The sequence below is a fragment of the Lacerta agilis genome, chromosome 14, assembly GCF_009819535.1.
Source record: "Lacerta agilis isolate rLacAgi1 chromosome 14, rLacAgi1.pri, whole genome shotgun sequence".
Classification (NCBI taxonomy): Eukaryota; Metazoa; Chordata; class Lepidosauria; order Squamata; family Lacertidae; genus Lacerta; species Lacerta agilis.
Window position 1 is genome coordinate 27,881,109 of NC_046325.1, and position 71,756 is coordinate 27,952,864.

At 43.5% G+C, this 71,756-nt stretch overlaps 2 protein-coding genes and 1 long non-coding RNA gene across 5 annotated transcripts; 1 reads left to right on the forward strand and 2 right to left on the reverse strand.

The window, feature by feature from the left end:
• Positions 1-8,305: 8,305 nt before the first annotated feature.
• On the reverse strand, positions 8,306-34,628 carry SMARCE1 (SWI/SNF related, matrix associated, actin dependent regulator of chromatin, subfamily e, member 1). The gene is given in 15 exon segments (XM_033169033.1): positions 8,306-8,421; positions 8,424-8,549; positions 10,824-11,034; positions 13,101-13,202; positions 16,045-16,139; positions 16,142-16,216; positions 18,781-18,795; positions 18,798-18,851; positions 18,854-18,952; positions 19,629-19,758; positions 20,813-20,893; positions 26,291-26,395; positions 32,121-32,164; positions 33,290-33,332; positions 34,502-34,628. Coding segments are annotated over 14 exon segments (1,227 nt in total). The 5' UTR covers positions 33,297-33,332; positions 34,502-34,628; the 3' UTR covers positions 8,306-8,338.
• Positions 34,629-35,123: 495 nt separating this feature from the next.
• On the forward strand, positions 35,124-36,502 carry LOC117058449. The gene is made up of 2 exons (XR_004427862.1): positions 35,124-35,250; positions 36,358-36,502. It is a non-coding gene; the product is annotated as an uncharacterized LOC117058449 (long non-coding RNA).
• Positions 36,503-44,602: 8,100 nt separating this feature from the next.
• On the reverse strand, positions 44,603-60,478 carry KRT222 (keratin 222). 3 transcript variants are annotated; one of them, XM_033169782.1, is made up of 6 exons: positions 60,294-60,478; positions 53,076-53,204; positions 50,444-50,664; positions 49,000-49,031; positions 47,466-47,574; positions 44,603-45,389 (listed from the first exon to the last, which is right to left on the reverse strand). In XM_033169782.1, exons 1-6 carry the CDS (start codon positions 60,387-60,389, stop codon positions 45,176-45,178), a joined length of 801 nt encoding a protein of 266 aa, XP_033025673.1. In that variant the 5' UTR covers positions 60,390-60,478; the 3' UTR covers positions 44,603-45,175. The 3 variants fall into 3 exon arrangements, with proteins under 3 accessions (XP_033025673.1, XP_033025672.1, XP_033025674.1); XM_033169781.1 differs by having other exon boundaries at positions 48,952-49,031; XM_033169783.1 differs by having other exon boundaries at positions 48,952-49,031; positions 60,211-60,403.
• Between the last annotated feature and the right edge of the window lie 11,278 nt (positions 60,479-71,756).

Sequence of the window (71,756 nt, forward strand, 5' to 3'; positions counted from 1 at the left end):
TTTACCTTTTTGTAAAGCGCTTTGAGGGTGTGTTCCCCCCCATCAAGTAAATAATAGATAATAATTTATAATAATATTTATTATTTACACCCCACCCATCTGGCTGGGTTTCCCAGCTACTTCTGCGGTGCATTAATTTTATTAAATGAAAAATAAATAAACACCTTTCTTCCCCCCCAACCTTAAATTCAGTTCCTACAATTCACATCGGTGTGCAATTCTTCCTTAAGCCCTCACGAAAATTCACCAGAACTTTAGAGCGAATTCCTCATAATATACACATTTGGTGTGTGTGCCATTTGCCTAATGTACTCATTTCTTGCAAAGCAATGACCCCAGATAGAATGCATTTCGTTCTGCTTATTTTCACTAATATTTGCATTTTTTGTGCACGCTTTCCTGTATGCATTTTTGGACCCATTACTTGGCCGGGGAATTGTGTTGCGGCTTTCGGAGATACGTGGATTTCGAAGGACAGTTGTGCTTTAGGTTTGCAAATTGTTTCAGAAAGTGCAAATGCGGGGAGAACTGTTATTTCGCCTTTGCATGTGCAATTAATCTATTTCTCCTGCATCCTGGGTGGTGGTGGCAGGCAACAGGATCCTCTTTTCCTGTGGCAACAAAATGGTTTTGGATTGCCTTGGTATTGTGTTCTTGAAGCTCCGGAGATTTTAGCAGGCATTGCCCACACGCCTTTAAGCCTACCTGATCTAAGGCGTGCCCTGCAAAATTCCAGGCTACTTATGTGGGACAGGCACTTAAGGGGCAGGCCAGCCTCGGAGAGCCAGCTTGCGTGTGCGTACAATGATATTTAACCGCCGTTACAACAGCGCCAGACCATCATCCGCACAAACGCAGCCATGACTCATCTGACAAGTTGATCTCGTGTTACTGAGAGTGCGGCGACTTAACGGCTTAGCTGTTCACTTGGTGGTTTCGTCCAAGCAGATCCTCAGGTTCGGGCTGCTCCGTTTCACCACTTCTATTGTGGGGAAAAAAATTAACAAGACGTGTTACTTCTCCCCTTTTTGCACAACACGCCCTTTCGCAGCAAGACATTCTGTCTTTGCCGCTAATTACTGTTAATTAAAACCTGCCATGAGAATTTGGGCACCTGTTGAAAACCCAAAATGGCTTTGAATGACTTCATATTAAACTATGTCAAAGGTCTATTCCAGTCCTACTAGTGTTTTTAAACTTCCACGGTTCAATCTTAAGTATTCCACAAATTTACTCCAATCTCTTCAAAACCTCGAGTCATCCTGGTTTCTGACTGTGTGTTGAGAATGGACTAGAAAACCTGCTGACGTGAGGGAGGGGAGTCGTAGCTCGGCAGAGCAATGGTGAATGTATTTTATGTTAGATGCTGAATTGGTTGTAATTTGATGTATTTGGAAAAATAATAAAAATTTATTTCAAAATGGCTTTGAATGGGAGGTGGGCGGTGGGCAATTAAAACCTCGGCACAATCAAGGTGGTTACACTGCAGAGCAGGGCCGGATTTAGGTTTGGTGAGGCCCTAAGGTACTGAAGGAAATGGGGCCCTTTATATGTCCAGCTGTCCTTTGTCAACAACCATTGTCGCTGTTTTTGTGTGTTGAATATATGCTATATGGCAATTTATGGACCTAACAGGTATCTAAAGCCATTTGCGCACGTTGCCATGCAACCAGTCCATGCAGAATGTAGGCACCCTATATATAGAAAGGAGCAAACCAGTGATATTTTAGGGAGCAGGCTAGAAGGCAGGGGCCATTACTTACATCATAGGAGCCTACACAACACCAAACACTGTTGCTGCATGTAGGTTTTGTTTTATTTGTTTTTTATCTTATATTTTGGAAATGTACATCCAGGTTTTTTTCCCTTTGAATTTGTTTGGGGCCCCCAAGAGAGTGGGGCCCTAAGCTATAGCTTTTTTAGCTTATACGTAAAACCAGCACTGCTGCAGAGACATGCAAATCCTTGATTTCTTGGGAGGAAGGGCTATAGAGGTCAGTGGCAGAGCATCCGCTTTGCAATTAGAATCAGAAACATAGAACCATAGCATCATAGAGTTCGAAGGGGTCCCTGGGGCCATCTAGTCCAACCCCCTGCATCCTGCCCACAGCCATCCCAGTGGGGCCGGGGGGGGGGACTTGAACCTTCTGGTTAACAGCATGATGCACTGACCTAGTGTTGCCAGTTCAATCCCCAGAATCTCCAGGTAAACCTGGGACCTCTTCAGGGCTGAAACCCTGGAGAGCTTCTGCCAATCAGTGCAGACAATATTGAGCTTGATGGACCAATGGCCTGACTCAGTACAAAGCAGCGTCCTGTCTTTGTAGAAGACAAGCTGTTGTTTTCGGTCTAGGACTGTAAAATGCACACAAGTTATTCGTTTCAGTATAAGAGCGTCAAACTGAAAGCACATGAGAAAATTGGGCAGCAAGGGGGGTGGGTGGGGTGGGTAGGAGAGAAGCATGTTACATTTTTTTTCGGTAATAAGATCACCAATCAAATTGCACTCTTTCCCCTAATATTGTCTCTGTACAATAAAGTTTGGCTGTCTTTTACTGGAAGCGTGAGTCTTGCTCGTTGGAGGCTTTGGAAATTAATTTCTCTGGCCAGAGAAACGAAGCACAAAAATACCTTTGTGAGAATCGTTTCCTTCCGGCAGGCTGAATTTAAGGCAAAGGTGGGACTGAGCATGAGAACATGGCACCGAGACCATAGCTTGGCTTGTGAATAAAATTATATGAGCATGTGCAAAATGCCTTGCAGTGAAAGGGCAACAACCCTCCTCTATGATGTACAACTGAATCTAGGATTTTAAAAAACCCTACACGCGATCACCTCCAGGCAGATTTAGGAATCGGCAATACTCAGTTTATAATTAAGCTGTTTTCCCCTTGGGGACCCAGAGCTGTATCCATTCAGGCACTGACTTATCAATATATTGGGATCAGGGCTGGCTTACCCATAGGTGCTAGGGGTGCGTGGCACCCAGCGCCGGACTCTCAGGGGATCCAGGCCGAGAGTCCGGGGGGGGGGGCGAGATTGGGAGTCTGGGGATTGAAGAGCCAGGCCAGCTGACAGCCACTGTTGAGTGGAGCGGAGTCTGTCGGAGCGCTGCAGGCTTTTGTGCTGTGGGTGCTGGCCAGTTTTTTTGCACCCCGGTGCCGCATATGCTAAAGACAGCCCTGATTGGGATCTTCTGCATTTTGCCAGCTGCAGTCGATTCCCTGTGGGCCAATCCCTTGGGGGTTCCTGGGTTGGTGCCTCCCACCTCCCTCTTCGACCAGCCAGCCCAACATTGGAGGAGAAGGAGAATGCTGGCAGCTTCTTGTTTGAGAGGAACACATAGGCAAAGATCTAGCGGAGGACACAACTGTTTCTCCACCCTCTGTATGTATCACAATATTGGAACACAGGAAACTGCCTTATACAGAGACCAGTGGTCCACCCAGCTTAATATTGTCTACACTGATTGGCAGCAGCTTTCCAGAGTTTCAGGCAAGGGACTTTCCCAGCCCTACCTGGAGATGCCAGGGATTGAACCAGGAACCTTCTGCATGCAAAACAAAAATGATTTAGTGCTGAGCTACAAACCTTCACCAAATTAAGCTACGCAACCCTCTGCAGAGCGTTTCCCACGTGAATCTGCACTTTGATCTCGGCCGATTTCACATAACTGGTTTCAGCCCCAATGGCAAAGCTAACTAACTGGATGCCAACGGAGAGAGATGCACGTTGCAACCATCGTAAGAGGCCTTCGGTTCTTTGTAATTGTTCTTAATGCCTTTCCACCCAAGTGGACGCTTTGAGGTTCCTCCAGATTCATCTGAATGAAGGAAGGTCCTAAACTAAGTTCAGTACATGCATGGCAAATGATGTTCCGATTTATGCACCGAAGACACAAGATAACGACGAAAAGCATGTTGCAACAGGGCAACCTGTGCATCGGGTGGAGAGCATGCTCATGGGATTTTGATGGTGTGGATTTTAACTGTCTCCGGGAGCCAAGTCCTCCTGGGGATTTCACATCGGAACACACAAGCTCTGAAAGTTACCGCGGGCAATGTTACAGAAAATCATTTGCTCCCCACCCAACCGCTAAGCGAGCAGGTGTGCAAAATGGTAGAGCTTGGGCTTAGAGGCTCTTAAAAGAAAAAACAAAAAAACATGAAGGAGCATTTTAAAGCGACCCGAGACACCAGGGCCAGCTGCCAACAGCAGCAGCAACAGAGAGGCAGCGTTGTGCAATGGTTAGAGCAGGCTTCACCAGTCCGGTGCCTCCAGATGTCTTGGACTACAACTCTCATCTGCTCTGGCTAACATGTGCTGGTATGAGTTGTAGAGCAAAAAGTGTCAAGGACACCAGATTGGCAAAGGCTGGGTTAGAGTACCAGGCAATGAATGAAGAGGGCCAGCTTCAAATCCTTGCTTAGCCATGAAGCTCAGGGTGATCTTAGTCCAGTTCTCCTTTTTCTCTGCCTGACCTACCTCACAGGGTGGTTGTGAGGATTAAGTGAGGGGGACCAGGTTTGTTGCCTTGAGCTCCTCGCAAGGGAAAGCAGGGCATAAAAGTAAGTTTTCAATATGCTCATCTCTCCGGACATGGACCAAGGGAGGGGGAGAAGTGGTATGTCCTTAACTAGTTTCGCAGGTTCTCTAGATGGTTGTTCATGTTGGTACAGAGGCCATGAACTTGCTGGTTCCCTGGGGCTCATGCTCCATGCCCCCCCCCCCCCGACGCCACCTTACAGTCTCAGACCCACACCTCTCATTCCCAAGATTCCCTGCCAAAGCTCTGATGTATTTGCAACCAACCAAGAAAGAACTAAATCGTCCCAGCACAGCGAAGACTGGTCAGCAGCCGTCTCTACAGGTGCAGGGGTACATCATTAGGGCAGTCCTGAATATTCTTTCATTTAGATTTTTTTTGGGGGGGGAGGGGGATGAAAACCACCTTTTCATGGGAATTGAAATATTGAAATCCCTTCAATTGAGAGATTAAATTATTTTTTGATCTTGCTCGCTGCCACGGTTTTCCCGGTCTGTTGTTGTCTTTGGGACCATTTCCCTTCAAAGTTACTGCTTCCTGGATTATTCCTGTGTATGCAATCTTGCTCGTCGTGGATGACTCTGTTATAAGAGGGCGAGGTGAGCACATTGCAGATTTGGTTAACTGGTGAGATCAGTGAAGGCAAGCTGAGGAGGCAGGAAATAAAAAAGGTGGGAGACATAAATCTGTGCTGGTAAATGGACAGTCAAGCATTTGCCAAAAAGGAGGAAGACTCTGCCCTCCCCAAATCCCCAAAGTAGCTTTGGCTCAGCCAGCTTCCTGCTGAGCTAGCTATCTAGGTTTCTTACTTATTTTTACATTCATATCTTCCCTTTCAAGGTGGCATGTTTTCCCCTCTCCCTATTATATCTTCACAACCCCTTGTGAGGTAGGCTGAGAGATGACTGGCCAAAGGTCATGGGGCTAAATGGGGATCTGAAGCCAAGTCTCCCAGGCTGCGTACATACCATACCTTTAAAGCACCCTCCTCGTGAAGACCCCTGGGAACTATAGCTCTGTGAAGGGGTAAACTATAACTCCCATGCTTCTTTGGGGAGGATGCGCTTTCAATGTGTTCAGTGGCGGAGTAAGGCTCCGCGGTACCCGGGGCGGCAAAGGAAACGCCCCAGGGGCGGGCGTCGTGACATCACATTGTGACGTCATGACGCTCCGCCCCCAGGGCGTTTCCGGGAGTGCCGCCGCCGCTTCTGCAGCCCTCTTTTAAGCCGAAGAGCTCGCTTTTAAGCTCTCCGGCTGAAAAGGAGGCTGTGGAAGCGGCGATCCGATGACAGAGTGCACCTGCGCGTGCAGGCGCACTCCGTCGTCGGGCCGTGCGCTGCCGCTCCCAGGGTGACGGAGGGAGCGGCAGCACGTGGGAATGGTGGGAGGGGCTGCCTCTTGTCACCCCCACGTGCCGCCGTTCGCTCCGTTGTCCCAGGAGCAGCACCGCACACAACGTGCGCTGCTGTTCCCGGGGGACGGAGCGAGTGGCGGCGCGTGGGGCTGACAAGCGCCGGCCCCTCCTGCCACTCCCCACGCTGCCGGTCACCTCGGGAGCAGCAGTGCTGCACGGACGTGGGTGCTCGCTAGGCCGTGCGCTGTTGCTCCTTGGGTGACGGAGGTGAGCGCAGTGCTTGGAATGGGGGAGGGGCTGCTGCTGCTTGTCACCCCCACGCGCCGCCGCTCGATCCGTCGCCCCGGAGCAACAGCGCACGGCGAGGGAGCACCACGTCCGTGCGCGCTGCTGCTCCCAGGGTGACCGGCGTTGCGTGGAGAGTGCGGGAGGGGCGCCGCTTGTCGCCCCCACGCCGCTTGTCGCCCCCACCCGCCGCTTGTCGCCCCTGTCCCCCGGGGGCGTACCGCCCCCACCGCACCCCCCCTAGCGACGCCCCTGAATGTGTTGTACAGTCAGACCTTGGTTCTCAAACGTTTTGGCTCCCGAATGCCGCAAACCCGGAAGCGAGTGTTTCGGTTTGCGAACGTTTTTGGAAGCCGAACGTCTGACGCGGTTTCCATCTGGTGCAGGAAGCTCCTGCAGCCAATCGGAAGCCGCGTCTTGGTTTTCTAACGTTTTCGGAAGTCGAACAGAGTTCTGGAATGGATTCCGTTTGAGAACCAAGGTATGACCGTACAGGCATGCTGGAAGGAGTTCAAACTTTTTTTTTTTTTTTAATGGTTCTCTTCAGAGGTCCTATTTCCCCTCCTTGGGGGAGTGGGGAACCAGTGCTTTATAACAAATGTGTTGAGACAAGTACAGACCGCTACCACTTTTCCATTTTCTTAAAACATGTTTTAGTTTATTACGTGAAAAACCATTTAAAACAGAACAAAGGGAGTTTTTTTTTAAAAAAAAAACAAAACAAAACCCACCATAAATCCTTAAACCAACAACGGATTAGGATGACACTCACAAAAAGACTGGCGTTGCCTTCCCTTAAAGTTACTAATTTATTTTTTAATCCTCTGAGAAGACGTGTGGAGGGCAACCCTGAAGCAGAATTCTCAGACAGCCTACGTCTAACAAGGAAAACAAGTAACTTGGTGGTGCTGTAAGGGATCCAAAGAGCTCGCTGAAACTCCAAAGAGCTGTTTGACGTGAGCTGCTTTCATGGTGCTGTGGTAGCACAGCGCAGCGTGGGAGGGGAAACGCTCTGACAAGCTTCAAAAAACTGCCTTGGATCGTGTTCCACCACTGCCTTTGCATCAAATCGTTCTCAGGAAAGGGATCAAGGAGCATCAAAATGGCGGTGCTGGGAAGCCCTCACGGATCCCACACGGCTCCATAGAGCCCCAAGACTTAATGAAGCTGTATAATGCAGCTGCATTTTCAGTGGGAACGGTCTTAATCACCATGTGCCTGGGGAGAAACTGCATTCTGGTTAAAGGCCTTTCTCACATTTCAGACTTCTGAAATATTACATTTCATCTCCGTTTCAGATTTTCTTTTACAGACAATGAAAAAGGGGAACGTTAAGAGCAAAGAAAGTGTCCTGCGATTGTAGCTCTTATCCTGATCTTTCCATGTTTTCATGCAAAGTTGTGTAAGATTTCCCCTAACAAGTTCTTTTTTTAAAAAAAAAAAGTTTAAAACTATGAGGTGTGTGGTTTTGGTTTTTTAAGTGTTTTGGGTAAAGAGGAAATAAAACAAGGGGTTTAAAAAATAAGCTCAAAATGCAGTTTTGTGGAACAGAAACTTCCTTTCTTCACAAAAACGAATGGCAATTTAATTCTGCAGGAAGGAAGTTCGTGCTTTTTACTGATAACCAATTTTTAATGATACATGAAAGGAATGGAAGCCTGGAGTATCAGTTCCACACACAATTTTAAATAATGTGGAAGAGGGAGAGTGAATTTGGCAGAATTTATAACTTAACAATCTGATTCGAAGTTACCAAGTCTCCAACTGAGAACAAAGGGTTATTCAGATATGTGGATGCTTCTCTAAAACACTCTATATAACATTTCCCTGGAAAGAGGGCATAAGGAAATATTAAAAAGCAAATCATAGAGCAAAATTGCTTCCTTGAGAGAGAGTGACAATGCAGTTGTGGATTATGATGCAGCTGCGTGCAAGCTGTGATCTGCTTCTGTGCCAACTGATCGCTCTAAATCCATTCATCACCCATGGATATCAGATGTTACAAAAAGTTAAAATGCCCAGTAACCATTTGGTGGTGACCAACGTAAAGCATGAAATGAGACCAAGAGGAACCTACATACCACCTCTTTTCTATCCCATGCTGTTAATTTTTGCTTTTTAAAAAGGGAGATGCATGAAAAGTAGCTACGTATTTATTCTTTCTTTTCACTGTCTTCCGGAACCACCGGGTCAGCTGGGGGTTCCTCGACCATGGCGCTGTTGCTTTCGGAGCCGTGTTGCTGTCGCTCGTTCCTTCCTCCGCCATGCTTTCGACTCCTTCCTGGCCGCTCTCCTTGTCTTCCGGAGTGGATGTCCCTTCACCGTTTTGCTGGCTCTCAATGGTTTCTTCCGCAGGAGGCTCCTCTGCCATAGAAACAAGTTTGCCAGTGAGATTTCCCCTCCTTTGAATTTAGAAAGCTTTTCAGGAGAACAACTGTAGGCGTCCAAACAACGCATGGCGCGCCCAGAAAGAAAAGAAAACAAAGCAATCCTGCTTGAGAGTCGCTATGCGTAAGATGGGTATTGTTTGTAGATTCTTGGGGCAATTGTTGGCTTGTAGAGCCTAGGTTGTGTAACAACCAAGTATATACAAAGGGGAATTAATATTTGGTAATTTGGCAGACTGGTTACTTATCACAAGGATATGGCTCAGTAATCATATAAAACAAGGTACGGAAATTCAGAAACTGTTTTAATCACCGTTTCCCCAAATCCTCCACCTTATCCAAGGTAAATTCCACCAGCATTGTTTGAAACCTCCCTAGCTGGCCTGCTGCATGAACTCTTTATTTCCCTTTACTGAAAATGTGCAGCCACCCTCCAACCATTGGCCGGACTGCTATGATGTCATGGAATGAGCATTCTGAAGGCTAAGGAGTTGATCTGCCAGTACAGGGGCTTAGGGGCAGGAAAGGGTTGTGAATTGTTGTGGGGAAAAGGTGAGGAGGCATCACTACAGCCATGGTAATCAACTGCTGGGCTGAGTGAATGAAAGGGGAGTGTGCATTACAATGGGAAACCGATTCAAGGAAGTCCAATTCTGCACAGATGTTTCCCTTACTGACCTATTTCTTTGGGAGGTGTTGGCACAACCCAGTTCTTGCCTTCCTTCTGCCCCAAATTAAGCTGTGAGCAGAATCAGGATGGCGGAGAGGCAGAAGTGCTTTCGTAGTCTGCACAAAAAGAGGCAATCCCTATCAACACCACCCTCCTAGCTCCAAGAAGTGCAAATACTACCACTAATACTACTAATTTTATTATTTATACCCTGCCCATCTGGCTGGGTTTCCTCAACAATTCTGGCTGCAGCCCCTGCTGCCTGGCTGCATAACCCTTCCAACTGTATCAGAGTTATGATCATATTCTTATTTAAATAACTTTTTTATTGGGCTTTATAAATAAGGAACAGGAGTAATAAATGATACAAATAAAGAGACCAAGTCTCATGTCATTTGTGTATCACAAAAGGAGCATAATAAATCTGCAGTGATATCTACAGCATATGGTTCATTATTAGTGGTCAATGTTTAAGTTCCTAGTTTGTGAATTGGTTTACGGTAAGCAAAAACAATAACAAGGGGAAACAGGACAGAACAGAATTTGCATACAACGTTTAACACATACCCAAAAGCCTAATCAGGAGCCCTGGTGGTTGTGCTGAGATTAAGAATGAGCAATAGTCATTTTTAATTATGTTACCAATGAAACAATATAACTGTATCTGAGTTATGAGCAATGACGAAAGGAGCAGGTCTACTATTTCCCCATAGACTTCTCATAGAGTTCATTCTTTCAGTCTTGGTAGCTCAGTCAGTAGAGCAAGACTCTTAAATCTCAGGGCTGTGGGTTCAAGCCCCACGTTGGGCAAAAGATTCCTGCATTACAGGGGGTTGGACTTGATGACTCTTGGGGCCCCTTCCAACTCTACAATTCTATGATGCTAGGATTTGGGGGGCTCTTCACTCTCTCCCAACAAGGAAAGCATGTAAGGAAATGTGGTTTCTCTATTCTATCCTTCACTGAGAGCTTTGTTTCCCCTTGGCTGTGGGGTGGAGTCGGAACTAGTTGTTACAAAGCCTCAACGCTGACTAAGGGACCCCTCGTAGGCAGACTTGTTTTCCATTGAACTATCAGCTGCTGACTATTGCTTTGGAGCAGCTCCACAGACCCCGAGGCATAAATCGAGGAAGAAGCCCTGCTCTAGGCACCTCCTCTTCAAGGCCTGACTACACCCAGCCTGACTGCACAAAGTTCAGGAAAGTTCTTCCTCTTTTTCTTACTGAATAGGAGACTTTGTTCTGAATGAAAGTCTGGCTGTATCATAAATGGCAACTAAAGACAAGCCCTGGTTATTAAGTCACTGCAGAGTTCAGTCTTCCTGCATCTGTGTCACCAGACGTGGCTGTAACCTGGTCCCTCAGTGATGTGCGAGACATGAAAAAAGGGGAAGCCACTGGTTGATGGGGAAGCCTATTAAAACTCAACTGTGCTACGCGATACAGACTTCAGATCCTTTAAGAAAAGGCTCAGCTTAAAACACCAGCCCTTCTCCCAACCTTGGCTACATGCCCCCCTCATCCACCACTGCTGCTTCAAGGGAAGCCCCCCCCCAAACACCTGGGCTTGCCACATGATTACCTGCTTCCATCGGGGTGCTCCCCTCTTCTTTCTTCTCCTCTGCCTTGCTGGCTGCTTGCTCCTCCTCGGCGCTTGTACTGTTCTGATTGCGCTCGGCTTGCTCCGCGGCCTCCTTCTCCCTCTCCTCCTGCCGCTTGCGGGCCTGCTCCTCGGCCTGAGCGATTTCGGCCGCTATCTTCTCCATGTCCACCTCCACCTTCAGGCTGCACAGCTGGATGTGGGGAAGAGGAAAAATCACGTGTCACTTTTAAAACCCAGGCTCTCTTATCATCTTGGGGCTGCAGCCCAAGTCCTGTCTCCCCTCCATGGAGTCACTAGGCAGCCTTAGGCAGGGAATTTTCTGCCAACTTCAGTCTCCCCCTCCCTCCAATATACAATGAGGGAATAATACATACAGCAGAAATAAGGTGCACAATATGTATGAATAAATCACACGGTAGGTGTGATTCATATACACTATCTTAGATAGATATCTTAGCACAGAATCAAAGCCAAAACCCAACATTTGAGGCAACTGCAAGCCACCTGTGCTTGCAAAGCTCGGAAACTATTATTCCAAAGAACCGACAAGCTTTGTGTGTTTCAGCTGTAGCTTAGCTTACAAAAAAAAAAAACACCTTTAAAATTAATTTGAACTAGTCCGATCTATCACTGCTTGGTTCTGGTGGTGGGAATAGTCCAGGTTCACATCTTTACTTAAACAGGATTGGTATGATTCCTGCATCATTGAGGGGCAGTATTTCAAGATCAGTAGGAAAATGAGAGTACCCCTAAACTGCTGTACGTATGTGGCAAACTGCTTTCTGTGGAAAAGTGACATTGTTTTTTTGGATGTTATTTCAATGAGAATCTGAATTTCACACCTTCAGTTTTCTACAACAGCCAGACAGCAACTCCCTAAACCTTCCCTGTAGTGTTTCAGCTGGTCAGGACGGGTCGCAGTACCGAAACAGAATCACTTCCCTTTGTGAAACAACCATTTCATTAATAAAAGGAATCTGGCCAGCATCAATGAGTGTGCAGTTTAGTTTGGGATGTTATGTGGGGCTGGAGCAAAAGTAAATGGTTCGCCAATCAGGTCAGTGGTTCGAATCCTCGCGACAGGGTGAGCTCCCGTTGCTCGCGGCTCCTGCCCACCTAGCAGATTGAAAGCACATCAAAGTGCAAGCATATAAATAGGTACTGCTCTGGTGGGAAGGTAAACGGCATTTCGGTGCAATGCTCTGGTTCGCCAGAAGCGGCTTAGTCATGCTGGCCACATGACGCAGAAGCTGTATGCCGGCTCCCTCGGCCAATAAAGCGAGATGAGCGCGCAACCCCAGAGTCATCCGCGACTGGACATAACAGTCAGGCGTCCCTTTACCTTTCCCATCATGAGCTAAGAGTCACCAGGAAGCACAGGAACTGGGTATGTTGGAGGTGAGCCATCATGTTCATCCACGTTGAATATTGTGAGCCACACTGAATCTTAAAAGCTGAGATGGGCCTCGTTTTCAGAGAGGTGATTAATATGCCTGGGCCTCAGACTAAGGTGTGTTGGGCTCACGAGAGAATGCTCCCCTACTGACAATATTCCTACACATAGTAAGCTAGAAGGTTAGTGAGAAAGGCCACCTGAAACCCAGCATGTTAGGGAGAAGTCTAATCTTCTATTTGAAGGTATATCCAGCAATGTGAGTCTTCTTCTCCGCAAACTGCCTTGGCTAGCTCTTATGAGGAAAGTCTGTGGACTCTTTGGCCTGTATTTATTTTGTCTTGGAACTAGACTACCGGTGCAAGATGCTATTTCCCCTTTGCTCCTTCCAAACCTCTGTACAGTAATACCTCTGGTTACGAACCGTCATCCTTATGCACGCTTCAGGTTACGAGCTCCGCTAACCCGGAAGTAGATGCTCCTGGTTGTCACCTTTGGAGGCCCCATTGGCGAAAGCGCGCCTCAGGATAAGAACGGTTTTGAGTTGAGAATGGGCCTCTGGAGGTACCACTGTACTGGGAGGCACCATATTTAGAAAAAGTGAAGCCTTGCTTCAAAGGAAACTAAACCTACCCTAGGGCTGATATGCAGCAAAGGACAAAGTCTCAGGCTCATTCCCTAGTCTTTCCAGACAAAAGAGCTCATGGGACCAGATGGACTTAGTAGTACAAAGCATTAGAAAACTGCAATGGCAGAGGATTTCAGCTCTCCCTCCTCTTTGTTTTGGGGAGTCATACATCAGCCCTTGACTGAGAAAGCCTACTAGTCCACGGAACAAGTAGAAAAGCTCTGCAGAACCCTACCCTCTTCAGCTCATTGTTAAAGGATTCTGTACTCTCCAGGAACTTCCTTTTCTTGTCCTGGTGACGTTCTTCTATCTGCAGGAGCTCAGCTTCTAGTTTCCGCTGTGAGTGGAAAATCAGATTACAAAGTGAGCACATAGCTCTAACAAAACCATGTTATTCAAATGTTCATGCAAAATACTGCTATATTTGAGAGCGGGGAATTTGAAGAAAAATATGCAGATCCTCTGCTTTGAAATAAAAGCAGATGATTTCAGAAACAAAACGAGGCCAAGTAACGTGAACCATTTTATTCCATTGGCAAACACCTCCCAAGAAATCCTTGCCACTCTTTTGCCTGCGGGCCATTTCAAACATCCCTCTGCCTGAGACTTGTAAGAATGGTTAGAGCTGAGGCCTCTTCATGGGATCATAATTCTAAAGAGCCATATTTGGGATATGTGTATGTGGGAAGGTTTAAGACTGTAGTATAATCATGTCCTTAATTTGTGCTAATAAGGAAGTAAAGTTTATTTTTGGCAGCACACCAGTGTGCCTCAAACGCTTTACAAACAGATTATTACACTCCAGCCCCAAGCTTAAAGACATTGCAAATGGCTGTAAAAATCCTAATTTATCTGTGCTTTAAAATAAGACTCTCTCTCTCTCCATATACATACACACATGCCTGACTGCTTGAATGCTAAGATCCATATTTTACAAGTCCTTCTAATATCAACCGAGTGTGTCCTGGTGACATTTCCATTTGTGTGCCGAGATGGTCCACATACCTGTGAACTCTTTCCCAAGAGATTTGTCAGCCTGAATGCATTTGGAAGGTGTTAGTTGGGCTGGCTTTTTAGCCACACAGTTCAGAAGGTACAGTGCTATTTTGAATTTAGTTTTAATATGTACATATGGTGTTTCTTGAAGTATACAAAGGAATTCTCAAGGTGTCCTCATAGCTAAGTGTAAGCTCTACCCAAGGACTTATTGGTGGTGGGTCCAACACTGTGGAACCAACAGTTCAGGATCAGGCATTATACAGTTGCGCTAAAAAGAGGTGGCTCATTTTACATCCTTAAGATATCAATGACTTCTCTTCTTCTCTTTCCATAGTTCATTTTACATATCATAAATCCCTGCATATTTTACAAAAATTATACCATTCAGTATTCCATTATTGCATCCATCAAAACTTATTTACACTGTTGAATTTATCTTAATGCTGCCAATGTTTTCAGCATTAATGCTGCCAATGTTTTCAGCATCAATAAATGTTTTCCAATCTTCTCTAAACGTACGTTGTTCTTGTTCTCTTATTCTATATGTTAAGTCTGCAAATTGTGCATATTCTGTCAACTAAAGTTGCCATTCTTCTTTGGTTGGGACCTCACTTGTTTTCCATTTTTGGGCTAACAAAACACGGGCCGCAGTAATAGCATACTTAAATAACATTTTTCAATACCTGGGAATTTCAGTCTGAATCATCCCCAACAGAACAGACTCTGTTTATTTTTTTGGGGGGGGAATTATTTTTAAACATTTTTTTCAGTTCATTATGGATCATTTCCCAATACTCTTTTACCCTTTTACAAATCCACCATATAGGAAAGAATGTTCCCGTCCACCTCTTTGCATCTCCAGCACTTATCTGATTCAGTCTTATACATCTTAGCAAGCATACTTGGAGTTAAATACAATCTGTGAATCATTTTCAGGTAGTTCACCTTCAAATAATAATATGCTGTAAACGGCAAGTCATTTTCCCAGTTTTAAATCTATTTTGTGTCCTACATCTATTGCCCAGTGTGTCATTGAGGCTTTAACAAGCTCATCTTTTGTTTCCCAGTCTAATAACATATTAACATTTTAGACAAAAGTTTCTCTTTGTTTTTTAGAAGTTCTTTTTCGAATTATGAGCTTTGGTCTGAAAAACCATTTCCCCCCCTATCTAATTTAAACATTTCATGTAACTGATGGTATTGTAACCAATCTGTAACTTGGCTCCTTACATTTTCCATTGATTTCAGTTTAGGTTCCCGCCGCCCTGTACATACCATTGTTTTTCTATCCTAAATCTTGGAGAAAGAACACTTAGTTCACATATTTAGCAACTTGGGAAACAAACCCTAGCATGCAGAGAAATTGCCTTTGGCAGTTTGCATGATAATGAAAAGTTGCAACAGCGTCTTTAGAAAGAGCGGCTCCTAGTTTCACCTGGTTCAACAGTTGCATCTCTGTGACAAATTACAGCATGTACGGGGATATTTAAAGAGGTAGTCCAGACCTTTTGTTACATGTGATCTCTCTACAGAAATCGTCTAAAGCACTGAATGTCGGGCCTTGTCCCCAATCCCCAAAAGTCAGAAAGAGGTAAATTGTCTGTGTGTGTGTGTGAATCATATGCCCAGGATATGTGCTCAGCTACTTCAAGAGACTTATAGGTTCTCCCCAAGCTGCTTTTTGAAACACATGCATGTTTATAGCAAAATCCCACCCGCCTCAAAGACACACTTGCAAGAAGAAGCGGCAAAGAGATACAAATAATGATACACGAGTTGTCTGGGATGAGGTGGAAGAAAATAAAAGATAAACAAATCATTCAATTCAAACATGTCTCTAAACAGGAGCAGCTGCTGTGCTCAAACAATTTCAGGCACAGGAAGTCCAATATTATGGATGATTTCAGAGCCCAAGGACAGAACAAAGTTCAGCATTTATAATGAAAAAAATACTGAAGGTATTTCAGATTTTTCTTCCCCACCAGCAGAGAAAAGGTCCCCTCCCTAGCAGAGCTAGTGACAGGTCTCAACAACGGGGAGATTTTACTTGAATAACAGGTAGAATTCAAAACACGGGGTGGGCGGGCGACAGCTGCTGTTATAGGCACAGGTATCACCCGGGCGCATCTCACATGAAAAGCTATTACGTTTATTAAGCGTTCTCATATAGCCAACTTTACCTGGTGAACCATTAAGGACTGGACTTGGCGTTTGAGAACCTGCATCCTTGCCGTAGTGACCACGGATCTGACATCGGGGACGACGCTTTCACTAGAATCTCACTAATTAAGCGGTGATTTCTCTGGAAACGGGCTGTGGCAGTGTGCTTCATAGAAAACCCGTCGTCATAATCTGAAACAAAATGTATGCAGTAGTTACGTTATAGAAGATACCAGTGCAGTTTGCAGTTTTACCACTGCTTAGCTTCACAGGTAACACTGGCTAAGTAACTTTGGGTTGTATCTAATGTCAAGTCCTCCTCACTAGCAGACTCACTATATTAATGGGCATGACTAACTTATGCTTATTTCAATGGCTGTACCCAGAGTAGGACCAAGACTGGATACAACCTCTTGAAGTGTACAGCTCTGTTCAATCCATTCCTTTCTGTCACTTTGCTATCACTCCCAAGAATCTCCAAGTTTCCTGAAATCCTGAAGCTTGGCTTTGTGGAATGCTCTGCCTTTGTTAACATATTTTAAGGCACCAGGCAAAAACATTCCTCTTCTCCTAGGCCTTTGGCTAATTCAACAATCCATGGCCTTTTAAACTGTGTGCGACTCGTATGCTGTCCAATGAGTTCAGGACTGAACTGATATTTGAACAGTGGACAATCCAGCTCGTGCCTTTAGCCACCATGACCCACAAGCTCTCAAACTCAATGTTTCCTGTTCAAGTGCCACGAGATGCAGGTTCTTTCTCTCATACAGAAGCCGCAGAGGGATTCACAATTATTAGGAAGCCAACTACATTGCACTCTGAAGCACATTGGGTCAGAAGAAAACCTCGCTGTGCTCCGCAAGGCTTTCTGCCATGTTAGTATGCGAAGTACTGCAACATTGGAATAGCGAAGAAGGCAACCTGTAGGAAGATCTAGCCTAGGGTCGGACAGCCTGTGGTCCTCTAGCCAGCGTGGCCAATGGTCAGGATGATAGGATCCTATTCTATCTCTACATTAAAGAGTCTCTTCCTTATCATTCTGTTTATGCAAGTGATCATGAACATCATCATCCTTGGCTGCTACAGAGAGTGAGAAAGGAACCAAGCTGTGCTTCACAGACAGGTGGAGCACTGGCCTTTTGTTGTTGTTGTTGAGAGGAATGTATATGCGCCATCAATGAAGGAAACGGGAAGGTAGGTTTTTGTGTTTGCTTTTCGGCAGAAGCACAGCAAGCCCTCGCCCTGTCATCTTTCCCAGCACAAGTCATTACTTAAACTGAATGGCAAACTTGCCGCCACCCACCCATCCTCCCCTAGCCAGAACCACCTACAAACAAACAAAAGAATGGCCAGAGACAGTCAAGCACCAAAGGGCTTTTTAAATTTTTGCTTTGAAGAGGGGGAGGCTAAATACCGGCTATGGGTTTGGCCTCGTATCTAAACAAAACTTTATTTTGGATAGGTTTCACCGAGGAGCCACCCTGAATTTCTAGCCCATCCCTCCAGCCAATGAGTTCAGATTGATAAAACGTTGGATGTCTGACAGCAGCAAGGCTAGCACTTAGTCTGGCCCGAGAAATAAAATGATTGCGCACTCAATATGATGCCTCACCCCATGCTTAATTTCTGCCATGAGAAGCAGCAGAGAGAAGTTTATTTGTAAGTCTTATTATGCCTCCTTAAACCTCCTCCCTGAAAATCCTAAGTGGTGTGAGGGCTTATTGTGGTCTCATGAAAGGCATTCTGCACAGGGTTTGCGTGTTCTCTGTTACCCTCACCCCAAGTTGGAAGGCTGAAATCCTGGCAAAAGTATAACAGTGAGATGTTTATTTATTTATTTCTCTTTCTCTTTCTCTTTCACTTACACACACACACACACACACACACACACAGCAAGACAAGGTGTTGCAATGTGAGAGCTGGAAAAATCCATGTTTCCCTGCAACTGAAGAGTTAAGAGAGCTAGGGTGATTGGATCCTATTCAGCCACTTCAACAGAGCTGTGAAATTGCTGCAGTAAAGCTCACGATTTGGAAAATGTATCAAGAAATGGGGATCTGGCCCTTTTCAAGCCTTCTGAAGTTAAAAGACCAGACACGTACGAGAATGTGATGGGGATTGTTCCTGCGGGCAGAGAAGGATGCTCCCTCCAATTCCCTGATCTAGGCTCTTTGCTCAGCATCCCCGCAAAAGAATGCATTTTGATTCTGCCAAGATTAAGCAGCTTAAATGTTCAGCCTGGACAATGAGGTCCTCCTCTGAGGGTCTTCTGCTGGTTCTCTCACTGTGAGAAGTGAGGTTACAGGGAACCAGGCAGAGGGCCTTCTCGGTAGTGGCGCCCTCCCTGTGGAATGCCCTCCCATCAGAAGTCAAGGAAATAAACAGCTATCTGACTTTTAGAAGACATCTGAAGGCAGCCCTGGTTAGGGAAGTTTTTAATGTTTGATGTTTTATTGTGTTTTAATATTCTGTTGGGAGCCACCCAGAGTGGCTGGGGAAACCCAGCCAGATGGGCGGGTATCAATAATAAAATATTTATTATTATTATTATTATTATTATTATTATTATTATTATTAATCAAGCTGCTGGGGGTGAGGGACAAGAGACTGATTTGGGACGAGTAACTGCCCCAAGAGTTCCCGGTAAACAATTCTATTGCTAAGCAGCCTTTTTGAGTAAGAAGTTTCAGCTTCCCCACCAACCCCCTTGACGTTCCTTATGGGCAGAAAGCACCACACCTGCTACTCCTGCTTACCATCTGGGTCTTCGGCGGCTGGATGCTCATGTAAGGTTCGCCCTTCTCCATCCGGGACTGCCTTTGCCGGCTTCCTCCTCCAGGGCGGCTTCGGCGCGGCTTTTCGCGTTGATGTAGGCAAGGTAAGCGGGTGAGTTATGGTAGGCCTTCATTGACTCGTTGTACTCTATCTATAGTTTTGACAGATACATTTTAAAAATCTCAACCGAAACAGTTTCCCTTGCCCTTGGGGGAATCCTTCTGACTAAAGGCTCCTTGCAGGAGAACAAGGACAAATTTCACACGAATCAAGGGGTGGACAACATCTCAGGGCAGCTTTACTGAGGTTCAACTGCTCTCCTCTGCAAAGGTCTCACAGCCAGAGGCAGGGCAGGGTGTCATCTAAACATTTCGGTGCGCGTCCATATATAATGAACAGCAAAGGGAATACAGGAGGAGTGTGATGCTGGGAGGAACTGGAAGAGGGAAATCTCATTAAACTGTGCTTTATTCCAGGTGCCTTTAGAGTTGGGGGGGCAGAGAGGGACGGCACACAACCTCGACTCAGGTTTAATCGAAGGATTTGGTGTTGTGTTTTCCCCTGGGTGGGCTCTTTTCAAGCAATCCAAGTATCGTGTTTCTACCACACTTTCCTTAAAACTCCTGGGAGAGCTGGGCTCGCACAGCAAAGAGTTGATTCAGTTTCCTTCCTCAATAACTCTCTCGTATGTGTCTGCTTTATCACCTCCTCCTCCAGAGCTAGTCTCTCTTTCTTTTTAAAAAAGATTTTAGCCTCGTGCGTGCACGTGTGTGAGAGAGAGACGTCCAGTGTCATTTGGGGAGAGAGAGAGGGATTTCTTCCGTGTACCTTTCTGCTTCATATTCATTTAAGTACTCTTGCTTCTCTTCATCAGTGAGGTCTCGCCACATCCCTCCAATGATCTTCCCAATTTCCCATAACTTCAAGTCAGGATTGGACGCCTTCACTTGGTCCCAGACCTTAATAAAAACATCTGTAGTAAAGCTCCAGCTAACTGAATACTTATAAAATTAAACACATCTATTCTTTTTTTTTTTGCTGTTAATATCACTACCAAGACTAGTGTCTTTTCTGAGAACTATCATCACAATGCAAGGCTACATTAAGACAGTTTTTTTTTTTTTGGCTATGCTATGTCCACTGTTTGATTATTTCTCTGGGGCAGGAAGTCAAGAGTTACGACGTTTATCCACTGCCTGGTTTAATTCTCAGCCGCACAGCATCTTTTCCGCCAGTCTTGCCCTTAAATCCTGCATTACGTTTCTTCTCTTTTTGTCTTAAGAGAGGCCGCTGGATGAAACGGGTGTTGCTGTTTTTTTTTTTTTAAAAAAAAACCAGAGATGGGAAGGCAAGTAACACAGTCGTCCTCCTGGCTCAGTGACTCCTCGACAACGGATTGCATCAGGCGCTGTCCTAGGTGCTCATTTTAATCAGGAAAAAGCTCACATTTTTTAAAAAAGGGGGAGAGAAAGAGAAACAGAGGAATGGCGCTGCACCCTCTTTTTTTTTTTTTTTTTAAAAAGAAAGTGGTTTTAAAAAAAACAAGAAAAAGAAAACACACGGACACAACTTTTCAAAAAAGCAAAGTAGGTCCTATTGCCACTACTGCAAAGTCCAGCTATCGAGCTGCACCAATCCTGGATACTTTTAAAACAGAAAAGTATGTCAACAAGTCACCAGATGCATCCTTGTTAGTAGAGGGGGGTGGTAGCAGTTTTAAGCATTGTCTAAATATTCAATTAAATGAAGGTCTTCATTTGTCCCCCAAAGGTACGGTGGCCAAGTTTCGTCCTGTAGAGAAACTAACTCCCCACCCGCTCCATTTGCATGGTTCGCTATTGCCTTCACTGTGAAAAGAGAAGACAAACTGCATTCTTAAGTTTTCCCTTAAGGAAAGAAAAACAAACACATTCAAGCACACTTTTAAGAACCACCATGAAATATGTTAAGCACGAGGTTAACGTGGTTTTGAGGACTGCTTACTGAAATTAAGACCAAGTGTTCTGTACCCACCTTCCTGCTGTATCTCATGTAGGGCATGAGTGGCTTATCTGGAGGCTTAGGGGGTTTGGGGATTGTGATACCCGATGATGCCTAGAGAAGAACCAAATAAAATCCACTGGTTATCTTATCTCAAACATTTGCGAACCACCAAGACAGGCATTTGCCAAGAGACGTACACAGGTAAGTGAGACACAGGTGCAGGTAACATTATTAGCTCTCATCAGAAGGGTTATATTCTCCAGCACCCTAGGTCGGGAGTACTTTCTGACAGCACCTCAGATGAATTTGTCAGTACAGAGATTTCTAAATGAAAGAGAAGCAGATTTTTCTCTACTTGACGAGTGGCTTGAAAAGTCCGTTTTCACTTTCTAATGAGAGCAGCTGTTACTCTAACCAGCACTAAATACCTGAGGCTGCATCCACACCTGCCTCACCCCAGCATTGGAGCTAAGCACACCCCTTTCGTAGCCTCCACACCCACAGCTCTACGGGGATTTGACTACTCCTAACTTCCAACGGTTTGTTGGGATCGTTTCATGTTGTGAAATATGCGGCTCTCCCATAATCCACCTGCAGCGCATAGCAGAGTATGGGTGATGCTGTGTTTGACAGGGCCTTTCTAGACAGCTATGATCGTTTAGGGCAGGCATGGCCAAACTCGGCCCTCCAGCTGTTTTGGGACTACAATTCCCATCATCCCTGACCGCTGGTCCTGTTAGGTAGGGATGATGGGAGTTGTAGTCCCAAAACAGCTGGAGGGCCAAGTTTGGCCATACCTGGTTTAGGGGAATGGTAGTCACTGCTCCGAATCCTGGGCATGCCCAATTTTGACTTCTTTTAGTCTGGCTTCTTGGGGATAGTTGGATTTTACAGCGGTAGCTTCCTTAGATCCCTCCACGGAACCACAACCCAGGAGAGCATTAGGGATACTTGCTGCCATAGGCACAGTGGCAAACAGGGGTCAGGTTCAGGGGTGAATGCAACCTCAATACTAAAGAAAAGAGACAGGTAGCTTTAGGAAGAGGCGAGAGAACAGAACGGAAGTGGTATGGATAATTCCTTTCACTCAAGGCCTTCTCAGGTTATACTTATTCCATTAAGGCAGGCAAGGGTGGGGAGAACCCAGAAAACGTATCATCACAACAAGAACTCTGCAAGGTTGGCTCCCTCAACCTGTACACCACATGAATCCGAATTTCACTGTTGGAGTCCAAATTAAGACTGCGAGTTCCTGGAGGGACCTTTGTCTTCCTTAAAGGTACAAACCGCCAAGCACCTTGCCTGCACTCAATAAGAAAGAAAAAGAAAGACACTAAAACAAATAGGTGTTATTGGCTGGCAGCTACACAGTGCCTTCCTTTCTATGATTTATTTTCTCGTTTCTGAAATACATTATTTGCACAAATATAACCTCTCATCCATCCAAGGCAAGCTGACACTTCGTTTGCATTATCTATAGTTTGCCAGAAGGATCTAACTCCTCAGTCTTAACACGTTTTTCATTAAAAGCCTTGGCTTCCATACTTCTGCTGAAATGAGTGCAGCATATTTGTTGTTTTTTTTTAAACCAATCCAAATTTATATATTGTTTGGTTGTAGCAAAATCTCTAAGTGGTCCAGTGTTCTGTGTTCATGTGGGGATTGAGTGCCAACTATATTAAATGGACCACAAGGGAAGTTGCAAGACTCAAATTCCCCAAACTATTTCTGATAGTGTGTAACTCTGGACAATGGAATTCTACCATACTAAACTATTATGTTCCCACATCTGGCAATTGCTTACAGTGCCAGAAGCTCTGACTTGTACCACCATCTCCATGGGCTTCTTGTTCATTTCAATGGAAGAAACAGATCAGCGCACACCGTTTCTCAGCTCACGTGGATCTCCTTTCCATAGCAATTAATGGGGCAGCCTGCATGAACAAGATTCCACCTGCACCTTGCAGCACATACAGCTGTCCTGGAACTGCAGCGTTTAAGATGGAAGGCATAAAAATACAGACAAGTCTCTGCATGGATTTCAGTTTTAGAACAGTAAGGTCAATCTCACAGAATGTGGCAGGACCACTAAGCCTGAGGTAAAGCATGTGTGGCAAGCTTACAAGATCAGATTTCTAGCATTCCAGAAGCACTTCGATTTTTTTGTTTTGTTTTGTTTTGATGGGAGGAAAAAAAACCCAGCTTTGCTCCTGCTCATATTTATGAAATGCTTTGAACCAATCAATTCATACACCGCTTCCAGTGAAATATCTATATATCTTTATCTATCTATATATAAGTTTTGAGGTGTATGCATTAGCAACTGTATACAGGTACATGCACACACATAACAATGGGCCTGAAAACATTCAGTGAATTAATGCTTATAAATCAATAGGGGTTTTTTTCCTTAAAGACCACATATATTGAAATATACACGGCAGAGAAAGGTGTAAATGCTCATGACATATATACAATGGATATCTGTGAAACATAAAAACCTGTTTTAATCTGAACCTAAATTCAGATTTTAAAAGTCTTTGGGGATAAGATTTTTAAATGATGAATGGACAAAAACTGTATTTGGGAAAAACACACAGAGACACCTTAGGATGATCTTAGTAACGTAAGAAATCCTTCCTATGAAATGTGACTTGAAAGCATGAAGGGCCATCAATTCCCCGCCATCGTATTGTGTGCCTTCTGTATCGCCTTGCCACATCAATCTACTTCTGATCTGAGCAGCGAGGGCCAAAAGAGGGCTCTCTTCAACTTACCAAATGAGTGTTGTGTTGAGCTGCATACGAACTCCACAAGGGACATGAGAGTCCCTTGAGAGTTGCACACTTCGGTTTTGGGGCTGCTAGGGGCAGGCCAGGACAGCAGCTACTATGCAATCCAGCCTTGCCCAGCTCAGTATCATCCATTCTTTGGATTACACCACCCCTGGCCATGGTGTCCATAGCCGATGGGAGTTGCAGTCCAAAACCCCTGGAGAGAACCACACTGGGGATAGCTGATTTGCTTCCTTGTTTGACTGTCCAGCGTGGGTGAACACTGTTCTAACACAGTTATCGGTTACTAGCAAATTCCAGAAGAGCAACTGCATTTTATTAATTTGTTAGCTAACTTATAAAATGCTTTTTCAAGGTATGTTACACATGCTCCTGGAGGGGCATGAGAGCCACTTCCTTATAGTGTTATCCCCGCCCCGCCCCCCGGTTCCTGTGTAGAAGCAGGCAGGGAATGCATGAAATGAGCCAGGAGTGGGATTCTTTCCCAGACCTATGTTGCTCAGCTTGGGAGTACAATAACCAAGGGGAAAGGAAGCATGTAATTAAGTCTGGCCTTTATTGACCCGTTACTGCCACATTATCAGGGGGGAAAGCATGGGAAAGAAGATCTCACAATGATGCGGTCACTACAGCAGCCAGATGACATGAGTTAAGACTAGCCTAGGTGGTAACAGGTTATTATGGAGCATTCTCCACCAGCAATGCTTACAGGCTGTTTCTTTCTGAGCCCAATTCAAGGTGCTCATGGGGCTGTTTGAAGCCCTAAATGACTCAGGCCCCAAATACCTGAAACTGCCTCCTTCTCTACAGACCCCCTTGGGTGTTAAGATTGGCAGGGGAACCCTATTGGTTGTCCCCCCGCCCCAAAGCTCAGGGGTGGCAGCCCGGGAGGGGGCCTTTTCTATGGCAACTGCTAAAAAGTGCATCTGGCATCTTCATTATACTGTACAGCTATTGGCGAATGAAGATGCACTTCTTTACCCCGGCTTTTGACACCAAAGCTGTGTATTTTTAGGGCCAGCTTATGTCTATATTGTTTCTAAACATTGTTTTTCATTTTGATAACCTGCCCTAGGACCTTAGGCTGAAGGGCAAGTAATATATATTGATAAGAATAGTAAAAATAATGAACCCCCCTTTTCAGCTGATAGGAAGCAAGTAGGAAGGTCAACCTAAGGCCTGGGGACCGGATGCGGCCCAATCACCTTCTCAATCTGGCCCACGGACGGTCCAGGAATCAGTGTGTTTTTACATGAGTAGAATGTGTCCTTTTCTTTAAAATGCATCTCTGGGTTATTTGTGGGGCCTGCCTAGTGTTTTTACATGAGTAGAATGTGTGCTTTTATTTAAAATGCATCTCTGGGTTATTTCTGGGGCATAGGAATTCGTTCATTTTTTCCCCTTCAAAATATAGTGCGGCCCACCACATGGTCTGAGGGACAGTGGACCGGCCCACAGCTGAAAAAGGTTGCTGACCCCTGGTCAAGATGGAAGTTCTTACTGCTTCTTTCCCCAATTTTAAGCATCTTTTAGGAGGACATCAAAACTTCACATAATGAGTCTAAAAGTAGTAATGGGAAAACCCAAAATAATGTTTAATTCTGAAGGTGAGCAGGTGCTTCCCCCCTCCCCAATTCTAGAACACAGCTTATTTTACACATGGAGGCAGAAGATGCCAACTTAAATAAGCCCAATAAGATTTTGGACATTCCTATACAGTGGAATCTTAGTTCTTGAATAGCTTAGTTGACAAACAAATTGGCTTCCAAACACCGAAAACCTGGAAGTAAGTGTTCTGGTTTTCAAACATTTTTTTGAAACTGAATGTCCAATGCGGCTTCCGATTGAGTGTAGGAAACTCCTGCAGCCGATCGGAAGCCGCGCCTTGGTTTTCAAACGTTTTGGAAGTCAAACGGACTTCTGGAATGGATTCCATTCATGAACCAAGGTACCACTATACAGTGGTAACTCAAAAGTCAAATGGAATCCATTCCGGAAGTCCGTTCAACTTCTGCAATGTTTGGAAGCCGCATAAGCTGCGTTGGATGTTCGGGTTCCAAAGTACATTCACAAACCAGAACACTCACTTCTGGGTTTGCGGTGTTCGGGAGCCAAAACGTTAGACTCGCAAGGCGTTCAGGACCCAAGGTGCGACTGTAGCTCTAAAACAATTTTCTGCAAATTTGGAAAAGGTCCACCCATCTGATGAAGTAGGCTGTAGCTTCAAAAACATTCCTGCCAAGTTAAGTCTTGAAGTGAACTGTTCTTCTGGAACTCAAAAGGCTGATTTCCCTTGTGCATGTCTATCACTTCCTTCCTTCTCCCTTGGTGCCCTGGCAAGGCAATGTGTGAGCTGCCTCCATGGAAACCACAGACAAGAGGCGCTGGGAGTGGTGCCTGATCTGCGGTAACCGTTTCACCCATATGTGATGCTCCAGTTACCAATAGGCATACACACGAACTCACCCAATTTTTTTTTGGTATGCTTTACAAATAGAAGGCCATTATGTAAAACGTGCACAGTGAAAAAGAAAAAAAAGAGGAAGACTAGGGAGAAAGGGAAAGAAACCACAAGTTATTGTTGTTCATGTTTCATATTGAAAAATGAAAATAAAAAAGTGGTATCAGCTAAGATTCAGAAGAACCTAACTCTAAAGCCATTTCTGGTCACTTCCTGTTGTTTGCCGGATGACGTAATAGTTGATTCTCCTACCGTGGCCCGGCTGTTGGTGCCCGGGTTCCCTCCCAGCCTGTAGTTGTTGTAGGCCAGATGGCTGTATGGATTGTATCCCACAAACCCCGGTGTGCTGGGCATTTGCTGATGGAAACAAATGAGACAAAAACACGAATGAGAAATGAATCCCAACGAGGAGAACACAGAGAAATGAAAATGGTTTGCAGTACAGCATGCAAAAGCAACCGGAAATTTAAACAAGCATAATGAGGTGTTACAGCAGCTGGCTCTCTCTCCCTCTCACAAGAGGGACAGTAAGCCTGAATGAAACCTGTTGAGGAAAGAGGGGTTTCTCTCTTAAAAAAAAAATTGCCACTGCAGATTCTGGATGGGTGTAACCTCAAAGTTAAAAAACTGCCTAGTTTAGATGACAACCTTGAGCTAGGTTAAGAATGTTGAGAACTTAAAGAAGAAAAGTCACTTTATCCAGAGACGGCCACACAGATATTGGCCCATTCCGACCTCTTTTTCTTAATGGTGACACTGATCATTCATAATGTAGGGATCACAACTGCGATCAGGGCAGTGCGGTGGGGTAAGTGAAGACAAGATACAACAATAAACTATACCGTTGTTCACTGCTCATGCTCAGGCTGCACAGAAAAAAGCACTTTGGGTTCGTGACACTCATTCTGATTGTGCAGATAAAATAGAACTGATAGATTCGACAGGATGGGGTACTGGTGTGTGAAAACAGTCCAGATCCAAGATCGCCAGGCATGCAGATCACATCGTGGTACCCTGGCATCTTTACTTGGTCACAAGTGGTTGATAGCAGGTGCGAAATGCACCTGGCGCCTGGCTAATTTCAAACACTGAAAACAGCAGACCTTGGCTTGCTTCATAGCCGGGTCAGAAGATGAGAACTGCATCATGCAATGAGGAGAGGAGAATACAATCCCAAAGCTCCTTGCTGACATTATGTCAAATCATGATTTGGCACTGCATCTGAACCACCCAGTTTGCCAGTCATCTGCCGCCTGGGGGCTAATGCTATGCTCTGTAGGTGAATGGCAAATTCCATGCTGATTTAAATATACATTCTAAACATAATCAATATAACCTTAGAACTATTACCACCCAACCTGCTGGGCTGGGCTCCAGCCAACCAAAATTTAAAAACCAACTACCCTTCAGGTGCTTCTGAAGAATGCTGAAGGAAACTCCCAAGAAAAATGGAGATTCACAGCTCTGATTCATTGCTTATCCAGCTGCTCATGGGGTACAAAAAACCCACACAAATTAGGAAAGCATCTAAGTATGTTTAGCCAAGTAGAACAGTCCTTTATATGGGCGCTCAGTGCACCAATATTTTCTTAAGCCATTTGTATTTTCAAAATTAGTTCACGGTTCAACTTCAGTATTTATTTTGGATCTTTATATTCAACCAAGTAAGACTACAGGTTGCATGTTAACAGTTTATCTAAAATACAAGTTAACCCCCCCTAACGAATGAATATTTAATGGCAGCTGAAAATCCCATAGCTGAGATAGAAATCGTTTGAAGCTGTGCAACAAAATAAATTAAAATCAATTCTTTTTGGGGGGTGAGGTGTTTCCATGGTGTCCAAAACATCCAGGAAGGCATTCCAAAGTCAGACCACTGCCTCCAATAAAAGCACTCGCCCTCGTATTCACCTGCCACACTTCACTTTTCAATGTTTACCTAGCTCTAGCAAGGTGCTAGAGTACACGGAAATATCCCATAATAGGTTGCCCACTTATGTTGCTAGATGGTTGACTAGGATCAGTAAATGAAACATACCTAACTCATCACTACTTAAATGTCTTTATTGCTGGCTTCATTCTGAGCACAATTCAAAGTGCTTCTGTTAACCTTTAAAGTCCTATACAGCCTGAAAGCTGTCAAGTATAAGGAGGGCTGCTTACTCTCACACAAACCTGTCTCCATGGTAGGTCCTCTGTTGAGGCCCTTCTCTGGGTGGCCTCTGCTGCAGTTTAAGTGAGTAGCAACTAAAGAAAGGGCCTTGAAACGCTCTCCCCAGAAGACTGGCACAAAATTTCACATCCTGCTGGCATCAGGAGACTTTTTTTTTAATTTGCCCAGGTCTTTCAAAATAGATTTGCTTTTCAGGCTGCCAATATGCTTTTTCCTGGTTCTTTATAGTTCTATATTATAATTTCAAAATATCCCTTTAAGCCACCCTGGAGGTTGTGAAACTGGCAGGTGATGTATCAACACTTTAATTAAATAAATGCAAAGGGGACTCCAGCCAGCCAGAGTCTCTAGAACGCAGCAGGGAAAACCTTACATAGTTACCCTGGTATGGAGTGGGTGACACAAAATATTTTAAAATTATTTGCAGCCCTGAAGAGAAACTGCCACAGCCACAGTATTTAATCAATGTAATCAGAATTCAGTGCATCAAAAGATCTCAGAGGGCAAGGAACTTATGTTCAAGTGTAGATGAGTAGCCAACAGTTGCATGGAAAAGGTCAGGTGGGCCAAAGCTCAGAATGAACCGGGCTTGCAAGAGAAGTTAAAAATAATAATAAAGATTTATTCAGGTTACATCCAAAGCAAGAGGAAGTTCAAGCAAGTAGTAGGTTCCTTGCATGGATCAGGGGAATGTTGTGGACCTGGTGTATGAGGGGATGCTCATCATATTTGCAGAGGACACCAAATTGGGAGGAGAAGCCAATGCCGCAGAAGACAGAATCAGAATTCAAGATGACCTAAGCAGATTGGAGAACTGGGCCAAAAACTAATACAATTAATTTCAATAGGGACGAATATGAATTCTATACCTAGGAAGGAAGAACCAGCTGAACAAAGAGAAGATTGGGGGTGGGGACACCAGGCTTGCAAGCAGTACATGTTAAAAGGATCTAGGGGTCTAAGTAGACCTCAAGCTGGACATGAGTAAATGGTGTGATGCAGCAGCAAAAAAATGTTAGTGCTATTCTAGGCTGCATCTACAGAAAGTATAGAGTCCAGATCAAGGAAGTAATAGTACCCCTCTATTCTGCCTTGTTCAAACTACATCTGGAGTACAGTATTGTGTCCAGTCCTGGGCACCACAATTTAAAAATGATATTGACATACTGCAATGTGTGCAGAGAAGGGCAACCAAAGATGATCAAGGGTCTGGAAACCAATCCTTATGAGGAATGGTTGAGAATGTTTAACCTGGTAAAGAGAGACCTAGAGGAGGTATGATAGCCATCTTCAATTATCTTAGGGGCTGTCACATGGAAGATGGCGCAAGCTTGTTTTCTCCTGCTCAGGAGGGTAGGAATCGATCCACTGGATTCAAGCTAACAGAAAGGAGATTCCGACTAACATCAGAAAAAACAACTTTCTGACAGTAAGTGCTGTTTGACAGTGGAATGGATTCCCTTAGGAAGTTGTGGACCCTCCTTCCTTGGAGGGTTTTAAAGCATAGGTTGACTAACCATCTGCCATGGATGCTTTAGCTGAGATTCTTGCACTGCAGGCAGTTGGAGCAGATGACCCCTGGGGTCCCTTCCAACTTACACAACTATGATTCTAAGGAAATATGATTGGCACCCCAGTGCTAAACTCATTCAATGGAAGTAAATTCTGCAGAAATCAGCGAGGCTCCTTTCCATGTAAATGATATAGCTGTTGATGGCTAGGTAATGCAACTTTTAATAATGGGGGTTCTATTCTGTACCCTGGTGAATAGGTAGAGTGGGCAAGCAATGTTTAAATCATGGTTAAAGAAGGGTACCAGGTTCTCACACAGCACCAATCTATAGTTAAAACCAAGTCCAAAGCCAACAAGCCGTGGCTTCAGATTATGGTTTGTTTTGGAGAAAACAACCATAGTTGAGCTGCGGGAGTGTTCACATATAACACTAAGCCACGGTTTAATGAACTACAGCTTAATGAACCATGGTTTAATGTTATGTGCAAACCACGCCACTGCAGTAACTAATGACCAAATAGAAATAAAATGTTTAGCAGCACCACAGAAAAAGGGGGAAATAGGATCCAACCAACAGTTCTGTCCAGTATATCCAAACCTGGGCAATTCTCAGCTCTTGAACCACCCCAAGATTCTGTTTTATTCTGTTCTGGAGAAGGTGAACCATGAATGAAACTAATACCCAAATCATTACTTTGAGACAGTAGACTAGGTGCATAGTTTGCAGCCTGAACACACTCCCAAAAGTTGGGCAATAAATATTTTTAATATAGTGGTTTAATAATAAGGGTTTTTTTTTCTTGTAAAAGCAGTTTTGCACATGGCCTTAGTATTTTTTTTTAAAGGGATATGCACCAATTACAGACTCTCCAGATACCTTTCAGTTAGAACATCAGTATGCAGCAATCTGTGGAAACAGGCATGTTCACATTGTTTGGGCCACCAGAAACAAAATGAGTAGGCTGTGTTCAGGTGAGGAGCAAGGAGAAGAGGGAGAACACTTACCAAAAATGTCACTGCATATGTGACAAATGGCCCACAAAAAAATGGAATCAGTGAGCTTTTGCATGAGTAGTGTCTGCAGATGTAGTGTCTGCAGATTGTTTTGCATGAGTAGTGTCTGCAGATTGTTTATTTTTCATTACTTTCTGTTACCACACAAAATCCAGATTAAATGGCAAGAGCTATAGAATGGCACTTTGACAACAATAACATTTTGTGTGAGTTCTACAATAAACTCCCTTCAGGAAGCCCTCTGGCTCTGCAGACAGCACCCTGAAGCGGAAGGCTGAGTTCACACATCACTTGAACTTTGGTTTACGCTATACACAAGAAGCTGCACCAAGCCTTGAGTTTGCAAACCCACTCCACATAGCTAAGGAGGAGGTTGGGGGCCTTCACTTCTATTTAACCACAGCTTCCTGTGTCATCCAAACCTGTGGTCAATACTAAATTTGGTTCAAGAAGCCAGTTTCTGAAAACACAATTTGAAGTTGGCTTGTTTTAAGCTAACTATGGTTAAAAACCATAGACAACATGACAGCTGTAGTAAAGCAAAAGCTTCTTCTCACCTGCGCTAAACAATGGTTTAGCATGACATGCCAGCTGGGTCACAAAGTGGAAACCTGAGGCCTGCATTTAATTCTTACATTCTGCTCTCTAAAGTATGTTGATTGTAGTGTGCTTTCCTTTTCATAGCACACACCACAGATGTTCTGAATGTGTTTACTCAAAAGGCTAATCTACTCTCTTTCCCTAGAAGTGAAAACCTTGTTGCTGTTCTCTGTGCACATCACTTCCACCCTCTGCTACTGTATCTAATAGCTGTAACAACAACCCCCCCCCCCAATTCCCTGCCAAGGTGTTTATACCTCATTCTATGGGAATAACTACAATATACAATTAGGGAGATTCACAAAAGCCTGTTATCACCACACAGATGCTCATAGCTTAGCAGACTTAAAAAAACAGAGCTTGCATTTATCCAGGTTTCCAAAAATGTGTGGTCACAGCTTTTACTAGGTGCTTTGGAGAGAAGCTATGTGAGATTTTACCAGTACTTGGATTATAGATGGAACACGAGATTAAAACGTGTACTTTTACAAAAAATGAATGCCAAATGTTACACTAAGTAAGCTTGTGTATAGTCTGGAAACATAGCATGCAGCAGGCATGAGACCCCAAGTTCCAATTCTTGAAAATGCCAGTTAAAAGCACTCCACAGCCAGGGCTGGCAAAGGATTCTGAGGTATGGACTGGAGTCAGAATTGAATCACGCTGCTTGAGAGGAACCATTTGTCTGATGTGGTTTACAGAGCTCTGCAGTATCTTCTCTGCTGAACTAAAATGAAACCAGGCTTTAGTTTGCAAAATAAGAAAAATACTTTCATACTTACGGTTGTGGGGGCTGGGGTGGGTGGTGGGGCATAGGATGGCCTTTCTGTTTTAAAAAAGAAGGGGGAGAGAGAGAATGATCATGTAGACAAGCTGGAAACCTACAGACTGCCAGGAAAAATTTCAAGTACAGTATCAAATCAAAAGGTGAACAGATGAGGGCAGGGGAGGAAAGTAGAAGAGAAGAAGAAGAGTTTGGATTTGATATCCCGCTTTATCACTACCCGAAGGAGTCTCAAAGCGGCTAACATTCTCCTTTCCCTTCCTCCCCCACAACAAACACTCTGTGAGGTGAGTGGGGCTGAGAGACTTCATAGAAGTGTGACTAGCCCAAGGTCACCCAGCAGCTGCATGTGGAGGAGCGGGGACGCGAACCCGGTTCCCCAGATTACGACACTACCGCTCTTAACCACTACACCACACTGGCTGTGTGTCTGTCATTTAAAGTCTGTCGTTTAAGAAAATACTTCATATAGGAGCGTCCAAGCCGTGGTTTGTAAGCTTGTGTTCGGATCCCAAGAACTCAAAGAAGTGTGTAGAATGAACAAGCCTAAGTAAATTAAAAGTACAACAGAATTTCTCTGTATTCTTCCCTTCTCCTATTCTAACCAAACAACAAAAGGGTGGCTGATTCAGTTGCTGAAGCAATAACAGACTTTTCATGTGACTGCACATTCAGACTGTCACGATTTTCAGGGTTTTGGAAAATTCAGGGTGCACAATTATAATTGATTTGGAGCTCTTGTGCAAATGAACTTTTTGCCATAAGGACAGTGACAGTAACACACTAAGTACGTACAGTAGTTCAAAATTGGGAAGGTTTAGAGCAGACTTTCTCAACCTTGGGTCTCCAGATGTTGTTGTACTGCGAGAGGCAGTGAAGGATAGGCGTGCCTGGCGTGCTCTGGTCCATGGGGTCACGAAGAGTTGGACACGACTGAACAACTGAACAACAAACCCCCATCATTCCTGACCACTGGTCCTGCTAGCTAGGGTTTATGATAGTAGTAGTATTCCAACGATGTCTGGGGACCCAAGGTTGAGGAAGGCTGGTTTAGAGAGTGCAGCTATCATTATCAATGATCCATGGAATGAAATATTGGTGCAATTCTATATGTGGATATGAATTAAATAAGAAAAACACACATATACAGACTGCTGCTGAACTTACTTGACATTTTGGTAGAAAGGTGTTCAACCAGCTGACATTAGATCTGAAAAAGAAAAGTAGGACATCACTATAAACCATGGTCTCTCTTGACACATCCCATATAAGCAGTTGGACCAATGTAGTCCTCCAACATCTACAACTGAAGTGCGTAACTGATATACTGAACAAGAACCATCTATAAACTTCATCGTTTGCAGTACTGAGCTACCTTCTTAAACACAGATAATCCCCTCATTGTTTCAGAGCAAAGATATGAACCAGTACAGGAAAAGTTTATTTCCCGCCCCCTTAAACACCACCCACTTGTGGCGACTTCTTTCATGCGGTACCAAAAGAAAAAGTTGAAACCAAATATTGCAAATGGTTTTCATCTCTAGAGAAAAAAAGACTCTGAATCAAAAAGTGCTTATTTTGTGTAACAAGATCAAAATCCCAGAGTCGTTAAGGATAACAGATTAATTTAGGAGGGTGTGTGTGTGTGTATACTCCCGTTGCTTGGTCCCTGCTCCTGCCAACCTAGCAGTTCGAAAGCACATCAAAGTGCAAGTAGATAAATAGGTACCGCTCTGGCAGGAAGGTAAACGGAGTTTCCATGCGCTGCTCTGGTTTGCCAGAAGCAGCTTTGTCATGCTGGCCACATGACCCAGAAGCTGTACACCGGTTCCCTCGGCCAATAAAGCGAGATGAGCACTGCAACCCATCATCTGCGCCTGGACCTAACGGTCAGGGGTCACTTTACCTCTATCTATCTATCTATCTATCTAATATTCATTATTTACACCCTGCCCATCTGGCTGGGTTTCCCCAGCCATAATATAATATATATAATATAATATAATATAATATAATATAATATAATATAATATACCCCACCCCATATAAAAAAGTTTCTTTTTTAAAATTACGTTAAGCCTTTTGTGTTTTTATGCTGTGAACCGCCCTGTGATCTTCGGACGAAGGGCGTTCTATAAACGCAATAAAATAAATGAATGAACTGAAGTACTGCCAGCTCTGCCTGTCCATCCCTTCCCCAAGAAGAAGAAGACGACGACCCGCTGGACTCAGCAGGACCTACTTCCGAGTAGACCTAATGAGGATTGTGGGGAGGTGGCGCCACCCTCACAGCAGGTGGGGGGAGGAGGAAAGCTAACGGACGCGCAGCCTCTCTCTCTCTCTCAGGCGCCTCACCCAGACTGGGCCCCGCAAACTCACCGGCTCCAACACGGGCCTCGGGCCTCGCTCCTTTGTCTCCAACGAGAGGGAAGCGGCGGAAGCAGGGATGGAGAGAGAGCGGGGAGGGGGAAGGCAGCAACTTCCGTTTCCTCTTCAGCACTTTCCACACAAACCTTCCTCTCGCCCTTGCTCTCTCACCCACTTATCCCATTGCCCACTTTCGAATTAAAAAAACAACACACATCCCAATTTGGGAAGACATTTGCACCTAGTCATCTCCCTCTCTACTTAAAAGGACGCTACCAGCGGATTGTTGCGAAACTGCGAATGGAATTTAGAAATTACATTTCCCGAAGCTGCCTGCGGGCTTGAAGCGGAGGCGGCGGCGGGGTTGGCAGGCAAGGAGTCGAGCGCCGGATCACGTGAGGGCTACGCGACGACGTGACGCAAAGAGCGTAGAGTTTAAGCAGGTGTGCAGGGCTCGTCCTCCGGTTCTTTTCTGCGAGGAAGGTGGGAAAGTGTTGGTAGAAGTCGAAGCAGAAATGTCAGGATTTCTGCAGCCAGAAACAAAAGGGAGTAGAGCAGCGGGGGCTTTCTCCTTTTTCTATTTTTGCTGCTAACCCAAATCACCTTCAGAGCTACTTCTGACCTGCAAAATGTCCTCCTATGCAAAGCTTTCCTAAGGCAATTTGTCCAGGCACAACCCCCCACCCCCGGGGATAATGAAATATATTGGCAATCTCTCTTCGATGTTTAAACCCCTCTCTCCGTGAAGGAGTAAGATCTGAGTAAGGCAGCTTAAGTTCCTGTCTTTTGTTTGTTCAGTCACAGCCACAGCAAAATCCAGGTTATCTCAGTTGATAACTATTTATTACTACTGCATATTGGAAGGTGAAAATATGGCTTCGGTCCACTTGCAACCTTCAATGGGGACAAGCTCTAAGTCTTAAAAAGGCCTGGCGCAAAAATAATCCAGGGGGAAACAGCAATTTCATATACTCAAAAGCGTAGCAATAAACCTATTGATGTAATTCTCGCGACTAGTTTAGAGTTCTGTTTCAAAAGGGCAGAAGCAAAGCAAGCCAACATTTCCACACATTAGCTTATTTCAAGAATTTGAAGAGAAGGGTTTGCCACCTGCAAGTGGGATATATCTTTGTTTTGTACTGTATTCTTATTTTTGCTTTTGTGCTGTCCAGTTTAGTCATCTATGTTTTAATATAATAGTTTTGCGTACAGACAGGGATATTGAGAGGTTACCTCGTGGTGTGGTCTGAAAGCAAGGGCTTAAATGGTATTTGTGCCTCCCACAGGGCAAGAGATTAATGTGTGTCAGTGCTCATTTCCCCCCTAATTTCAAAAAGTATTGTAACAGGACCTCCAAAAGCAGTCCTGCCCCCACCCCCGAGTAAGGAAAAAGATTGTGATGCTAAAATGTTTGTGGTACTAATCAGTATGTGGGATGTAAAATTAGGACTTTCCATTCCTGGCCCAACAGACGTATCCTAGTCCAGTGTTTTTCAACCACTGTTCCGCGGCACACTAGTGTGCCGCGAGATGTTGCCTGGTGTGCCGTGGGAAAAAATGAAAAATTACTTTATATATAGTCAATATAGGCACAGAGTTAATTTTTTTAACATTTTCTAATGGTGGTGTGCCTCGTGATTTTTTTCATGAAACAAGTGTGCCTTTGCCCAAAAAAGGTTGAAAAACACTGTCCTAGTCAGAGTCACTGCTATGTGAACCTATAAGCCTTTGTGGCAGAAGGTATTTACAGAAATAAGCTATATTGTGGGTCAACATGTGGAATGTACCACAAGTTTTGGATTGTTAACTATTTTAAAAGAAGGGCAATCTGGCTTTGTTGTAAAGAACTAATTATTTTTCTTTTGCAGTGGCACGTCTACTAGTGTCACAGAATTGGAAAGGATTGAAACATCTGTCTATCTCCAGTTGGAAACAGAATGGATGGTCTATTGCTGCATCAGAGAAATTAACAAAGAGATTACATGCATTGAATAATACAAATGATGTAGACGATTTTGTTGAAATATGGCATCCTTTTATCAAATATTATAAGACTTTAAATTATTTCTAAATCTGCATCTATATGCCATGGTGTATTTGTAACAGAGAAACTGGACGCCTTCATCTGTCCCAGCTGCCATAAAACTTGTCTCTCTCATATTGGTCTCTACAGCAACAGCAGGGGCTGTAACTCTCCTGTGGCGCATTCTTCCATTGTCTCAAGACCAATGGATGCCAACAAAATATGCATGATATATGCAAATACTTATGATATGCAAATTTCATGCACATCTGTATCATCCCTCTGTGGCCCTCTAGTTGTTTGACTCCAGCTCCCATCAGCTCCAGTCAGCATGGCTAAAGATCAAGCATGATGGGAATTGTAGACCAACAACACCTGGAGGCCCACATGTTCCTCACCCGTGTTCCAAAGTGACCAGAGGATAATGGCTCTCTAAGATAACCAATTTTGATCTAGCTTGTTTTCCACAGCATAGTTTTCACTATGGGATTTGTGGGATTGCTCTTGCAAGTAAACAAATAAATCCCTGTTAGCAGAAGACCAGATGCACACGAGGAACTTCTTCCTGACAGTCTAGTTTTCAGTGTCCGATATTATATAATATGGCTGTTTGATCTGCACATATTGGTATGAGTTTGGGGGTGCCAGTCTCCCCTAAATTCCTGGACCCAGTAAGTGTTAGAAATTAATCAAGCCTCCTGAACCCCTGGATCCATCAAGAGTTAAAATATAAGCCAGACTAGCTTTCTTATGAGGTAATCACCTGGGAGATGAGCCATTGAGAGAAAACAAAGGGGAAGGTGATGGACTGCAAAGATAGCAAGTGGGGGGAGTCTATGCTAGATGGAAAATGGGTGAGGCCCCCTCCTCCAGCTCTAGATACTTAGAAGGCCAGAGTTTTGAAATGGAGTGAAAACCTGACTGATGTGATCCAAAAGGAAAAAGTTTGCAGGCTGTAAAAGGCAGAGTCAGAGCACAATGTTTGCTTTCTGCTGCGATCCAAGACTACAGCTACGGGAGAAATAATTTTCTTTTGCGGTGTTTATGCAATGAGCCCCTCCATTGTAGGCTCAGGTTGTATATGTGTAAATAAACCATATTTTATGAAGACACCACAGTCTCCGCTATGCCTCATTTCCAAAATGAAACACGGATCCTGGGTAAGAGTTCCTGGAACCCCTGGAATCTTGTACCGCTCGGAGATTGGAGTGGCATGCAACAATATATTTGTTTGGAAAATGTTATTTTCCCCCCTCCTTGAGTCTTTAGAATGAGAAGGGCTAAGGTTAAAATAAATAAATAAGAGCTAGATGAAATGCAAACCTAAGAGGAAATTCCCTAGGCTGTTATATGTTTTTAAATAAATTTATGTTGTCTGGAGAAACAGCCAAGTGTCAGGTAGTTCCCAAAAGGTGTTTTCCTCTCTACCACCAGTATAAACACTCTGGATTGTATACTTTGAAGTCAGATTAGCACGTTAAGCCTATCATTCCAATGAAGATGTGACATTGTATGTATTTATATCAAAACAACCTGTCATCTGTGTTTTGGCATGTCTGAATAGAGAAAAGGGGGGATATGAAATCGAGACTTGGGATTTGTACAGCTAAACAAAATAATTAATTTTAATAAGGGATTTGGGCAATTGTATTTACCGCTGAATGGGAGCGTTTTTGTTTGGTTTGCTAATCCTGTTGTAAACAGTTCAGTGAACAGCTATGTGATTGCTTTTATCTGGTTGCTTTAACTGTTCTTTTTGTAGTTTCGTTGCAAATGTGTGCTACTTTCAGTTCAGGTGCAAGATTGTTATGGTTTGAGATAGAAAGAAAGATTATCACTGTTGGCAGTGACCTGATGGGTAGCGCCGACTTATTGTATCTATGGCAGAGCTTGCATAACATTTGGTGTTGTGTGTAATGAATATTATCCTTGAGCAATAATTGACCTATGCTGCTTTCTGCCCTTTTTTGCTGGACTGGGCCATCAGTGAGTAGGTGGGTCTTGGCAAAACCAGAGATGGGAAATAAATGACCACATTTTTAAACAGGAGCCCAATGCTTTGCTGCGCTTAATTATCGGCTTTTCTTGAAAGTCCTGTATGACTCAGAGCTTGGATGGACTCAAGGATCACTTATACCTTGAGGCGCTCTTTACATTCGTCCTACACATTAATCCCTTTCAGACAACCTTGCGTCATCTTAAACTGTTGGTTGCAGATTCCTGCACGATGCTAGGGGTTTTCCCCCAGCTGGAACTCATTCCTGGCACCATCTCTGGTGGGCGATATTGCTATCTTAGGGAGGCGTTCATGGTAAGTTCCGGAACATTTTTATTTTTATTTTTGTAATCTTTCAATCAATAATTCTGAAACCAGTTACATACAGGCCAAATTCTGCTTCTCGAAGTTATTTGAGAAAGTTCTTCGTTGAGGGACTGTTTCCTCCCTTTCCTTTGGAAATGGATTTGCAACTTGGACAGGCCAGGATGAAACATTTCAGTCTAGACCCATCTCTGGAATGACAGAGATATTGTATTACTCCAGTTTCGGCACAGTAATACCAGCTGCTTAATTCAAAGTGCTGGTTCTCACATTTAAAGCCCAAAATGAGTCTACGTTCCACCATTTACTATAAGTAGATTGTCTGATAGGATGCAGTGCAGGGCCTTTGCTGCAGTGGCTCCGGTGGTGGCTGGTCCCCATGGTGACGGGTGGCGCTGAAAGCAGGCAGGTGGATCCAGAGTCAGTGACTAGTACAGCCACCTCCTGATTTGTTGTAAGTAAGAAGGCTGACAGCAGGCTGAAGTTGCTGGGGAAATGCCCCATTTGCCTTAATGGAGGGGTCAGCAAACCTTTTCAGCAGGGGGCCAGTCCACTGTCCCTCAGACCTTGTGAGGGGCCAGACTATATGTGTGTGTGTGTGTGTGTGTGTGTGTGTAATTCCTATGCCCCACAAATAACCCAGAGATGCATTTTAAATAAAAGCACACATTCTCCTCATGTAAAAACACGCTGATTCCTGGACTGTCCGCAGGCCAGATTTAGAAGGTGATTGGGCCGGATTTGGCCCCCGGGCCTTAGTTTGCCTACCCATGGACTAGCCTTCACTGAGTGGCCCCCACTCTGGGAAGCTTTGCTTCCCCCCCTCCGAGATCAGACTTGTTCCCTCATTATATACAGTGGTACCTCTGGTTGCGGACACAATCTATTTCTGGGGTGCCATTTGCACCCTGAAAAGTCCGCCAGCAGAGCAGTGGTTTTGCGTATGCGTGAAGCGCCGATAGAGCACTTCTGCGCATGTGCGAACCGCGCAGAATGCACGCGGTGAAGCATCCGGGGTTGCCACGTTCTTAACATGAAAAAATGCAACCTGAAGCTGTCGTAACCCAAGGTATGACTGTAGTTTGTGCTGGCACATGAAAGTCTTTATTTTGAAAGGCTGTGTTCTGCTGTTCTGCAAGTTTATTTTTACTGGCCTTTATTTTTTGCCATTTTATTATTTTTTATTACAAGATGTTCTGAATTGCTGGAAGGGCAACCAACATATTTCAGAAATAAACTTAACGTGACTCAACATCTACAATAGTTGACCCTCGAATGTGAATAGTAGCCTTCGACCACTGTATGCTTTGTTGGGAAGATCCACATGACACTGAGTTTATATTTGCCAGGCTCGGTTTTATTATCCGTATCATCATGGTATCATTTACTTTGGTAAATTCATACCCCTGTATTGTTTTTTTAATGCTCAAAAATTAGTTTAAGTCTCCCTTTGAAATTCAAGTGTAAAAAGTACAAATTAAGTATCAACAAAAGAGAGAGAGAGGAGAAAAAGGCGCACAGGGCAATTAATAAATCAGTTTTACATTCATAATGCCAAGTAATCAAATATTAACAATTCTAGATGAGAATGTATGAAGATTAAACATTTAACAGCTAACATACTTTTTTTAAGATCTAGCACAAGAACCAGAAGTAGAAATGCTTGCTTTGTATGTTGCTAAAAGTTGGAAGTTAAATAAATGGAACATTGACACTTGCTGTGTCATTTTCCCCGCCTTTGCATGCCGTATGTAATAAGGCAACTGTTGACACTCCAGTAAAATTACATGCTACAGATGAAGACCTACATAAAGAAGACACTGAACTGGATCCTCAAAGATATCATGACACTCTGCAGTGCCCTCAAAATCTTAAAAACAAACACAACCTAATTTCATCATAAGGTCACAGTTATTGTTTTACTTAAAATGCCTCTTCAAGATTAAGGTTTTTTTATTTTTATTTTTTTTATTTTTTAGCTTTCTAACGACAAAATACCGGTAGTTTGAAGTCTGCAGTAATGAAAGAAACTTAGCCTTATCCAAGATGTTTCCATGGTAGTAAGAATACACATGACATACCTCTGCTTCGACAGAAAAGTATTATGAATCTCGGGTGTCTGCTAGGAATACAGGAGGTTTGAATCGTGTCTTTTCCTTCACCTTTTTCCAAGAAAAGTTATGCTCTCCTAGGTAAGTGGATAAAAAGATACTGCGCTTTCCTGGTAAATAAGCAAGCATTACAAAAAAAGGACTATGGTCAGGACCCAAATGCTTATTTTAGTAAAGGTAAAGGGACCCCTGACCGTTAGGTCCAGTCGCGGATAACTGGGGTTGTGGTGCTCATCTCGCTTTATTGGCCGAGGGAGCCGGCATACAGCTTCCGGGTCATGGTGCCAGCCTGACTAAGCCGCTTCTGGCGAACCAGAGCAGCGCACGGAAACGTCGTTTACCATCCCGCCAGAGCGGTACCTATTTATCTACTTGCACTTTGATGTGCTTTCAAACTGCTAGGTTGGCAGGAGCAGGGACCGAACAACGGGAGCTCACCCCATCGCGGGGATTCGAACCGCCAACCTTCTGATCGGCAAGCCCTAGGCTCTGTGGTTTAGACCACAGCGCCACCCGCATCCGTATTTTAGGTATGATCAAAGGCCACTATGTACCCAGGAATATTTTTCTTCTCCATCTTTGAACCGCAGTCTTCTCATATGTCAGATTTTGAAACTTGGTCTCATGTGTCAGATTTTGAAACTCAGTTTCAAAAGAAGGCATTCCCAGTTAGCTCGAGGAACACTTAGCTTTTCAAGGAACCCTTGTCTAAAGCCTCCTTAGCTGTGCTATCATTTGGATCCTAGTCTAAGGATAACCATGATCTCTAGGTTCGGGTATTTTGCCATTCTGCTTAATGTATATAGATTGTGTAATAGAAATTGGTCTAATGGCATTCCCATCACTCCCAGCCTGCATGGCCAATGGTAAGGGTTGCTGGGAATTATTATTAGGTAATGCCACACAAACTCCCTACCCTGATTTACATGGAAATGAATGCTTTCACAAGTGAGGAAATGCCCAGTAATGGTATTTACAGGGCAACCTTAGACATGTGTACTTAGAAGCAAGCCGCACGGAGTTCGTGAAGGTTTGCTCCTCCGTGTGCGTGTGTGTAGAATTGTAGCCTCAGTCTGGAATATGCTGCTTTGGGAAGTTAATATGACATAAAAAATGGAAGAAAGCCACCTTGAAATAACCCTCTAATGGCTCGTTTATTGTAGCATGAACTTTTGTAGCCAAGAGCCGAATTCACCAGGCAGAGTTTAAAAAATCCATTAAAAGCCATTATCATTCTTTTTTGTTGTTGCTTATAACTTTGTGAGCAGAGTTTTCTGTAGCTGAAATGGGATGATGGAGTACCAGGGCCAGGATTCTAGCTTTTTGGATTAGCGTCAACATACATGTGAGATTTGAGCACAAGGCTGGCTTCAAGCTTGTAGCCCTTTTTAGAATCATTTGATTGACTGTGAAGCAGATGTTTCCAGTTGTTAATACGATGATGACAGACCACATGGTTTCCAGGCCCAGTTCAAGGTGCGTATATGTTCAAAGCCCTAAATGTCTCTTTCCCCAAATACCTGAAGACTCTTGGGTACTAAGACCGGCAGAGGCAGCCATCTTGGTATTTCTTCCACCTTCAGATGCTCAGGGACCTAAACTGCCAAACTCCTTGTGTCTGGCACCTTCTTAAAACAGCCTCTAGCAAATGCCTCTAGCAAATGCCCTGGCTTTTGAGGTGTATATTTAAGGACTCACCTTATTTCTGCAATTGTTAAGTTGTTTGAAACAGTTTTTAATATTGTGTCGTGGTGTTGCAACCTGCCCTCGGAGCTTAGGACGAAACACAGGTAATAAATGAAATAAGAGTAAGAAGAATATAGGCACATAGATCATAAAGTAACTGTTATACTTAAGATACCTTCATCCCTGCTACTGTAATAACTACAACATAGCAGCTGAAGCCCTGGATGTATTGAAATCAAAAGTTTTGCCACTGGGTTCAAGGAAGTTGTGATTTCACAGAACTGCAGAATCGCAGAGTTGGAAAGGGCCATGGGGGTCATCTAGTCCAACCCCCTGCACTGCAGGAAACCTCTGCCCAATGTGGGGCTCGAAATCATGATTTCAAGCTATCGAGACAACAACAAGAAAATAGACAACATTCACGAGCTGGCAGGAATTTGCAAAATCGATATGGAAAGCATTTTACCTACATAGAGTCTTTTGGGGCGAAGGAGAAATGTAATAAAACATGTATGAAATAATTGTCTGGTCTGGGAAAAAACCCAATAACCCAGTACTGGAACTGTCCATTCCTTTCAAGGAAGTCTTTCACTTGCTAAAATTCCAAGTCACAGTGAAAGGCCAGCAAGAAATGCACTGTACTCAAAAATCATTTACCGTATTTGTCGTTCCATAGGACGCACTGGACCATAGGGCGCACCCCATTTTTAGAGGAGGAAACAAGAAAAAAAATATTTTTCTGGTTTTCCTCCTCTAAGATCCCCGGTTTTTTGAGGATCAGCTAAAAGTTTTGCAGCTTTTTTTGCAAAGGGAAAAGCCCTGGTTTTTTGAGGATCAGCTAAAAGTTTTGCAGCTCCTTTTCCAAAGGGGGAAAAGCAAAGAGGAAAAGCCCCATTTTATGGGGTTGAACTCACATTTCTGCAACTTCTAAAGGAAAGGGAGCCTTTTTTACAGTTTCCAGACAGATAATGTAATCAGCCAGTCACATGTCGCTGGGGGAACAAACAACCTCCCTCTGCAGCACATTCAGCAAAGGAGGGCGGGGCTGAAAGGGAGCCGGGGACTCTTATCTCTCTCCCAATCTCTTGCTGATCAGCTGCTGAGCGGGGTCCTTTCAACACCCCCTTTTCTCTTTGTAAAATAAAAAGCATGATCCTCTTTTGGCCCCTGGGCAATTCAGCTCCAGGGACCACCATTTGCTCCATAAGACGCACAGATATTTCCCCTTACTTTTAGGAGGAAAAAAGTGCGTCTTATGCAGCGAAAAATACGGTATATGGCCCATGCAATGGATAGCTCACATATCTTTCTGATGGCTATATTCTCATATTTTCAACAAGAACCTACACATTCTTGCCCATTAGGGTATCTCTCTGGTGGCTTGGTCAACACTAGGAAAGACTTGAGCCGATCGGAAGCAAGCCACTTTGGCCAGTAGGGACTGAGCAACGAGAGGCAGCAATCGGAGGCAGTTTGAACATCTTCCTAGTGGGAAGATTATTATTGCCTCAGTTGCAGCCTCACCTGAGCTTAACCTCGTGAAAGTCCATAAGAGTACCAATGCCATTATCGGTGTCGAGGTATGGCTTAAATCATATTTTAAACAAACTCCAGGAATTATTTTCATGGTTTATCTGCTGGAAGAAATCCAGCTATGGTAGAATATAGAATCTCAGGTAAGTGAAAAACTATCTACCCATTCTGACAGAACAAGAAGAAGAAGAAGAAGAGTTTGGATTTGATATCCCGCTTTATCACTACCCGAAGGAGTCTCAAAGCGGCTAACAATCTCCTTTCCCTTCCTCCCCCACAACAAACACTCTGTGAGGTGAGTGAGGCTGACAGACTTCAGAGAAGTGTGACTAGCCCAAGGTCACCCAGCAGCTGCATGTGGAGGAGCGGAGACGCGAACCCGGTTCCCCAGATTACGAGTCTACCGCTCTTAACCACTACACCACACTGGCTCCCAAGGGCAATGTGTGTATGTTTCACAGTGAGTGTTAATTGTACTACTTTGGAATTACCTGGCTTGAGGCCTATTTGCCTTCTTGAAGCTTTTGTATTACCAGTTCCTGGGAGGTAACGGTGCTAAGGAGTGTTGGTGAAAATATAAAATGACGGAGATAAAAATGACTACGGACAAGTTATAATCACTTATAATCCTGTGGCAGAGGAAGTCCTTTCAAATGTAGATGCTTAGTTCTGCAGAGACAAGTCTTTGAACCCATTAAACATTGAAATGATGAAAATTATATAAAAAAATAATAATTCTTCTCTGGAGGAAAACAAAAGGTGGGGGAGGTATTTCATCAGGTGTTTTAACTAACAGGAATTCTGTTTGACAGGATTCCCGTAACTTCCTCTCATATAGACGCATGAGCCATCTTCAAAATAATTAGAGGATTATAGGTATATATACATTAGCTGAAAAAATATACTCCTAGTATTGACAGACAGGAGACAATCATGTGGTCCACCTGGGTCCATACTGTCATTTATTTCTGAAACCCATCCATGAATAACCTTTGGGTTAACGTGATGCAGATTTAGGTTTTGATGGATGGGATACTGCAAGACCGCCTCATAACCAATCTCACTTCGATATCAGGCAGGCCTTTCTGTTTAGTCTGTAAACAACCTTCATCTGTGGCTGCCAAGTGGAGATCAAACCGCAAAGAAACTGATTTTTTCCTTAAGCGAGGGTTGTCTTTAAAGAAAGAGCCTTCCCATTCTTTAATCACTTCATCTACTTTCTCCGTCCTGAAACAATAAATTAAACATTATACTGCACACATGAATGAGTGTGGAACAGACCTTCAAGCTAGGGTTTCACCAAGTGATGGGAAATGGCATGACCTGACCACACACAGAGTTTTTGTTTAGTCAGCTGAAATATGGGGGCTTGTTTTAAAATCTGTATCCCTCAGGAAATGTGTTGGCAAGTTGCAACCTTTCTGCAGTTTTTTACTTGTAAAATGAAAGACACCCAACTTGCTACACATGAACTTATGCCAAACTGAAGTGCTGCCCTAGAAAAATGATCAACCAGGATTTCATACTATGGAAAGAAAGATACCCATGGAAATCTGCTTTTACAACCTTCTTCAGGAGAGAAGGCAGAGAGAAATTCTGTTGAACTAAGCAACACCGATTTAAGGATCTGCATTAATCTATCGCTGAGTTTTTAGGCTCCCTTTAGTACCGATGGTTTCTTGTTTCGTATTAATTAATGTTCGCTAAATGCCTGTTGATGCCTTTTAACATTTGGGCCCCAGTCCTATATACAGGACACATCAACACTAAAAATTTAAAGCTCATTTAAAACATATGGTTTCCCCCAAAGAATACTGGGAACTGTAGCTCTGTAAGGAGCTAAACTACAGTTCCCGGGATTTTGGCGGGGTGTGCGTGTGATGGACTTTAAATGGGTTTAAAATGTATAGTATGGTATGGTATGGATGTAGACTGCTATTGAACACAGTGAGACATACTTCTGAATAAAATAGTCCATCACTCATTGGCCTAGTTTGCATTTCTTGGTAAGCATCAGGTTAGTTAATGGTTTATTGTGAATCTGTGATTTTCACTTGCCTTGTTCCTTTCCAAATAGCTATGGGAGAAACAAACCACTATAACTGGGTTTGGTTGTCATGCAGACTGCTTACTGTGGTTTGCTTCCCTCAAACAAACCGCAACCAATAATCCAAAAACAACCCACAGTGGACCTTAAGGCACCCACACTGGGTACCCCTATGTTGTCTGAAAACAAGATGATACAGGGTGCTTGATAAGAAGCAGCCCTACTATGAAGCAAGGTGAGGTTGCCACTTTAACTGGCAAATGTTGCTCATTGCCAAGGTGTTCTTGCACATTTCCCACTCACTGCGATAAACTTCTGCAGGATAATTTTATGGTGGATTTTGTCTCTTGTTGACGGAGGTGGTAGTATTAGTTGCCCCCCAAAACGTCCCAAGCTCAACCTGCCTCAGAGAATGTTTCCCTATTTCTTGCAAATCGGGTTCTACCATGAGTAAGAGCACGTGTTGCGATCGGGACCTGGCAAGACACATTCCCTTCCTGTGGGGGTGGGGCCGGTAGCCGGCCTTAGTAGCTAATGGTCAGTCAGGAGTTGCTGGGCAAAAGTTAATGTTGCAACTTGTGATGGACAGCTTAGCGTCCTATTTAAGCCTCAGCACGTAGGGCGTTCCTTCTCTTGGCTTCGGCTGCTGATCACCCATCCCGCCCCCCCTTTTTTCTTAGGCCTCTGCGTTGACTTTGCTCTGCCTGTCATGGGGTCGTCTGCTTTGCAGGGGCCCAGTAGGAATTTGTCCATCTGGCCGATTGGCTGTGCCTTTTGGTTTTGCCTACTGCAGTAGCAACTTGTCACAACTTGTAAGGTTGGCGGTTAGGCATTGGTTCCTGTGTGGATTGCTGGATTGGGCGCTGCCCATCCAGAATCAGGTTGATGCTGGGAATTCCGTTAAAGGAATCCGGCGACTCTTATGCTTTGTCCGATGCCCCCGGTAGGGGTTAGGGCCATAAGCCGAGTCCCCGGGACCATTGAGGAAGAGGGACGTGTTGCTGCCCCCCCCGTCCTTAACTCTCCTCAGTCGCATTCTCCCAATCGCTGGTTCTAGGCCAGCCTCTGTCCCGGTGTGACAGTAGTCTGAACCAATGCCTACGCAACCACTCACCGAATTTGTATTTAAATAAAGTTGTGGCCCTAAATTATTTGCCAAAAACCCAAACCAAAAATCTGTCTCCTGTGTCAAGTCAATGAGGGGTGGATTGAGGTCCTCGATACGCAAGTGCTCTGCGCTGTTCAGTTTCACTTACTGTATCGTTCCACAAGCCTCTGCGCTCTCCTTTGTGGCGTTTCCATTTAAGACTGCTTCCTTTGTCAGTATTTCCACTTTTTCAATCTCGTGCGCCTTTAGCTCACTTGCTGTATAAATTAAAACAGAAAAGAAAATGCAGTTTTCACTGTTATGCGGGAACAGGCATAGGTAACCATATATGGCTTTTCCCCCTGGTTCAATTAGAAAATGAGAAACGGTAATTAGTTGATTATCAAGGGATGTGCGGTGTTCAGAGAAGAGGAGGTTATGTGTTTGTAAGGAATTTCTTGGGTAGTCCAAGGAGCCAAATGAGGGATTAGAAGAGTCATATTGAATGGGACAGCAGGAACATGGTTGTAACAAATAAATAAATAAATCAAACAAACAAACAAACAAACAAACCACTGTGTGAATTGCTATACAGTCGTGCCTTGGAAGTCAAATGGAATCCGTTCCGGTAGTCCGTTTGACTTCTGAAAAGTTCAGAAAACCCCGTCGGAGGTTCGGCTTCCAAAAATAGTTTGCAAACCGGAACAGTCACTTCTGGGTTTGCGGCATTCGGGAGCCAAAACGTTCAAGAACTAAGCTGTTCGAAAACCAAGGTACGACTATAGCTTGTTAGTTATGCCCTGCATAGCTCACACAAGACTGCTTACGTATCCTGAAAATGCAACACAGTTCAAAACAACAGCAGGAAATCTAAATAACAGTACAAAACTATTTAAAAACAGAGGCCAGTTAAAGATAAATAAAATGGCAGTAGAGATTTCAGCAGCTTAAAAAGCTACATAATGTATTTTAAAATGGCCCATGAAACAGAGCCCCAAAATTAGGGGTTGGGGGTTGGGGAGCGGCCTGAAATGAACAGGTTTTTAAAAGCTGCTTAAAGGTTTAGGATATATGTACTCCTATGCAGCAGAGGTCCATAACATAAGGGGGCCATCACAGAAAAGGCCCTGTCTCATGTGCTTATCAACTTTATAGATGGGTCTACATGTAAGGCCCTGAAGCAGTCATCGTGCCTAGGCAAGTTTGTATGTTATGTGTAGGTAGCCCTCCACATAACATGGTACCAAACTGTTTAGAACAGGCACCCCCAAACTCGACCCTTCAGATGTTTTGGGACTACAACTCCCATCATCCCTGACCACTGGTCCTGTTAGCTAGGGATGATGGGAGTTGTAGTCCCAAAACCTCTGGAGGGCCGAGTTTAGGGGTGCCTGGTTTAGAACTTTAAAGGTAAACACCAGCACTTTGAGATGAGCCCGGGAACCCACTGATAACCGAAGCAAATGGTTTTGAATAGGTGCCACACATTGTGATCACCTAGCCCAACCTATTCTGCCCATTGAAGTTTCCAGAATTACAGAGTTGTCTCTTATTTTCCAGTGGATGATTTTCTTAAACTCCTACGAGTTCTGATTCACATTCAACTTTGGTGAGCTGTCTTTTTTATGTTAATTCTAGGTCTTTAGAAAACTCACATGAAGGTAAGATAAATGCTATTTGGCTAGTGGTGCGCTTTTTGTCACCTTTTCTGTCTTGGCACGCAGAACGATGAAACCTTGAAAGAAAAAGAGGAAGAAACTGTAAGAATGTAGAATGGGCCTGCTTATGGTTAGATCCTTCTAAATTGAGGGCTGCCAGACTTCAGGCTTTCTGGATATTTTTTGTTTTGTTGGTGGATATCCACCAACCAGAGCCAGATGCATAATAATAGTTGGGGGGTTGTTGTGCTGACGTGCACTTGGAATAAAGGGGCAGAGCACAAATTAAATCCAGGAATCTGCTTTCAGTAACAGAACTGAGTTCAAAAGTCCTTTCACACAAGAGCTTCCTGGTCCCCCCCCCCAACATACATTGGATCAACCTGATTTAGGTTTTTAGCTGCTGCTGCTTTTGGACAATTCAGAATCAGGAACACTTACCGATTGACTGTGAATTGCCCAAAGAAGTAGCAGCAGATCTTGATCTACCTATTGCCCATCCCTGTTCTAGAGAAACAGATACCATGAACATTTGCAGCTGGTGAGCTCTGTGGGTTGAGCAGTCCCTATTGAACTTGTTTGGTCTGCAGCATGACACTTTAGACCTTCTGCCTGTCCAGTATACAAGCATGTGGCAATCTCTATCAGAGTAGAGTTAGCTCAGGGCTGTTTCATATGTTGTTTCTTTCCTCTATGGAGACAATGCTCTGGACTGGATGCAACATACTGTATATACAGTATTGGCTTATGAAGCCGAAATGGTTAAAACACTTGTGCCACATGCCTGAATGGAGAATCTGCCACAATTGAAGGTTTCTTGGGTTAATTAGTCTGGCCCACCACATGGTCTGAGGGTCAGTGGACTGGCCCACGGCTGAAAAAGGTTGCTGACCCCTGATTAAGAGTTTCCTGTAATACAAAGGTGATTGCAGAAGTTTCAAACTCTCCCCCTCTCACCCACCAGATTGCCTAGCCCATATATTTTTTAATATATGGGCTATGCAACCAATGAAAATGGTTGGTCCACTTCCCAGCTAAATCACCTTGGATCTGCCACAGTGCTAGCCATGTCAAGAATTTTAGGCAGGAAGTGGGATATAAATCTAGGCAGGCAGGCAGGCAAGATAACTTTTACTAGCCATAGAACCCTGGCTATGCTGTATGTCATGTGTTGGCAAACGAAGGCCTGCAGGCCGGATCATGCCCAATTGCCTTCTCGATCCAGCCTGTGAACGGTCTGGGAATTGCCACATGGATCGCCAGCATGTGCATTCTTTCCCATTTTAAGCAGCCCCTCTCCGGAGCCCTTTCATGGACCACTCATCGTCCTGCCGCTGCCGCCAACCCCTGCCGCTCACAAGACACAGGTAAGCAGCCACCAGGGCTCGTAGTGCTCTTGCATCATTCCCCCCCAAAAATATAGTCCGGCCCCCCACAAGGTCTAAGGGACAGTGGACCGCCCCCCTGCTGATACAGAGGACCTGAGTACCTTTTCTCCTCCCGCTCTAGCAGACTGCGGTACGTAGCTATTTCTTGCTCAAGCCTCATCTTGGTGTTTAGTAATATTTCGTGTTGCTGCAGCTGCTTTTCAATCCCTTGCCGCACTTTATGTAGCTCTCTCTCCAGGCCTTCAATCTCTGCTTCCAGATGCTTCATTTGTGTCTGGTACTGCTGTTCGGTGGTGCGCAGAGAATTTTCCAGACCCCTTTCCTGTTAAATTAGATTACTAGTTTCAATTCCAGAATGTATTTCTAAAAAGCCCAGGACCATTAAAAAAAACAAAAACAAGGAAGGGGATAAATAACTTTTAAAAACACACACACATACACAATCAACTTTAAATTAAATCCACACTAATAAAATCAGTATTTGTCATAAACCTTTATATTCTGAGCAATATAAAACATACAGTGGAACCTCGGTTTTCGATCATCTCGGAAGGCGAAGGTTTCGTTTTTTGAACAATTTTCAGAAGCTGAACGTGCTACGTTTTGAGTTTCCTTATTGTATTTAGGCTTCTGTATTGAATTTTCGGTTTTCGAATGTTTTGGAAGTCGAATGGTCTTCCAGAACGGATTACATTCGAAAACTGAGGTTCTACTGTACATTGGTGCCTCGCAAGACGAAATTAATTCGTACTGCGAGTGCTGTCATCTAGCGAAAATTTTGTCTTGCGAAGCATGGACGGGGGAAGTGCAGTTTGACGGGGGGGGGACGTGAAAATTTTTCGTCTTGCGAGTTGCGCCCATAGGGAAATTCATCTTGCGAGTCACCCTTTTGTTAGCGAATGCCTTTCGTCGAGCGAGTTTTTCGTCTAGCGAGGCATTCGTCTTGCGAGGTACCACTGTAGTTACATTCAATCAGGGTTGATAGCAGATATTTGGCTGCAGGGATCAGATCTATTAATGCAGGAATTGCCGACCTTTCAGTGACCAGTGGAAACATTTTGAATTTTGAGAAAGTGCTGTGGGCGCCAGTCCCAAAATGTCTGCCCTAGGGGGATGGCACAAGGTCATGCTTGCTGTGGGAAGTCACCCATGTCCTAATGCAGGCATAGGCAAACTCGGCCCTCCAGATGTTTTGAGACTACAATTCCCATACTACTGGTGCTGTTGGCTAGGGATGATGGGAGTTGTAGTCCCAAAACATCTGGAGGGCCAAGTTTGCCTATGCCTGTCCTAATGGATCTGACTATGGAGATCCCACAATATTGTTTCCCTTCCCCACAATGCTGCTGTTGCTGTCTGATAACAATAGGAGATTATGGATTCCATTTCCCATTTCTCCATGTGACCTTTTCTTTGCCAGTCTCCTCCCAGGCCATCCTTTTCACTATCTAGGTCAGTGTTTTTCAACCACTGTTCCGTGGCACACTAGTGTGCCGCGAGATGTTGCCTGGTGTGCCGTGGGAAAAATTGAAAAATTACTTTATATATAGTCAATATAGGCACAGAGTTAATTTTTTTAACATTTTCTAATGGTGGTGTGCCTCGTGATTTTTTTTCATGAAACAAGTGTGCCTTTGCCCAAAAATGGTTGAAAAACACTGATCTAGGTGACAAGAAAATAGAACTTATCACAAGTAGTAGGCACCTTAGACTAAGGAGACGGCAACAAATCAGGAATAAAAGCCAGAAGAAAGACGCAGCAGCAGATTGAACTATTGGGGTAGCCTGATGGGAGCACCCTATATAAGTTCCTGATACAGTAAGCTATGATCTAGCCATGAGGTAAACTGCTCCTGACTTCCAGCTTAATCTTTGACCCTTTTTGCTGCCTTTGTTCTTCAATCCTGACTCCTGTCTTATTCCAAGCTCACCTCAGGCCCAGCCTACAGTGTTGGGAATGGTGGAGATAAAGCCATGCCCTCCAACACTTCTCCGATGAAAATAGGAACGTCCCATTCCATAATAATAATTTTACTATTTATATCTCACACATCTTACTGGGTTGCTTACATCATATATAAAAACATAACAAAACATTAAAAAACACTTCCCTATACAGGATTGCCTTCAGACGGCTTGGGGGTCGGATAACTCCATACCCTCCAACATTTCTCAAATGAAAATAGGGAGATCCTAAGGGTGGCACTGTGGGTTAAACCACAGAGCCTAGGGCTTGCTGATCAGAAGGTCGGCGGATTGAATCCCCACAACGAGGTGATCTCCCGTTGCTCGGTCCTAGCTCGAGCCCACCTAGCAGTTCGAAAGCACGTTGAAGTGCAAGTAGATAAATAGGTACCGCTCCAGCGGGAAGGTAAACAGTGTTTCTGCATGCTGCTCTGGTTCACCAGAAGCGGCTTAGTCATGACCCACATGACCCAGAAGCTGTATGCTGGCTCCCTCGGCCAATAAAGCAAGATGAGCGCTGCAACCCCAGAGTCATCCACGACTGGACCTAATGGTCAGGGGTCCCTTTACCTTTACCTTTCCTTTACCTTAAGGAAAAGTGGGACATTCCAGGATCAAATCAGAAAGCAGGATGACTTTTCTAAATCAGGGATGTCCCTGGAAAATAGGGTCTATAAAGTTACCTTGGGTACTGTGAGCCCAAGGGAAAACAGCAAGCAATTTCACCTCCTCTCTGCACAGACAGCCCAGCTGCTCAATCAGACTTACCACAGCATGGAGAGAATCAATTTCCATCTGCATATGGTGCCACTGACGTCTTGCTTCATTTAGCTCTGCCCTGGCTGCTTTTAGCGCTTCCTCGTCTTTGCTCATTCTTTCACTAGTGGCTTCTTCTAGCTGCAAAGAGGAAACATTGGCCACATCAGTTCAAGATGTCCCACACTGAAAATTTCAAATTCTGCTGTGTGAATGAATCTTAGGTTCCTGAAACAAAGCCGTCTACCTTACATACCAAAATGTTAAGATGAATTTATGGATGACTGCAAAGCAACCCCCACCACTATTCTTTATTACAGGGATGGGAAACTTGTGTTTCCCCAGGTATTGTTAGGCTACAGCCACCACCATCCTTGATAGATCCAGTGTTTTGGGGTGATCAGAATGCCGATCTGGGCCATGGTGTTCCATGTGTTTCTCCTAACTTCAGGCTTAACACTGGGGTGGGAGCGAATGTTCTGCCTGCATACAATCTGCAGCAAGTACTAGGTCGCCAACACATCAGAAAGGCCGATGTTGCTCTTGTATTTTAATGGTGGATCCTGTGGATAGGATCTGAAGAACTCAGCAGCTGCTACAAGGCCAGTTTTTTCATTCACCACAGCATCTTTCGTACCAGTGTGTAAACCAAGATGCCTTCATGCGGCTCCGCCTGATATGTGCCAAGACAGACACACTGAAGCACAAAGAAGATCCAAGAAGAACAGATTGCACAACTCCCCTCGAGGGACTTGGCATGTTTCAAAGGACACATTGGCACAACTACAGAGGTTACTCCATAATATTGTTTGCTTAAATATAAAATGCCATCCATGGCACTTTACAAAAAAAAGAGGTCCTTGCCCCAAAGCTCTTACAGTCTAAAATAGAGGATGGGGGGAATGGAGGCATGGGCAGGCAGGGGAAGAATATGAAGTTACTTCAATTACTATCACATATACCGTACTTTTCAGTCTATAAGACGCCCCCATGTACAAGATGCCCCCTTTAAGAGTTTAAGAATATTGGGGGGGGGGGGTTGTTGAGCGTTTTTTTTTTTTTTTTTTTTGCAGAGGATTGCCCAGGGTTGTTGAGCTTTTTTAAGGGGGGATTGCTGAAAATTGCTCACCTGCACGTGTTGCAAAATCCACCTCCCGTCTGTCCCATCCCCCGCAGAAACTGCCAATCACCAGCCCAACTGCTGGAGCGTCAGCCAATCAACACCACCCATTGACGCAGTGACCAATCAAACGTCCACCCTATGCACTCCCCATATATAAGACGCCCCCCTATTTTAAGCATGATTTTAAAAGAAAAAAACATAGTCTTGTACACGGAAAAGTACGGCACTTTGGCTTTGTTACAATGGGAACTAGGGGGAAGTTCTAAGGGCTTCCCAGTAAATTATAGGATGCAGAAATATACTGTTAAGGACTCACTGACTTAAGGACTCAATGAAGCTTCTCGAGAAAGTTCAAAATACAGTCAAGGTGTCTATGAGTCAGTTGCTTGGCTATCACTGGGGGGGGGGGAGAGAAGGCAAATGGTTTGAATCCCAGAGTGCTCATTAAGATCATAATTCAGAAACACTACTCGGTTCCAACATCAGACAACATGACGAATCTGCTAACCTGTGTACTATATTTACTCGAATCTAATGCACACCCCAATTTTCAAAACCTTGAAAACCAAAAAGGTTTTTGTTTGAGAATGTAATGCGCATTGGCAAAAAGTGCACTCCCAAGGCCTGTTCAATCTTCTCTCCTGAGAGCCGCCGTTTTCCGTCTCAAATACCGTCCCTGCGCAAATGGGCTGCTGTGCCCACGCCTGCAGCCAGACTCTTTTTTGCACCACAAGGCCAGTTCCTGCAACATTCACCTTGTTCACCAAGACCTTGTTTGGGGAGCAGGGCAATCTCAAATCAGCGGCTGGCGTGGCAAGTGTGGCGAGAGGAAAGGCAGTGTGTTCGTACGAGCAAACTCCCGTGATGCATACCGAGCCCCTGACTCACTTCACCCGGCTCCAGCGGCTTCCGCTGACCCACGTGGTTCTCCCCCTCCTGTCGCAAGGATGGCAGTGGTGGCGATGGAGTGGCAACAGAGCGACCAGGCCTCTAGTTAGCAAGAGCTCGTCTTTTTTCATGGTGCCCAAAGGGAAAAAAAGCAGACCCAGCAGAACTTGATCACCCCATCTAGGCAAGTTTGCAACTGAATCTAACGCGCACCCTAATTTTCACGGCATAATTTGGCCAAAAAGAGGGTGTGCATTACATTCGTGGAAATACGGTAATTTCAACACCTCATGTTTCTTCATCTACCTATTGGAGTTAAGCCAGTGCAGGGAAGCATTCCAACAACAGAACTGTGAGACATTTGGTGACATCACAGCGGTCCAGATAGTATTTACATTTTTAAAAAATTAAAAAATAATTTGTATACTGCCTTTCTGTCCTTAACAGTAGTGGGCATGCACCCACAAAGGAGGAATGTGATACGATGGGTGTGTTGTTGCAGAGATGGACAGTCCTGACAAAATACAGCCCACTGGTCAAGAAACCAAATATATGGGGCCAGGCATGTGCAGAGCTTGTCTGGGAGGCATGGAACATTCTTGGCATGATGGCATATGTTCAGCAGGCCCCTGGTGGACACCTCCCTGGCCCGACTTAGCCCTCTGAGGCTCAGGACAAGTGTACCCGGCTGCCCCACCATGCACGGGGCACGCTCTGGGCACTATGGGACAATTCTGGAGGCAGCAATTCTGAGGAAATAATAGACATAGATATGATAGCGGGTGGCACTGTGGGTTAAACCACAGAGCCTAGGGCATGCTGATCAGAAGGTCAGCGGTTCGCATCCCCGTGACAGGGTGAACTCCCGTTGCTCGGTCCCAGCTCCTGCCCACCTAGCAGTTCGAAAGCACATCAAAGTTCAAGTAGATAAATAGGTACCGCTCCGGTGGGAAGGTAAACGGTGTTTCTGTGCACTGCTGTGGTTCGCCAGAAGCAGCTTAGTCATGCTGGCCACATGACCCGGAAGCTGTATGCCAGCTCCCTCGGCCAGTAACGTGAGATGAGCGCCGCAACCCCAGAGTCGGACACGACTGGACCTAATGGTCAGGGGTCCCTTTACCTTTACCTTTTATGATAGCACTACGGAGGCTTTGGGGGATAATGGGTACTTTGCACTATTAACCCCAGATAAGGCTGCTTGATGGCTCCACTTTGACAGTGACTATGCATCGTCATGTTGTTACTTTTTTCAAGGTGCTTCTTGAAAAACTTGCCGTTCTGTCTTCATTTTTTGTAATTACATTTATTGGCAGGGGATTAAAATAGCCCCCTGGCCAAAAGCCACACTCCCCCCCCCACATTTGTACTGGAACATGTGAACAATTTATATAATATTTGAGTCTTTAATGAGAATAGATAATATATATGTAGGACAAAAAAGGTTAGCCTTAAAAACAATAAAGGAAATGATGGTCTGAAAGTCACAAAATGGATCACAGATTAAAATATTTTTTTAAAACATAAGAAACCCTAATAATAATTTCCTGTATTTATTAACCCAGACGAAGCCTGACTTGTTAATATATAATTTTATTCAGCCTGGTGGATCTGATACCTGTTTGAAAATGCATAAACATTGTTGTAGCATCCTATTGGAATTTGACTTTTCATCTGGCTGGTAGAAAATAATCGTTGGCAACTTGTTCAGACATAAGTTGTGGGTTTCTACTGACACCTACTTCTGAGGTAATATTTTTACAAATACCTAGCTTTGTTCCTTCTGGAAAAATGCAAATACTCTGTCATTACCAGATTACAAATTGCCTTTGCATGACACATCCTCAAATAACAGGGGAGTGACTGTAGGCATGGCGGACGTCATCTAAGGCCTGGTTTGTGCTGTTCATGGTATATGCAGAAGAAATTCATGCTTTAGGATGGTTATTTCCAAGAAGAAGAAGAAGAAGAAGAAGAAGAAGAAGAAGAAGAAGAAGCAAGAAGTACATCCTCCCCAAAGAGGTCAAATATATGCATGAAATTTGCATATGCAGCTAATTAATATGTATACATATAGGTTCACATTTAGAAAAACAAAAATACTGCAATCCAAGCAGAAACATGAAATATGATATGAGGATGAATGTGACCTGTATGTTTGTTCAGTTTGATGCTGTTGGCGGGCAACTTCAAGGCTCCAGTTGCTGTCCCTTCTTATGGTTCTTTACTAGGGGCTACACTTGCCAACCTCCCCCCGGCCTGCCATTCTCCCCTGCATTAATCCCCTTTCCATCTCATGCAACTATTAAGCTCACTTTTCACCTTTCCAGTTCCATTTCTGAAGGCACTTCTCCCCTTTATTCTGTAGCCCTGCTTTGCACCTCTTTTCACTTTCACCTTCACCTTCACGTCTGCCTCCTGCTCCTCTTTTTTGTGCCTCTGACCCTTGCTCACAAACCACCCTCATGGGAACCCCATGCATCTTTGTCCTTCCACACATTGCAACGACTAAGCACCCTTGCCACCTTCCATCCAATTATAAAGCCTCCTGTTTTCCCCCGCCTGTTCTGCGGACACTTCGTGGCCCAGCTTTCATGCTCACCCCCTTCCCATGCCTCCTACTCCCTCCTTTTTTGCAGCTCCCTTTACACCCCCATTTTCACCTTCACTCCCTTTCCCTCCTCAACTCGACCTTGGACACAAACCACCCCTTTCCCACAACTCATCCTCTCTCCTATTATAACAGCCCCCTTTGCGTGTGAACCATTCTGAAACGCACGGTACTATATCTTTTTAAGTTAAATAGATTATTAAGAGCAAGGCTGTCAGTTAGCTTGTTCAGTTAGGGAAGCTTAAGTTCAGCCGATGGCTTATGTACATATATGGCTTGTTAATAAAATATCTGTTCTAAATTATTACACGGAATCTGGAACTTAATGCTGAAGACAACACATGGCACCAGGAGTGAAATACAGTGTGTGACGCTACGAAGGAATATTTGAGGCCCCTTCTTCCTTTGTCTCTCTCACATGAGGTAGTTGAGGAATGGAAGAAGGAGATGTTTAAGTACAGTGAGAAGGGGGTAGCATTGTAAGGGGGGCAGGAGTGGCTGTTTTAAACAACAGCCCGTGCTGCAATCAGTAAAACAGGCAAAGAGCAACACTGAGAGGAAAGTGGCAGTTTTAAACATCAGCAGAGGTTTGAACGAAGCTGGGGTGCTTTAAAACAGCCACTTTGCCTCCTTTCAGGGTCTCTCCCTTCTCACTGCACTCAGACTTCTTTCCTCAGCTATTTCATGTGAGAGAGATAAAGGACGCACTGGCATGCACCACTCTCCCTGCGAAGGTTGATCATGAGCGAATGTGGCCTCATAGCCTCCAACTGCCCCGAAAATGCTGGGACCATCATGAAAACCCTTAAGCCATCGTGGCTTCTCACTTTCTCACACGGAGTCCGAAATCCCCATCTTTGTTGAGGTACACTAATCAGAAATGGCTTCACATTGGGGGAAGCAGGGATGAGAAAGTTGCCGACTGAGACCTCCTCCTCTGCCACCTCCTTTGCTGCTGCTCCTGGGAGTTGTAGAAGGTGGATTGGGGGAGGAGGAGAAGGAGGAGTCTTGCACCGGGTTCGAGCGAGGGAGCTAGGCTGGCCAGCCAGCAGAGTGTTAGCAGCACAAGTAGTGGGTAGGGGAGGAGAAGGGGGAGCAAGGCAAAGGCGACACTGACGTCCACGTCCCCGTTGTGGGAGGCTGTGACTCTCCAACCTGGCGGGTCCCCATACAGTTGACCATGCCAAATAAAAACAAGAAGGAGAAAGTGAGCCAGGTCAGGTCTGAAGAGAAGGTGGCAGCTGGAGGAGACCTTGGACAGGAACATGCGCTGGGGGTGTGTGTGTGGTGTAGCTGGCAGGATGAAGACAGGCCTGTGGGGGGCTGGAGTTGAGGGGTGTGGGGGCAAGGAGGTTATGGGGTCAAGGGTAGGCACTGGAGCTAGCTGGGCTTTGCACGGGGAGGGGTTGTCTGTATCCCAAAAAACTTTAATAAAAGTCTTAACATGCAAAACCAACAAAGAAAGAGAGCCCCTCCCCAGCAGTGATAGTGATGCAGAATTATGAGGACAGTTGGAGGGTATGCGGCCTGAAGAAAGTTCCTCACCCCTGCCCTATCCTACAGCTTTTCAATTGACCCAGGGCCATTGGTATATAGGTACGTAAGCCTTGTTTTAAGCAAAGTATGTTGCTATCAATGGCTGGGTGCATTGGAATGTGGGGAACCCAGGTCCAAGACCCTGCTCTGCCAAGAAACTCTCTGGATGGGCATGTCAGTGCCTCTGGGCCTAACTTAGCAGGCTGCTGTGAGGACAAGATGGTGTAACCTGTCCCAGCCTCTTGGGATAGGATTTGAAAGCTGCTGGAACATACATATACTGTAGTATCATCTTACACCAGAAGCTAGCCTGCTGTGAGATAATAATAGGGCCACACATGCAGAAATAACCATATTTAAAGTGTAGCAGGGTGGTAAGATCAGCCTGCAACTAAGCTTAAATATCTTGGTTTATGATGTGTTGCAGTACTCAGGCTAATTGTCCAGCTGTGATTCACAGATGTTTATTTCTGTGTGCATGTCTAATGGTGTCATTGTGACCGGATAACCTTTAAGAAATATGAGAGCTGGAACGAGGCAAGGCATTGCAAAATACCACGGCACTCGTTTTCATCTTCTGGGGGACACCGTAAATATTACCTCGAGGGTTAAAACACAGGCTCCCACAACCTTAAAAGTGGCTAGAAATCTTAACCCCCCTTAAAATGGCTCCTATACACAACTGCTAAAGGATGCCTACTTTATCTCCCCCCCCCCCGGCAAAAAAAAGAAGCATCATCTCAAAATGAGCCGAGAGTACTATTTCATTCGGGGGGAGGGGGTGGGAATAATAATAATAAAAAACCTTTGTCATCCTATTTACATAAACAAATAGATGCAAGGTGACACAACTCTTATACCATAATGTATTTCCCCGCAGTTTTTCGGGCTAGATATACTGCAGTATGAGAGGAGAAAAGAACGGAAAAACACACACACCACGATTCCCTTTCCCCAATAAAATGCTGCATTTGGAAAAGAAAATACTGTACCTCACAGAGGCTGAGAGAGGAACTGAGTACACATTGGATTGCCTCCTTATTCGGGCAGGTGCCTTTCTGTATATAATCATTACCTGGGTCCCTGCTGAGAGGATGGTCTCTATCTGACTTCTGGTGATGAGCGTTTCATAGTTTGCCCTGATCTCATTGAGGAGCTGGGACAGTTCCATGCTGCTCCCATCCTCCACCTTGGCTAACTCAACCTTATGGATCGGAGGAGAAGCCTGCAGCAGCAGCAGCAGCAGCAGCAGCAGCAGCAAAGCATTCTCAGTCTGCAGTAAGAGTGAGAACACAGAGGGAGAGAGAGCAGGGAGGAAAACACTGGTTTTTTTTTTAAAGCAGCAGAGTTCTATTCTCTTAGCATTGAAGAACAGCCATTTGTTTTTGATTTATTTCATTTATTAGATTTATACATACCGCCCTTCATCCTAAGATCGCAGGGCGGCTCACGGAATAAAATACAGGACAGAAACAAGGAAATAGCTAAAGCAAAACAGCAAAGCAGTAACACACCCACCCACTTTCTCACAGACACATTTAAAAGGCCGTAGAATCAGCCAAAGGCCTGGTTGAAGAGGAGCGTTTTCGCCTGGCACCTAAAGATATAGGATGAAGGCACCAGGCAAACCTCCCTGGGGAGAGCATTCCACAAATGCTTTGAAATGAAGTAATTACAGAATTAATTATAATTAATTATGTTTGCGAGTGAAACGAATTATGTAGGTTTTAGTGGAAGCCAAACTGCAGCCAAACAGAAACGGCGCTGATTGCGGTGGACAATGAGTGGCCCTTTAAATCCCTAGTGGTGGATGAATCAACTGAGGGCCACTTCAGAGTTGCTTTTTCTCCAACGCAGAGGCTATTTTATAGAGCATAATTTATTGCTTGGGGGGGGGGGGAGATAAGATAAAATGAAAAACAATCTTGACTGAAATTAGACACAAGGAAAAAGAGATGGAAAGATTTCCAAATAAGATTAGTATTAATTGGCAAATTAAGACGTTGCAGAGGCAGTTATCTATGCTAATAACGCAAGAGATGGAAAAGTTGAATTGTGCTAAATGAAAAACTTTAATTTGCCAATAAACCAGGGAAGTGGCTGGCGTATGAACAACAGAAGGAGAAAGAGAAGAAAGCGATAGTGAAGCTGCAAGAGGGAAACGTTGTGATAACAGATAGTGCACATATGAAAAAAAGTATTTCATCAATTTTATTCTAAGCTGCACAGTATAAAGCAATTTCTTCAAACTTCTCTTTTCAGTGGGCCTATTCAGACACATGATTGGTTACATGTTTCATTGTTTTTTGATGTTTTTGATATTTTATTTTCATTACAGATATGCTTGCCCCTCTGTGGGCTACGCTTGGGAGGAAGGGTGGCATATAGTTAAATTTGATAGCTAGATAAACAAACTAACCATATTAATGATTTTAAATGACGGTATTACTTGTTTACGCCAGATCACTATATTGTGAATTGCTTTATAATTGCCTTGGCTTTCCTGCAGCTAAATGATCTAACGCTTTGTGCCCTTAAGGCCTCATGAGGAATGACAAATAAGTTGAATATGGGATGTTGAAATTCGAACATCCTACACACTTTTCTTTGGAAGCCAAGAACGTTAAGTGCATAATGCAACATCCTACAAACTTTTCTTTGGAAGCAAAACAACCCAAATACCTTATGCAATGGGTTAGAGTTCATTTTCAACCATTTTTTTGGTATCAGCAAATTTCCTAACGCCTCAGTTCAGCACTGGGATTTTATTTATTCAAAATATTTTATAAGTTGGTTGTCTTTATCAATATTCAAGGGAGAATACCAAAATAACAGGCCTACAATGAAATGATAAAATGTAGCAGAGTGATGAAATAATGGCTTAGATATTTACTTACTTACTTACTTACTTACTATACTGAACACGCTCAAAAATTAAGAGTGACCAATAATTTCAATTTCAATTCAACCTTCCAAACAGTGAAAGTAAAAACATAGAATTACAAAACTTAAGAACTATTAAAAGTCTCCATGAAAAATGATGCAGGAATTGGCACGTCCCTTAGTTGTCTTAGAAAGGCACCATACAAATTGGGGGCCAGTACTCCCTCACCCTGGTCGCCATACATTTGAATCCACCTGGTGGGGGGCACCTGAATACCATATTTTTCCATGTATAACACGCCCCCATGTATAATATGACTCCTATTTTTGGGGACTCCATCCATCGCCAGTCTCCCATATGTACTATCCATGTATAAGACAACCCCCAATTTTATACTTGGAAATTTTTGGGGGGAAATATAGTCTTATACACGGAAAAATACGGTAATTCCTTTTAATGGAGATCTTTGGGCTGAAGACAGCCATTCGTGTATTCAAGTCCTAACCCATTAGAGCAGGGTTTCCCAAACTTGGGTCACCCTCTGTTTTTGGACTACTGTTCCCATCGTTCCTGACCACTGGTCCCGCTAGCTAAGGGATGATGGGAGCTGTAGTCAAAAAACAACTGGAGACCCAAGTTTGGGAAACCCTGCATTGGAGCATGATGGAGAACCTGTGACCTTCCAGATGTTGCCATACTCCCACTTGCCCCAGCCGGCACAGGTTAAGGATGATGGGGGTTGTAGTCCAGCCACAGGTTCCCACTGGAGCTTTGAAGGTTAAGTTAATCACTTTGAATTATGCTTTGAAAGGCACTGAAATAGCTATTTTAATGTCAATGTGATAGTGTCAGAATGATGGTTCTAAGCCGGAACTCTGATTGCAGTGTTTTGATGCAGCCGAAGATTCTGAACTGCCTTTAAGGACAGTCTGGTAATGCAGCACATTACAAAATCTAGCCTGGATAGAGCATAACTTTCTCCATAACAGTGGAGGGGCCACATTAATATACCAGAGAAAAATTAAGATCTGCAGAAAAATCTTTTGTTAATGTTTCCCATAGAGAATTCACCAGATTAATTTAAGAAGGGAATTTAGGCTCCAACTCTTTGATGCTTTAGCACATGTATTGCGAACCTACGGCTGTCCAAATGTTATTGGACTCCAACTCCCATCAGCCCCAGGGATGCTGGGAGTTATAATCCAGCAACATCTGGAGAACCACAGGTTTCTCACTCCATGTTTGACATGTTAACTGGATTAGAATATTTTTATTTATTTATTTACAGCCCACATTTTAGCTTATTCCAAATCCTCAAGGATGCTCACATTCAAAGCACCATAGAACTGAGCAAAACAAGCTCTTTGGTCCCCCTAAGCAATCTGTGTGTTTTCATCCATCTCAGCCTTGCAAACTCCTTAATTGACTGCATCTATACTCCTACACTTGAGCTTTGTGTAGATGTACACAGTGCTCTTGTTTCTTCAAGCTGTGACAAGTACCCTTGTGTTTCCTTGGCCCTAGGTACGATTACATACCTCGAGGTCACAACAGGATGCTAACGATGGTTGCCTCCTATGTGAACTCAGCTGGTCCAGATAATGATCAGTCAATTTTTGCAGTTCAAAGTTTCGACGCTTTGAAATAGCATCATCCAGGCAAAGGTTTATCAAAGCTTCTGCCAAGTGAATGCTGCTGGAAAATGTGCTTGACATTGATGTGCGTGTTCAAACAAGATAGTATTAAGAAAAAAAATCAGATGTATGTTGGAAATGTAAACATGCGAAAGGTACCTTTTATCATATGTGGTGGCTGTGCCCAGCGGTAAATGCTTTCTGGGATAAGATTTATAATGAGCTCAAGAAGGTAATGAAAGTTACCTTTTGTAAGAAACCAGAGGCATTTCTTCTGAGCATGACCAATGAAGAGATACCCAGTCAGGACAGAGTGTTTTTTATGTATGCCACAACAGCAGCTAGAATATTATTGGCAAGAACATGGAAAGGAGAAGAGATACCAACGGTGGAAGAATGGCAGATGAAGATGATGGAATACATGGAACTCGCAGAACTGACCGGCAGAATCCGGGACCAGAGGGAGGAGACGGTGTCACGAGAGTGGAAAAAATTTAAAGACTATTTAGTTAAATCAGCAAAATTGAATATTTGAGCAGAGATAAATTAGAGGCTTTAATAGGGTTATATTAGATAAAACTGGCAAAAGAAAATTTTTGTATGAATAATTTATTTGTTAAATAGGAGTTAAGATTTGACATTAAGATAAGACTTATAGTTGATTAAGTTTTTGACTGTGTAAAGTTAAACATATTGAAAATTTGAGCAAATGTTAAATGAACAAGATATAAAGCTACCTTTAAGATGTTTTTGACTTTGGAGAACTTCCGGTTTTGCCGCCACCGCGAACGGACGCGCTCCGTGAAGCTGTAAGCTGGAGCGGTCGCCACGGAGGTTTTTACGGGGCTTGTGAGGGCTGCACAGCCCCCAGAAAGGTTGGAGGGGGTGACCCTCAACCGAAGGATCCAGTGGCGCCAGGCGAGAACCCCGAATTCCCTGGCTTAACGGCGAGGGAGCGGAGGAACTCGGCGCGAGGATTAGAACACCTCCCGGCGGAAAAAGCCCCGGATACCGGAGCGGCGTGAGAGCGGTAAAATTTCCAACTTTTACCACCCCCAGACCATTACCTAATTGGCGGAAATTTTGGACTGAACATTAAACATCAAACCTAGCCGATTAGAAGGACGAGCGTAAAACCGTGGGGGGAGCAGGAAGAAAACGGAAATTATCCTTAGTGTAATTGTATCCAGTACAGGAAATTAAAGGTTCAATTCGGAAAATGGACTATGAAATAATATTACTGTGAACCTCTCCTTTTTCCCATATATTATGAGTTAAAAAGCAAGAAAGGAGAAGGGAAGAGAGAGAGAGAAGGGAAGAAGTAAAGACGCTTATTCTCTGAGACCCGATAACTTGGCGCTAGCAAACGACAAGGAGCCTCGCAGCTCGCAGAAGGTTTTAGAAAAATCGGAAAGTGGAAAGAGACTCCCGGTTTAAAAAGCTAAGCTAAGCAATCGACTTACATGAGACAAAGATGGAGCGGCGTGGAGTGATGAAGGGTGGGGAATTGTAAGGAGAAGAAGGAGGAAGTAATTAACAAAGAAGCAAGGGGAAATAACTAAAGCGAATAACCCAGCAAAGAGAGGGAGCCTCCGAGAAAAGCGACACCAGTGGTCACCAGCGGAACTGCAAGAAAAAGAAGTGGAAAATAAGAGAAGGAAACAGCGACACAAGAGGTGAGAGGGGCAATTGCAGCTGGAGAAAAACTGGTGAAATTGTAGGGGACTGAAATCCGGGGAAAAGAAAGGAATAAAAAGAAATTAAAGGACAAAAGGGACTGCAGGATTGCGGACTGTATAATGACAACAACTAAGAAATACAACACAAGAAGAAATTCAGGGGCAGAACAAGACATGGAGATTAAAGAACTAATCCTGAGTTTAAGAGGAGATATAAGAGGAGACATAGGAGAAATGAAGAAAGAATTCAATGACCTGAAAGTGGAAGTGAATAACAACATGAAAGGAATTGAAAAGAAACTAGACCAAATGAACGGGAAAATAGAGAGCAACACAAAGGCAATTGCTGAATTGAAGACGCAAGTATTGGAGTTGACAGAGGAGAATAAGGGACTGGTAAATACAATACAGGAAAATAAAAACAAGATACAGTCTTTGGAAGAAACTGTTAAGAAATTTCACAAGGAAATTAAAGAGTGTAAAAGGGAAGGAGAGAGGGCAAGGAAGGAAAGGGAGGAGTTTAGGATAACACAGGAGGCAACCTGGGATGCCATGTCGATGTTGCAAATGCAAGTTAAGGGGAATATTCTCAGATTCAGGGGTGTACCAGAAATGCCAGAAGAAAATCTACAAAAAACGATTATTAAAGAGATAGCCACCTGGTTAGAGATGCAGGAGGAGAGAGTGACTGAGGGTATAGAAACTGTGTTCAGGGTCAACTCCAAGAAAGCAAAAGAAAACAAGTGGCCAGGAGATTGCCTGATTTCTTTTGAATCAAATAAGCTGAGAAATCAAATCTTACAAACTAGAAGGAGAAAGATGCTTAAGATAGAAGGAGGAAATATAGTAGTGCTGAAAGAAATTCCTCCACGTTTGTTGAGAAAAAGAGAAAGGTACCAATCCCTTACGAAGGCATTGAAGGCAAAGTCTATCTCCTTTAAGTGGGAATACCCTGAAGGAATATCCTTTAATTTCAAAGGGAAAAGGAGGAGGTTTGATACACCAGAGGATGCTAACCTCTTCTTTGGCAGGTATAGGACAGAATTAGGAGGAGAGAGACTGCAAATAGGAAAAGAACCCAACCCAGGGACAGCACAAGAAGAAAGTAGCTCCGAGAGTGAATAGAGAGTTTTAAGCTAACGGTTTGAAGTTTAATACAATAAAATGAATCTCAAAATACTATCCTGGAATGTGAATGGTTTAAACAATAAGGTAAAAAGAAATAGGATAAGACACATATTATTGAAACAAAAATTAGACATTATATGCCTACAAGAAACCCACATAAAAAGAGACCATAAGAGATTATTAATTGACCCAAAATTGGGAACTGAATTCATTGCAGCAGATGAGAAAAAGAAGAGGGGGGTAGTAATTTATGTAAGACCAAGTCTAGAGCCACAATTAATTTTTGCAGATGGAGAGGGAAGAACGGTTATTCTCAAGATCAACTATAGAGGCGAGCCAATATATATTATAGGACTATACGCACCAAATGGGAAAAAAGTAGAATACTTCAAAAAGATTGAATCTAAAATGATGGATTTTGCCGAAGGGAAAATGGTGATGATGGGGGATTTGAATGGGGTAGCCAATCCGCAATTAGATAGAACGGGGAAAGGAGAGGAGAAAAAACAAGGGAAATTACCGCATACCTTTTTCAAAATGGTGGAGAAATTAGATATGAAAGATAGTTGGAGGTTTCGACATGAAATAGAAAGAGAGTATACGTATTATTCACATGCAAGAAAAATGGCGAGTAGAATAGATGCAATCTGGTTATCAATAGAGTTACTGAATAGAATAAAGGAAATAAAAATAGAACCAAGAACAATCTCAGACCACAATGCAATCCTACTCCAAATAAGATCAGAATGGGCAACAGGTATAAGAAGATGGAGGTTAAACAATGACTTATTATACGATGAAAAAATTCTGGAAGGTGCAAAAAAAGAATTAGTGGAATTCTTTAAAATGAATAAGGATAAGCAAACAGAACAGGGAATAATTTGGGATACAGGGAAAGCATACATCAGAGGTTACTTCATAAAACAGAATATTAGGAAGAAAAGAGAAAAAGAAAAAGAAAAAAAGAGAATAATAGAAGAACGGAATAAAAAAGAAAAGGAGCTGTATAAGAACCCAAAAAATGAAAAGTTAATAAAAGAGATTAAGATGTTAAAAACGGAATATAAAACAAAGATAGAACAGGAGATGGATTGGAACTTAAAAATTTGGAAACAAAATAAATTCGAATTTGCAAATAAGCCAAGCAAATTTCTTGCTTGGCAATTGAAGAGAAGGAAAAATGAAAAAATGATAAATAGAATAAAGATTGGGGACAAATATATAAATAAACCACAGACGATAGTAGAAAACTTTTTGAAGTACTATGAGGAATTATACAGAAAAAAAGAGGAAGATAGTAATGAAATAAATAAGTATTTAGAGAAATATAAATTAGAGATTAACATAGAGGAAAAAGCAAAAGAAATAGATACCCCAATTACAGCACAGGAGATCAGAAATGTAATGAGAAAAAGTAAACCCGGGAAATCACCAGGACCTGACGGATTGCCGACAGAATATTATAGAAAAATGGAGGAAATCGTAATTGACCCATTAAAGGACCTAATGAATCAAATACTAATTAAAGGAAGCATACCAGATTCCTGGAAAGAAACATACGTTACGCTTCTTCCCAAGCAGGATGCTGACCTCGACTTAATGAAAAACTATAGGCCAATTTCCCTCCTAAATAGTGATTATAAACTGTTTGCAGGGGTGATCGCAAATAGATTAAGAAATGTGATTAAGGAGATAATACATCCCGACCAATCAGGATTTATACCAGGTAGACAAATTTCAAATAACACAAGGAATATAATAGACATATTGGAATATTTAGAGTTTAAAATAGACAAAAAAGCAGCATTGCTGCTGCTGGATGCCGAAAAGGCATTTGACAATGTCTCCTGGGAATTTATGATAAGACAATTAGAAAAAATCGGACTAAAGGAAAATATGAGGAGGGCTATAGAGGCAATCTACAACCAACAGAGAGCGAGGTTAATAATAAATGGGAATGTAACGGACAGCTTCAAAATAACAAAAGGAACTAGGCAAGGGTGTCCTCTTTCACCCTTGCTTTTTGTAATAGTACTAGAGGTCCTATTGAATAACATCAGGAAAGAAAGAAAACTAAAAGGAATAGTAGTGGGAAAGAACACATATAAAGTAAGGGCATTCGCCGATGATTTAATAATCACGACGCAAGACCCAAAAGAGAATATACCGATAGCATTAGATATAATTAAGGAATATGGTAAAGTGGCGGGGCTAAAAATAAATTACCAAAAAACCACCCTGATGACCAAAAATCTGGATAAATATGAGAGAGAAGAATTACATCAATTAACAGGATTGGAAATTAAAAATAAAGCTAAATACCTAGGAATAAATATAACACCTAAAAGTATCAATCTCGTGGACGATAATTACAAAAAGGCATGGAGAGAAATAAAGTCAAATATGGAGGTCTGGAATAAACTAAATCTTTCACTATGGGGAAGAATATCGGCGGTAAAGATGAACATCCTCCCCAAAATGTTATTTTTATTTCAGGCAATACCGGTATTGGGGGGTATGAAAATCTTTAAAGAATGGAAGAAAGATCTAGCGAAATTTGTCTGGAACGGAAAAAGACCAAGAATAAAATTTGAGCTATTGACTGACAGGAAAGAGAGGGGAGGATTCGCCATGCCCAATCTAGAACTATACCATGCGGCAGCAGCTCTAAATTGGATTAGAGAATGGATATTATTAAAAGATTATGAGTTATTGGACTTGGAAGGTGTTGAAAACAGATATGGTTGGCACTCCTACCTTCTATACGAAAAGGTGAAGGTCCACAAAGGTTTCCTGAATCATTTGATCCGGAAATCATTATATTTAGTTTGGACAAAGTATAAAGGGATTTTAGAGCCAAAAATCCCGCTCTGGACATCACCTTTAGAGGTAATAACAATCAAAAAAACAAATATGGAGGGAGGAAGGGCCACCTATCGAATGTTATTAGAAGAAAAAGAGAATGAGTTCCATCTGAAAAAATATGAAGAAATAAAGGAATACCTAAATGATTGGCTGCAATATTTTCAAATTTACCAAAGATTCACAATAGATAAAAGAAATGGTTTGGCAAAAGAAAAATCTAGATTCGAGAAAGAAGTGCTCCAAAGCACGGGGAAGCATATTTCGTTGATCTATAATATATTGTTAGAATGGGATTTGAAAGAAGAGGAGGTAAAATCTGTAATGGTGAGGTGGGCGCAAGACTTTGGGTATAATATACTGATGGAACAATGGGAAAGACTGTGGAGGGAGGACTTAAAGTTTACAGCCTGCTATAATTTAAAAGAGCATACACTGAAAATGATGTACAGGTGGCATCTCACTCCAGAAAAAATAACGAAAATGTATAAGAATGGATCCCCATTGTGCTGGAGGTGCGAAAATGAAATCGGGTCTTATAAACACATCTGGTGGGCATGTCCAAAAATAAGTAACTATTGGAATCTGATTTATGAAGAACTGAAAAAATTGATAAAAATTAATTTCAAAAAAAGACCAGAAATATTCCTGATAAGTATTTTGCCAGAGGAGATCAAAAAAGAGAAGAGAACATTGTGTATGTATGGCACCACAGCCGCGAGAATATTAGTGGCTAGAAATTGGAAAAGCAAGGAAATACCATCTATAGCCGATTGGCAAAACCTAATGATTGAATATTTACAACTAGCCAAAATAACGGGCAAATTAAGAGGACAGTCGAAACAGGTAGTCTGGAGGGAATGGAGGATATTCAAAGAGTATTTAGCAGAGAGTGGTTTAACCGAAATCCTAAAGGCAGACCAAGATTGAACCTTAAAACTAAATGGAGAATATGGGAAAATAGCAAGAGGAAAGAAAAAGAATAAAAACTGTACGTAAGGTTATAAATTAAACAAGAAATACAAGAAGGATAATTGGAAGTATAGAGATCGAATGAAGCAGTGTAAGACATAAGTATGCAAGACAAGATAGAATGGGTGGGTTTCTATAGGATGTTTGAAGATATGAATGTAAGGTTTGTATATAGGTATGTGTTTATGTATGAATGTAAGGTATGTAACTATGTGTGTTAATGTTTGATGATGTGTTACCAGTTATGATTTTAAACAATAAAGAGATATTTAAAAAAAAAAAAAAGATGTTTTTGACTTTGAAGACAGTGGAGGGAATGGGGGAAGTCCCCAAATTGAGAAGTTAGTAACAAGGAAAGTATAAAGATAGGTAATGGTTAAGGTATGTATATGTTCTTTTTTCTCTTTATGTTTATTGTTATTGTTATTGTTATTGTTTTTATTGTTGTTTTTATGCCTTGTGTTGTTGTTGTATTTTGTTTTTAGGTGTTTTATTGGAAAATAATAAAATCTTATAAATAAAAAAAAAGAAAAAAAATCAGACACTATATTCCTTTGAATCTGAGCTCAAAAGATACTGGTGCTGCAGACTGAAGCACTCATTCCTAGCTTTGTGCTGACTTTAAAACCTGAAATGCTTGAAAAAACAAAAAAGTTGGCCGGGGGTGGGGATGGGGTGGGAAGGAGGTCTAAGATCTATTTTCCCATAAGCATCTGTTTGGAAACTGTGAGAACAGGATTCCACACTAGGCAGGCTCTTTGTCTATTCCAGCAGTGATTTTCTTATATTCTTCTCTAAACCAGGGATGGATGAACTGTGGCCCTCCATAGGTTGTTGGACTCCATTAGCTCCAGCCAACAGAGGCAGATTTAGGGGAGCGTGGCTGGTTCACCTGCACTGGGTGTCGAGCTGAGGCTAAATGTTGGAAGATTCGTGGCACATAAAAGAAAGCACTTCTTCATGCAGTGTACAGTTCAACTATGGAAGTTGCTCCTGCAAAGGGGCAATGGTGGCCCTCAACCTAGATGGTTTTAAAAAAAGGTTGAACAAATTCCTGGAAGAGAGGGCTGTCAACAGCTCCTAGCCATGATGGCTATGCTTCTAGCTCCACAGCTGGAGGCAGTGATGCTTCTGAATTCCAGTTGCTGGAAGCTACAGGAGGGGAGAACGTCCTTGTGATCAGGTCCTGCTTGCAGGTTGCCCACAGTGGCCACTGTGAGAATATTGGACTAGATGGGCCATTGGCCTGATCCAGCAGGCTCTTATGTTCTTATGCTCAGCTCCTGATCATGGGAAACCTGCACTGTCTTTTAGGAAGAGACTACAGCAGTCTACTCTCTTTAAGCTTGGTACAAACTGTTAATATTATATGAATGCTA

Excerpts from the sequence above, each read along its gene's own strand:
- KRT222 (XM_033169781.1), bottom strand. The coding sequence starts at position 60,389 with ATGGAACTGTCCCAGCTCCTCAATGAGATCAGGGCAAACTATGAAACG. Across the intron at positions 53,205-60,293 it reads TCCTCTCAGCAGGGACCCAG|CTAGAAGAAGCCACTAGTGA; the intron begins GTAATGATTATA and ends TCCTCTTTGCAG. Across the intron at positions 50,665-53,075 it reads TTGATTCTCTCCATGCTGTG|GAAAGGGGTCTGGAAAATTC; the intron begins GTAAGTCTGATT and ends CTAATTTAACAG.